This window comes from Medicago truncatula, chromosome 7 (genome assembly GCF_003473485.1).
Source record: "Medicago truncatula cultivar Jemalong A17 chromosome 7, MtrunA17r5.0-ANR, whole genome shotgun sequence".
Lineage (NCBI taxonomy): Eukaryota > Viridiplantae > Streptophyta > Magnoliopsida > Fabales > Fabaceae > Medicago > Medicago truncatula.
Window position 1 is genome coordinate 17,816,521 of NC_053048.1, and position 72,089 is coordinate 17,888,609.

Here is a 72,089-nt window from a genome sequence, read left to right on the forward strand (position 1 = left end):
CATACTCTGAAGCATTAGGGACAAGGCCATCAGTAACCTTTTTGTATGCTTGGGCTCTAGTTACCAGCGAATCTTCATTATCCAACTGAGCTTCTTGTTGATTGACCATTACAAAATCATGGTCTCTGAATTCTTTTTCCCACACGAACCCTGCCTCTGGTTGCAGCTTCATTGAGTACATTTCATCATTCGAAGCCATCTGTTTGGGTCCTGGAGATCTGACTGGGGTTATATGTGCCAGCTGTTTATCGAAATTTCTCTTGGTGATAGTGTTTACTTCAGCCAAGAAATAACTTTGATCAGCTTCGACATTTTCAACTAGCCCATCTTCTTTCCATATGGCAATCCTTTGATGCACCGTAGAGGGAACTGCACCCACGCCATGTATCCATTCCCTACCCAACAGTACATTGAAGTTTGCTTTCGATGGGACCACCATAAACGTTGTTATTCTTTTGGTGCTGCCCACCATTAATTCTAGTTCGATGGCGCCCAAAGAATTTCCTGAAGTGCCTTCATAGTTGGTGAGAATGACATTATGAGGCTTCAAGTCAGAGTCATAGAGTCCAATTTTTCCTAGAAAAGATTGAGGCAGCAAGTTGACGGTGGCTCCACCATCTACTAGTACTTTATTTACCCCTACACCATTGATCTTGGCCTGAATAAATAAAGGCTTGAGATGCGATTTCCTCAAAATATCTGGCTTCTCGAAAACCGCATGTTGTTCTTCCACACAGCCATTATTCATGACATAATAGCATAGTGGCTTGTGAGTTGCCATTTCATCGACAAAGTCATTTTCCACTTCATTAATCTCTGACTGGACATCGTATTCCACAGGCAGGATTGAAACCACATTGCAAACTATGTCGAGGCTCGGGTCAGATTCCGTGAAATTTGAAGTCATCTCCTCATCCTCTTTGGAACAATCTTTCTTCAAAATTGACAATGGGGGTGAAATTCTTTTTGTTGCTGGTTTCTTAACCATTTCGAACACAGCTTTCTGCTTATCCTCCGTTTGGTCAATGTTGGTAATGTCTTGTAGAGTTGTTGCTTTTTTCTGGCGCTGATACCTACGCCATTGAGTTCGTGTCATAGGTTGCTTACCTTTGTAATTATTATTATAAGAATACCTGGTAGGCAATTCTGGCACATCGAGTCGAGGAGCAGGAACTTTTCTCTTCACCCATTTGGTTGGAGGGGCAGAGTAACCAGACTTCCTTCCTCCTGAAAAGACCCAAGTGTCTGTGGGAGAATTAGCAGACGGATTGAAAGTTCCTCTCCAATTTCTCTTTTGAGAATTTTCAGCAGCGTGGTCTTTGTAAGGGACACCCTTTTTGTTGAAATTAAATTTAGGGCGGTTATCCTTCCTCTTCCCTTTCCACTTTGCCTGTGGCTGAGCACCTTCTATGGCTTTAGCAGCCTCTTTATCGAAAACTGCGCTGCATCTTGGGCAAAGCATGGCATTGGTGTTTGAAATTTTGCAACGATTCAGAAAATCAATTAGATCTTCTTCAGTTTTAGAATATGCCTTTTCAACATTCTTTTGGAGTTGGTCCTCAGCAACCAGGCTGGCATTTTGAGCATGGCCTTCAGTAACCATTTCAGTGTCATTAAGCACAGCCTCTCTCGATAATAGTTTGCCATCGCTTGACGCTGCTACATCCACCATGTTTATACCTACTACTTCAACGTACATAGATTCGGCCTTTTTGGAAGATTCGACATCAGGCTTGTTTGTTGCTTTAGCCTTTTCTCCGAATTTCAGTCTTCCTTCATCGAGAGCCTTCTGCACAGAATCCCTGAAACGAGTACAACGGGATAAGTTATGGCCCAAAAAACCATGAAATTTGCAAAAACCCTTTTTCTTCCTCTGATCCAGAGGGGGAACTTTCATATTATCTGGCACTAAAATTATGCCATCAGCAACTAAAAGATCAAATATTTCTTCACATTTAGACACATCAAAAGTATAAGTTTTGGGGGGATATTTATCATTTTTGGGCTCTTCTACGTTTTTTCCGTTTGATGGCCTTAACATTTTACAAGTGTAAGGTGGCCCATCTTTTAATTCCGCGAGATTTATTTCGCTATCTTCGACAGAATCGAAACCCCAATCGAATTCTGGTTCACTATCCCCAGTTTCGATATAAGCAACTTTTTCTTTCTTAGGGAACCTATTTGTCCTGGCTTTTTCAGCCTTGAGTCTTTCCACTTGGCGGACTCTATCTGCTAATTGCGCCATGTCCCTAAGATATTGTGTATCCAATTTCTTTCGGACGGAATAATCTAAGCCACCTGCAGCCATTTCGACCAGTTCGTGTTCTGGCACGACGGTAAAACATCGGGCTTTAAGGAGTCGAAATCTGTTCAGATAATCATCTATCGACTCGTGCGTTTTCCGTCTAACATTGGCCAATTCTTTCAAACTAATCTTAGACTGGCCCATGTAAAACTGCTCATGAAACGCTTTCTCTAATTGATTCCAGCTAACTATGGAGTGTGGGGGCAATGTTGTGAACCACGTGAACGCATTCTTCGTCAGAGAACTTGGGAAATATTTCAATTTCAAATTCTCATTATTTGCCAAATCACCGGCCTCCATAATATATCGAGCAACATGCTCAATGGTGGACTCATTCGTTTCCCCAGCAAATTTAGTAAATTTTGGGATTTTATGGTTTCTTGGCATCTCCGTTTCTAAAACGAAATCGGCTAACGCGGAAACGAAATTCGGACAGTGTATTCCAGTGTTGAAACCGTTTTGGGCCATCAATGTTTCGACTATATCGGCTATGTTATTATGGCCTCCATAATTATTTCGACGGGCCTGCATAACCACTTGGTCAGCATTTTGGTTTCTATTTACCACTACAGGAATCCTAACGGGCTCTTCTGGTGTTTCAGGCTGTTCATTTTGTGCCTGGTTTTCGAGCACTTGATTAGTCTGTTCTTCGACGGGTGCTTCTCTTGGCCTGGCATTCGCATTTCGCGTAGCCGGCGTAGCGCGCACTTGGGGTGCGCCCAGAAAATCCGCTATCCGCCTCATGTGTTGTGACAGGGCTTGGTAACTGCTATTCGTCTCCTGAATCAAAGGGCTAATAACAGTCGCAACTTGTTGTGTCACCATATTAACCATATCATGGTTAGTTTCTGCCATGGTTTGCCTTAACGCATTCATCGAAGCGTTGGTCAACGATTGTTGAGACGAACCGAATGGGATAAACGTTTGTTGGGTTCTACCAAACGCTACAGTTTCCCCTTGGTTAGAAAAGGGTGGCGTGATCGTGGTAGTGTGTGAAGTTTGGGTCGAGGAGGTTGGGATACCATAAGACCCTCTTCCATTGTTTCCCAAATTGAGAGACCTCTGAGAAAACATATTTCCCGCAGACTGGGTAGTCTGAGCGGCCGTCGTAGCCACCGGGATACTTCTTGAAGTATTATTAGCCATTGTATTCGACGCATTGGCTTGTGTTGTTTGCGAGACTACGTTTTCTTCAAGTACGGTCTCTACAGGCTCTAACACAGGACCCATATTGCTATTTTGGCCAAGTTGTGTAGACCCTATAGGAATTGCCTGATTGGTCGCTGTTCCTGAAGTAGAAGCAGTGTTTGCTGCTGTTGTACCAGAAACTATAGAGGGGCGCGTCATTTCAGGAAGTATTTTGTTATTCCTTAAACGCATACACAGTACAGACCAATAAAAAATTTAGAATTGAAAATTTTCAAAATTAAAAACACAAAAGGTCCCACTGGGCATGCCAATTTGTTTACACTGATATTTGGTAAACAATCGCTGGTTTCAATGATGTTTACTTGCAAGATCAACCAGTAAATCTTAGGAGCATATTGTGTTTTTGTTGTTTGAAAATAAGAGTAATACTTGTTCGTAAAGTATTTTCGATAACGTAGAGACAAGAATAAAAATGTAAAGGAATCGAATTCAATCCGTGTTGAATTCAATCTAAGTTCTGTAAATAACAATAATGAAAAGAAGTACTTTGAAAAGACTTGGTAAAACAAGACTTAAATTGCAAAAGTGTTTAAAAGATTGTATTGAATTTGTAAAGACTTAATGAAAATTGGTACACATATTCATACTTTGCAACTTGTAACTCGTTTGTCGCTTCCATACGGACAGTATTGAGTGTAAGTTTTTAGTATGATTGAGTTGTGACCCTTTTTTCCTAAGAAAAACTACTATTTATACAGATAGTCCTGTAACTACCTAATCACATCCTTTCGATTCAAAATCAAAACTAGCCGTTCACAAAACTAGCTGTTTGCTAACTGCTTGGTCTTATCCGCAAGACCTGAAGAGCGCGTCGACAACTTCTTTCATCCGTCGAACTAGAAACAACGTCTTCGATTCCTGCTGAAGCACATTTGTATTTTTCGATGGATTTCTTTCTCAAAGCTTCGCCCCATCTTTCGGTCAAACCCTTGACTGCATTAAATGCTCATATTCTCACAAATATTGGCTAACACTCATGCAGCTTAGTTAATAAACAAACAGCAACATAGGCAGTACATAAAACAGCTCATGATATAACAATATCAATACAAATCAATCAACATCTCAAACATCATATATAACAGCTTCACAGATCATCATTAATATCATATACAACCTCCATTCCTACCCCAAGGATCAACTCATAACATCTCGTGCGACAAAGATCGCAAAACCCTAAACAAGGTATTCTGAAATTGGCCAGCTCGCGAGGCGAGCCACTCTACTCGCTATGGCGAGTTCAGGAATTAGGCATTCGCCTTGGTGAGTAAGCTACTCGCCTTGGCGAACAAGAAACTGGGTGCTCTCGGGAATTTGACATTTTTCACCCAAAAATCCATTTTTAAACTTTCCTAGGTTCAATCTCAATCTAAAAACTTGCCTAATCATTATTTTACATATTCAGGCACTCAAAAACATCTAGAGCTCGACTAAAGGATCAATTTACAAAATCATGGTCGACTCACTGGTCACACTCGCTATGGCGAGTGAACTGCTCGCTATGGCAAGCTGCAAGGTGTACCTCGCGAGGCGAGCGATGAAGATCATCACTCGCGAGGGCGAGGATCATCACTCGGGAGGCGAGCGATGAATGTTTGCTCGGGCAGAATTGCAGTTTTCACGAAAATCCACCTAAAGACATGGTTTTAAGCTTAACATTGATTCCAAATATCAACCTATTGATTATCTAAGGTCTGTAAACAGTTTCTACATCAATCTAACAATTTTTCATCAATTAATCATCAATTCCTCACTTTAACCTAATTCTCCATTTTTCTAAAACTAATCCTACACTTGTTAAATACAACCATCAGAATTACAGACTTAATAGAATTGAATGCTAGTCTCACCCTTACCTTAAGAATTCAAAATCGCAACCTCTTGTTGGTTCTTCTCTCTTCTCTTGACTTTTCTCCAAAATTGATCGTACGTTAAAACTTTCTAACCTATTTTCTCCTATTTATATCTCCTCTATCTTATTTCCTCTTTCTCCCTCAAAACTCTCTAAAATCTCAAAAGAATCCCTCAACTCAATATTTATTTTATTTTCAAATCTTATTTTATTAAACAATAAAATAAGTCACAACATCTCATTAAATCACATAAATCACTTAAATCACACAAATCACTTAAATCACATAAATATATTCTAAACTCAACAAAATAATTAATTAATCAAAATGGGCGTTACAACTCTCCCCAACTTATAAGATTTTCGTCCTCGAAAATTTACCTCAAGCAAACAACTCTGGATAAGACTCCAGCATCTTACTCTCCAACTCCCATGTTAAGCTTTCATCAGTCGCTCCATCCCAAATGACTTTCACAAGAGGTATCTCTTTGCCTCTCAACGTCTTCACCTTTCAATCTTCAATCCTTATCGGTAAAGTCTCAACCGTAAGGTTATCTCTAATTTGCACATCATCACTTTGGATCACATGAGATGGATCTGGAACATACTTCCGAAGTTGCGATACATGAAACACATCATGCAAATTCGAAAGATGCGGTGGTAAACCCACTCGATACGCCACCATTCAAACTCTTTCCGATATCTGATATGAACCAATAAATCTTGGTGTCAACTTCTTTGACTTCAATGCACGCCCAACACCAGTCATAGGAGTGACTCTCAAAAATACGTGATCTCCTTCTTGGAACTCAAGGTCTTTCCTACGCTTATCATGATAACTCTTTTGTCGACTCTGTGACGCTTTCATCTTTTCTTGAATCATTTTAACTTTCTCAGTAGTTTGTTGAACAATTTCTGGTCCCAAAACCACACTCTCTGTAACACCCCGTTATCCCAATAATAAATTCTGGCATAAAGGCCTCAACATAAATAGTCATCAATAATTGTTTCAAACAACAATAAAGGCTCCAACAACATGTTTCAAAAATTGATACATAAGGAATGAAAATATAACATCAATATCCCATCCCGTTACGTATCAGAGCCCTAAGACACTTTGAGCCACCACTTCTACTATTCAGGATCACCTACAAGTTACCCATACGAAGGGCAACATTTTCAAGCAAAAGGGGTGAGATTCACAAACAACAATAATAGATATAAAATTCATCAATTGAATCTAACACCCTAAACAACAATAATTCTTCAATATACATATATATTTCATAATCAGCAACATCATCAACATTTGGCAATTTCAACCAACAACAACGACTCATGCAATGATATGACAACCCCACTACGACTCAATAACAAAATGCGACAATGCACATGCATGTGGTACCATTTTAACGCGTTTGAATGACAAGGCATTCCAGGGCATGAGCCCTCACCGATTTGAATGGTTAAAGCATTCACAAGGCATGAGCCCTCACCAATTGAACGAACTAGCATTCACAGGGCATAAGCCCTCTCCAATTGAACCGCAAGGCGTTCCAGGGCATGAGCCCTCACCAATTTATGATTATGCAATGAACTCCACTTGTGTATATCTACATACAACTCAACAATGCATACAACGACAGTATGAACGACGACAACTGCTACTCAACAATGCATATCTATGAATATGACTTACACCCCAACAATTCAATTAGTGATACTTCAACCTTTGAAATGAAATTCAACAACGTGTATAATTTATTTTAAGTATAAATATACATAACAGCCATCAACGGTTCCTCATAATTAATTCAATAGCTCCAGAAAAATAACACAATTAATTATAATCATGGTCCTACACCAAAGTTAAATCAACAGTATTCAAATACATAGCAAACAGCTTCAGGTACTGGGCAACTCGTCTCGCGAGCACATCTGCTCGATATGGCGAACTCCAGAAATGGGTTACTCGCTATGGCGAGTACGAGGCGAACGAGAAAAAGGGTGCTCTCGGGAGTTTTGACATTTTTCTCACTAAATCTTCATTTTTAAGCTTCCTAATTATCTTTTTAATCTAAAAATTATCCCAGTCCTCTCTAAAAACATTCGGGCACTCAAAACTATCCAACTTACATCTTATAACATCAATTTGAAAATCAAGATTCCTCACTCACTTACTCGCCATGGCGAGTGGTCTTGCTCGCGAGGCGAGACAAGTTACTCGCGGGGGCGAGCGATGAAGGTTTGTACGGGCAGAATGCAGGTTTTTCCAAAAAATCTCAATTTTCTCAATTTCAATTCCCAAAACAGTTTATAGATGTATAATAAATTGTTGTCTACATCCTGAATGCATTCTCACACTATTACAAAGGTTTCTACACTCTCTCAATCCAAAAATCATACTTAGAACCTAACCCCCAAATTAACCAAAACCCTCATGTTAAAATCAAAATCAGAAATTTAATCTATACCATTGAGAGTAAACATCACCCTTACCTTAATTGAAGAACAAAGCTCTATAGAATTCTGGTTCTCTCCTCTTGGTTTCTCTTCTCCTAGCCTTTTCTCCCAAAAACTGCTTGTACGTAAAAATGTTTTTATGACTTCTCTAACTCCATACTTAACTCCCTCTTAATTCCCTTAATTAAAATATAACCCCTAAAACTCCAAATAATTCTATTTCTCACATTATTCTAATAAATACTAAAAATAAATCATTTAATAAAAATACACCACAACACTAACAATAATTATCTAAAATCATATAAAAGACTCTAAATAAATCAGAAATAATTAAAATAACGACTAGGGCGTTACACTCTCACCTGACTCAAACCAACACAACGGAGTTCTGCATCTCTGACCATACAAAGCCTCAAAAGGTGTCATTCCAATACTAGAATGATAACTGTTATTGTACGTGAACTCTATTAATGGAAGATGACTATCCCAAGTTCCTCCTTGCTCAAGTACACAAACTCTTAACAAATCCTCTAACGATTGAATCGTTCTCTCCGACTGACCATCTGTCTGTGGATGATACGCCGAACTCAACCTCAACTTAGAACCTAGAGCCTCTTGCAAAATTTTCCAAAATGTAGAAGTAAATCTTGGATCTCTATCTGATACAATGCTCGAAGGAACACCATGCAACTTCACAATATTTCGAATATAGATTTCTGCCAACTGAAACACAGGAAAACTGATATTAATCGGAATAAAGTGAGCCGACTTCGTCAATCTATCACAATCACCCAAATCGCGTCATTCCCTTTAGGAATATTCGGCAAACTCGTCACAACATCCATGGATATACTATCCCATTTCCACTCTGGTACATTTAAAGATACCATCATCCCAGAAGGTTTCTAATGATCAACTTTCGACTTCTGACAAATCAAACAGGAATACACAAACTGTGCCACATCACGTTTCAACCCAGACCACCAAAACAACTTTTTCAAATCATGATACATCTTCGTAGCTCCCGGATGAATACTCAAACTACTTCTATGACTCTCTTCAAGATTCATTTTCTTCATCTCATCAGCGTCTGGAATACAAATTCTACCTCGGAATCTCAACACACCTTGATCATCGATTTTAAAATCACTATCTTCAGTCTGATTACTAACAACCAACAAATCTACAAACTTAACATCAAATTTCTCTGCTTCTTTAATACTTTTCAGAAATTCACTATCAATCTTCAGCATTCCTAGCTTCACACTCTAAGATGACAACTCACATACTAAACTTAAATCTGTAAACTGTTCCAACAACTCGAACTCTTTTACCATCATAGCGGGCATATGCAATGTCTTCCTACTTAAGGCATCTACAACAACATTAGCTTTACCCGAATGACAGCTTAACTCAAAATCATAATCTTTCAACAATTCAAGCCACCTTCGCTGTCTCATATTCAATTCCTTCTAATCAAACAAATACTTCAAACTCTTGTGATCACTAAACACTTCAAATCTGGAACCATACAAGTAATGTCTCCATATTTTAAGTACAACGACCACTGCAGCTAACTCTAAATCGTGCGTAGGGTAATTTCGTTCATGAATTCTCAACTGTCTCGACGCATAAGCTACTACCTTGCCATCTTGCATAAGCACACCACCTAAGCCCAACTTGGACGCATCACAATATACCACAAAAGGTTCATCGAACTTTGGTAAAATCAAAACCGGAGCTGTCATCAACCGCTTCTTCAATTCACTAAAAATGTTCTCACATTGTACATCCCACACAAAGGCTTTACCTTTACAAGTCAACTGCATTAACAGAAGTGCCAACTTGGAAATTCCTTCTATAAATTTTCTATAATAATCAGCCAATCCCAAAAAGCTTCTAATCTCTGTAACCGACTTAGGAGTCTCCCATTTCGATACTGCATCAACTTTAGAGGGATCTACTGCAATACCACTACCAGTAGTAACATGTCCAAGAAAACTCACCTCTTTCAACTAGAATTCACACTTTGATAATTTAGCATAAAGTTTATTCTCTTTCAACACTTGCAAAACAATCTTCAAATGCTCATCATGTTCTTCCTCAGTCTTGGAGTAAATCAAAATATCATCAATGAAAATAACTACGAAACGATCCAAAAATGCATGAAAAATGTGATTCATGTACTCCATAAACACATCAGGTGCATTTGTAACACCGAAAGGCATCACTTTGTACTCATAATGTCCATAACGCGTTCTAAAAGCTGTCTTCTCCATATCTTCATCTTTCACTTTAATCAGGTGATAACCCGATCTCAAGTCAATCTTGCTGAAAACACGTGCACCCACTAACTGATCCATCAAGTTCTCAATTCTTGGAAGTGGACACCTATTCTTTATCGTTACTTTGTTCAATTGTCGATAGTCAATGCACAATCTCATACTACCATCTTTCTTCTTTACTAGCAATACCGGCGCTCCCCAAGGTGAAACACTTGGTCTTACAAACTTCTTATCAAGCAAATCCTCTAGTTGTTTCTTCAACTCAGCCAACTCAGAAGCTGACATACGGTAAGGTGTCATAGACACAGACTTTGTTCCCGGAACAAGATCAATCGAAAATTCAACTTCTCTTTCTGGAGGCACATCAGGAATTTCATCAGGAAAAACTTCTGGAAAATCACATACCACCTGTAGCTTATCAATCACTGCTTGATTCTCAATAGACAAGGAAGCCATCAAAGAAAACATCAAAATTCTATCACGATCTAATTGCTTCAGCTGCTTAGTAGACAAGAACTCTGCGCCACTTTCTTCTTCAGCAGAAGAGAAATACACCGACTTACTAAAAAAATTAATGTGAACATGGTTGTATTCTAACCAGTTCATGCTAGGGATTACATCCATACCACTAAAAGGTAAACAAACCAAGTCAATTTCAAAATCATGATCAAACATAGACAAAGGACATCTTGAACACACAAGAGAAGTAGTCACAAAACCCTTAGCTTGAGTTTCGACAACCATCTCTCCATTTATATTTGACATAGCAAGACCCAACTTAATAGCACAATCAATAGCAATAAAACAATGCGTAGCACCAGTATCAATAATAACAACTAAAGGTGTACTATCAAAATAACATGTACCTCTGATCAAGTGATCCTCACTCTCGGTCTGAGTACCAGTCAATGCAAAAACTCTCCCAGTAGTTTGTGCCTTCTTAGGCTTCTTGCACTGCGAACCAATGTGACCTTCCTCATTGCAATTGAAACACACAATATCATCATGTTTACACTCAGCAAGTGTATGTCCTTTCTTCCCACAACAAAAGCATCTTTTCACGTCCCTAGGACAAGCATTACTCTTGTGGCCTTTCTCACCACAAGTATAGCATACAATCTCAACATGAGCATCTTTCTTTCTAGGGCGCCTCTCATCAACCATTCTCTGTTTACCCTTATCAGCAGGAGCACTATAAGGCTTTGGACAACTCTGTTGACCTTTGACTTTCCGCTCATTCACAATCTTGTAATGAGCCTTAGTATCCTCCTCATAAATCCTGCAACTGCTCACCAGATCAGAAAAAGTACGGATCTTCTGGTAACCAATTGCCCGCTTGATCTCAGCACGCAAACCATTCTCAAATTTGATACATTTCGAAAACTTTGCAGTCTCTGCAGTATAGTGCGGATAAAACTTAGCCAATTCCACAAACTTGGCAGCATACTCTGTCACTGACATGTTTCCTTGCTTCAGCTCAAGGAACTCTATCTCTTTCTTGCCGCGAACATCTTCCAGAAAGTATCTGTCTAGGAATTCTCTCCTAAACACAGCCCAAGTAACCACAGCACCATCTTGCTTTAGAACAGGTAGAAGACTAATCCACCAATCATCAGCTTCCTCAGCTAGCATGTGCGTACCAAAACGCACTTTCTGAACCTCTGTACACTGCATAACCCGAAACACTCTCTCTATCTCTTTGAGCCACGTCTGAGCTCCATCAAGGTCATATCTTCCTTTGAAAGTAGGAGGATGATTCCTCAGAAAAGTTTATAACATCCTCACATCAGCATTTGCATCAGCATTTGCATTAGGCTGATGTCCCACAGCTTGAGCCACAACTTCTCGTGCAGCAGCAATCGCAGCGTCGTTCCTTCCAGCCATTCTTAGTTTTCTACAGAACAAGCAACAACAACATAAGACAGTATTACAACTGTTACTAAACACGACACGACTCAACTACTTGGCCAGATGGACCGACCTGCTCTGATACCAATTGTAACACCCCGTTTTCCCAACATAAAAATTTTATAACAAATAATCAAAGTTTTCCACATAAACGGAATGCTACACTTCTTAAAAATCATAAATGGAATAAATAACAATTTATCGTTCTTAAATCAATCAACATAAATATTCAAAACTTCGCAGCGGATTTAATTCAACAACATAAATAGTCTTGGCACGAAGGCCTCATCAAAACATCTCATAAAAACCCAATTAACAACTTAATCATATAAATTCATAATCAAATACGTAAGAAATAGAAAATAGCCACAAAAGTTCACATCCCGTTACGTATCAGAGCACCTAAAGACACAATGAGAGATAGCCACTCACGATAGCAATCAACAACTACTTATTCTCGATCACCTGCAAGTTACTCATACGAAGAGCAACATTTCCAAGCAGAAGGGGTGATATTTCACAAAACAATAATATTAAGCATATAATTCATCAATTATATTTAACAACATAGCAACATCATAATCTCATCATAGATAATAATATAATGATATAACACTTAATTAACAGCTCATGTATAGAATCACAACTTGACTCGACAATGCGACTTCAACTTGACTATGCAACTTACACCTCTTAATCATGCATGTGGTACCAATCCAAGGCATCAAGCCCTCAACGTATTAAGTATTAATATACTTCCAGGGCATCAAGCCCTCAACTTAATTGAGCTAAAGCTCCATGGCATCAAGCCCTCAACATGTTGAGCAAAGGCTCCAGGGCATCAAGCCCCCAACAATGAATGAGTATGCATGGACTCAACAACTTACATCTTAGAAACATCGACCTCTTATATAAATCCAATAATTTGGAACAACATCTTTCAACTTAGACCGACTCATGCAGCTTAGTTAATAAACAAAAAGCAACATAGGCAGTACATAAAACAGCTCCTGATATAACAATATCAATACAAATCAATCAACATCTCAAACATCATATATAATTCATGTAATGTATATACAACTATATAACATTATCAAAAACATTAAATCATAGTATAACAGCTTCACAGATCATCATTAACATCATATACAACCTCCATTCCTACCCCAAGGATCAACTCATAACATCTCGTGCGACAAAGATCGCAAAACCCTAAACAAGGTATTCTGAAACTGGGCAGCTCGCGAGGCGAGCCACTCTACTCGCTATGGCGAGTTCAAGAATTAGGCATTCGCCTTGGCGAGTAAGCTACTCGCCTTGGCGAACAAGAAACTAGGTGCTCTCGGGAATTTGACATTTTTCACCCAAAAATCCATTTTTAAACTTTCCCAGGTTCAATCTCAATCTAAAAACTTGCCTAATCATTATTATACATATTCAGGCACTCAAAAACATCTAGAGCTCGACTAAAGGATCAATTTACAAAATTATTGTCGACTCCTTGGTCACACTCGCTATGACGAGTGAACTGCTCGCTATGGCGAGCTGCAAGGTGCAACTCGCGAGGCAAATGAAACTTGCTCGCGAGGCGAGCGATGAAGATCATCACTCGCGAGGGCGAGGATCATCACTCGGGAGGCGAGCGATGAATGTTTGCTCGGGCAGAATTGCAGTTTTCACAAAAATCCACCTAAAGGCATGGTTTTAAGCTTAACATTGATTCCAGATATCAACCTATGGATTATCCAAGGTCTGTAAACAGTTTCTACATCAACCTAACAATTTTTCATCAATTAATCATCAATTCCTCACTTTAACCTAATTCTCCAATTTTCTAAAACTAATCCTACACTTGTTAAGTACAACCATCAGAATTACAGACTTAATAGAATTGAATGCTAGTCTCACCTTTACCTTAAGAATTTGAAATCACAGCCTCTTGTTGGTTCTTCTCTCTTCTCTTGACTTTTCTCCCTTTTCTCCAAAATTGATCGTACGTTAAAACTTTCTAACCTATTTTCTCCTATTTATATCTCCTCTATCTATTCTATCTTATTTCCTCTTTCTCCACCAAAACTCTCTAATATCTCAAAACAACCCCTCAACTCAATATTTATTTTATTTTTAAATCTTATTTTATTAAACAATAAAATAAGCCACAACACCTCATTAAATCACATAAATCACTTAAATCACACAAATCACTTAAATGACATAAATATATTCTAAACTCAACAAAATAATTAATTAATCAAAACGGGCGTTACAATAAGTTATAAGACATAGTCAGATTTTGTACACCCCTACAGATAGATAAGAAACTAGCTGATAGTTTATAGCTGATAACTCATGATTTATATTCTATAGTTGATGATAACCGATAATTTACATCTGATAAATTAATTGAAGTGTTTAATAAAATTAGTAGTTCAACATATAAAATATAAAATGACATTTTTTTATGATGACATGATAGTCCAACCTATAAAGATTCCTTGACAGATGGAATTTTTTCTTTTCAAAATTAGTTTGTCTTTGTTTTGACCCAAGAACAACAAACTCTTTTTTTTATCGTTACATAAAAATAAGTTCTTTCTATTGATCATGCGAATACAAGTGCAGACCGATATGTACAAACTATATAATCTATAAGGGGCTTTTTTTTTTTTTTTTTTTAAATAAAATGATATTTCTTCATTCAAATTGATAAAATGTATCATATGCAATAACATGATCAACGTTGCTAAAAACGCGTAAAAGGTAAACTTTTTTTTTTTGTGGTGGCCGGGGTTTGAACCCCGTATCTTGCATATATTATGCATTACCCATACCAACTGAGATAAGCTCACGAGGACCGTAAAAGATGAATCTGCAAACAAACTCACATTATCCAAGTTATAATAGCATATAACAACAAAATACCTACAAACAATATGATAAAATCCAGGGGTGTATCCTTTCAATGGGTAGGGGTAGCCTTGGCTACCCCAAAAAGAAATTATTCTTCTAGTTGTTGGAATGTATTTATACCCAACTACCCCAAATAATAAATTTTTGAGCTACCCTAAACAAGTTTAATTAACGAAAATTAGCATATTTAAGAAAGTAAAAAAAAATATTACATGATTATATATTTATTTGTATTAGTTTTGTACTTTCGGTCTCAATAACAATTATAGAAAAGACTTTTCAACAATAAAAACTATTAAGACAATAGTCATAATTAAACATAACCTATATGTGCACATTGAAAATATATTATTAATCTATTTTGTAAATAGTCATTTATGGCTAAAATTGGTTTCTTGAAACACATTTTGTCCAACTTTTTTTTAAATAGTTACTGTCAATTTTTATCATTTGCTACTGCTCTTAGTTAATTTTCATGCATTGGTTAATTTTTGGATTATTTTGATTTTAGTCTCTACAACACTTGTGAATAATTTTAGTCCTTAATTTTTTGTTATAAAGATGAAATCCAAGACTAAAAATACTTTTTTTTTTGTAAAACTTTAAAAAAATCGAGACAAAAATTGAATAAATTTGTTTGTAAGGATTAAGGCTTAAAAATTATAATTTATAGGACTAAAAATATATTTTATCTTTAAAATTAATATATTGGTTTTAATTTTTTTTTATAGTTGGCCCCTACGTAAAAAAATTCCTAACTTCGCTGTTGATAAAATTTAAATTATCAAAATACACATGTTTCTGGATATTCAACTGTAACCTAGCTTTTGAGTCCTTAACCAAAAAAAAAGGGGTGGGATATTTTGGTACTGAATTTTTTGGATGGTAATAAAAAAGGAGGGAGTAAATTATTACAATTCATTTCTAGACCCCACCAATTCTTAATTATAACAATAATAAAGAACTTTTCCTCCCATTCTTCCGTAAAAAAACAAAAACTTTTCTTCCCATGCAACCATACTATTCATGTTCCTAACATTTTGTTACCACACACAATTTCCCCTCAAAAAACAATACCACATTATCTGAACACAGTTTTATTGACTTCACGTGACATGTTTCCCTTGCTTATTCACAATCACACACACATGCCATACACTAAGATTTCCTCACCTCAACAAAACCTTGTATATATATCATCCACATTCCACAACCTACCAACATTAATAAATTTCCACAAAAATAACTATTTCATCACATTTTCCATTCTTATCCAACAAAAACATGTCTTCTCTCATATTCCTACTGTTCATATTTGTATCTCACTCTCTTTCCCTTAACAATGAACTTGACACTCTCATGCTCATCAAAGACTCTTTAGACCCAGAAAACCATGTGTTACTCTCATGGAATAATCATTCTGACCCTTGTAGTGGAACTTTTGATGGTGTAGCTTGTAACGAACAAGGTCTTGTTACTAATATATCACTTCAAGGAAAAGGTTTATCTGGTGAAATACCCTCAGTGATTGGTAAACTTAAGAGTTTAACTGGTCTTTACCTTCATTTTAATGCTCTTAATGGTATTTTGCCTAAGGAAATTGCTGGTTTAACTCAGCTTAGTGACTTGTATCTTAATGTTAATAATCTCTCTGGTTTTATCCCTCATGAGATTGGTAACATGTCTAATCTTCAAGGTTGGTTTCTGATTTATTTTTATTTTTTTTTAATCTTTGAAGTTCTTATTTGTTAGCTTATTTTTGATAATTAATTATTATTTTTTGGTGAAAGTTAATTAATTAATTAATTAAGTAGAATTGGGTACTTTTTGCTACATTTGGCCATGAGTATTTTTGGTGATTCAACAATCACATGTTATCATGTTTGTTCATTTCAGTACTTTTGGTGAATCTTCAGTTGTCTCTTTGTCTCTGTCTTCTTTTTGTATTTATTGATTTTTTTTCTTCATACAATATAATCTCATGACCTTACATTTACTTGTTTTCTTTCCTATTTCTGTATTATTCTGTAATTTTTAATTTATTCTGTCATATTGAACACTTTAGTTAGGTAATGAGAGAGTTGCGGGGGGGAAATACAAGAGAGGATTAATTGCATAAAACATACAAAGCCCTATTAAACTGCATATGCTTCACAACACAGCTCTGTGTGTTGTTGTCATGTGAATAGTAATTCTGGATTCGGAACCCATCTGAGTTGGTCTAGTGGTGTTGACTAGAGACAGGTCTCATGTTCGATTTCCCTGGTGCTAATTTCGAGAGGCTAAGTCCATACGTGGCTATGTTTTGGATTTAAATGGGGCCCCGCAATGGACTGTGGGATTGGACCCATGAATTAGTCGGATGTTGAGTTTTTTCAAAAAAAAAAAAAAAAAAACTCTGTATTTGGAGAATTCATGCACTTAGGCATGCTTATTTACAAAAAGAAAATAATTTTTTTGTCTGTTAATTATAAATTGTTATAAGTAGAAAAACTCATGTAGTAGATAATTGTGCTAATGAGAACGTTGAAGGACATCTAGGGAGAATGCATCTTCAGAAACAATGAAGTCATAGTTTTGGATTTTCAAAATAACTTATTGAATTTGCATTAGTTGGATCTATATTCTTAGCTATCATATTTATCTGCTGAAGTGAAAACCAAAACAGAAAACATGAAAAGTAAAGGCGTACTTTCTACAGTTGTGTATCTCAGGTCCTCCGATCAAGATCGTATCATGTTTTAACTCAATATTTTGTATCTGATTGATTGAGTTGAAACACGATCAAGAGATCCACAACTGCATAAAATTCAGATAATAGAAATTGGAATCAGAAGACTCTTGTCTTCTCTATTGAAAGTTGTAACACTTCAGTGTTGCATTTATTCAATTAGTTTTTCAACATAGTTGAAGATATTCTAACCTGTTAAGAGCTTATATTACAGTTTTGCAGCTTTGTCATAACGAGCTTAATGGAAGTATACCTACCGAGCTTGGAAAATTAAAGAGGCTAAGCGTTCTTGCGCTCCAATATAATCACTTAAGTGGCGCAATTCCTGCAAGCTTGGGTGAATTGGAGACACTAGAAAGATTGGATCTCAGCTTCAATACCCTTTTGGGTCCAATTCCAGTAACATTGGCTAATGCACCTAAACTAGAGACTCTTGATATAAGAAATAATTCACTCTCTGGCAGTGTTCCTACAGGTAATAAAAGCAATAACACAAACAGTGACACACTAGACACGATACTAACAATGATACGTAGACAAAATAATGTAATCACATTTGTCGGTGTCAAACATCGATATGTGTTGAACACTATACACGTCTTAGTGTCGTGCTACTGCTACATATAGGGGATTATGGTTTATTTAGGTTACCACACTCATTGATTTTTTTGTAGAAAACTTTGATTTATATCATAACTGATTTTGTCTACTTTATGTAACAATGCAGATCTGAAAAGACTAAAAGAAGGGTTCCAATATTTTAACAATCATGGTTTATGTGGCACTGGATTTGCACACTTAGATTCTTGTCAAATAGTTAGCAATTCAGACCCAGTTAGACCTGAGCCATATGACCCAAGTAATATTTCCACAATTGAATTTCCGACAACACCTGAACCAACGTCTAAAAACTGTGGGAATTCTGGTTGTAGAAGGCGGTCAGATTCTTCGACGATTGGTTTGGTTTTTGCGGTGATTGGTGTTGTTAGTGTGTCTGCTTTAACTGGACTTTTTTTGATCTTACGTCACCGTCGTCTGAAACAGAAAATTGGAAACACAGTTGAAATTTCAGATAATCGGCTTAGTACCGACAAGATCAAGGAAGTATACAGGAAAAAGGCCTCTCCGCTAATAAATTTGGAGTACTCAAGTGGATGGGATCCATTATCCAAAGATCTTGGTAGTTATTCGCAAGAATTTCTCCAGAGCTTTATGTTTAATCTCGAAGAAGTAGACCGCGCGACTCAGTGCTTCTCAGAGATGAATTTATTGGCGAAGAATAATATTTCATCTAACTATAGAGGAATCTTGCGAGATGGATCTATTGTGGTTATAAAGTGCATTCCCAAAACAAGCTGCAAATCTGACGAAACTGAATTCTTGAATGGTTTGAAGATATTAACTTCGTTAAAGCACGAAAATCTTGTTCGGTTGAGAGGCTTTTGCTGTTCGAAAAGCCGAGGGGAATGTTTTCTGGTTTATGATTTTGTCTCAAATGGGCGTTTGTCAAAGTATCTTGATGTTCAGAGAGAAAGTGCTGAGGTACTTGAATGGTCTACTAGAGTGTCCATAATTCATGGCATTGCCAAAGGTAATATTTTTTATGCCTTCTCTCTTGAAAAATTCTTGATTAAATATTTTAAACTGTTTTGGGAGTGGAGAGTAAAATCATATAAATCACTGATGCAAACACCGGACACAACAATGACATGTAGACACCTTCAATAATTTGAGAAAACAGATGTCATTAAATGTAATCACATGTGTCAGGATCGTGTTAATGTCAAACACTAGATACACTTTTAAATTGAAGTGTCGGTGATACTTAGGTAAGATCTCATTCTTGTTGATACATTTTCCTGAGTTCACTCAACTGTCCTTTTATCGAAGGGGACATTACATACGCCCTATAGATGCCTTAGATATGTGTTTGTTAAATCAAATGGCCCTTTCTAAGGACATATTAGTCATAGCCTGAACTTAACTTACACAACTGTAACTTGTAAATTTACCCTAAATTTCCTACAATATCTATTGGAACCTGACCTATCTTAGAATTTGGATCAGGCCAAACTCAAAACTTACAATATCGTCTTGTAAGGTGAGGGATGCCTCCCACATATAAACTAAATTTCAAACCTTATCTCATCAAATGTAAGAAACTGCTTCCAAACTTAAATCAGTGTGAACAGATTATGACTAAAATTTCTATTCCTTAAAATTGGAAAACAACAATATAAAGAATGGCATGTGAAGAAGAAAAGTAACATATTATGTGATTGTGTCTTGTTCAGGTATTTTTTATCTGCATGGAAAGAAAGGAAGGAAGCATTCTCTAGTTCATCAGAGTATATCGGCTGAAAAAGTACTTCTCGATTCTCGATACAAATCCTTGCTTGCAGATTCAGGATTGCACAAACTCCTTGCAGATGATGTTGTTTTCTCCACCCTCAAAGCTAGTGCTGCTATGGGGTACCTGGCACCAGAATACACAACAACCGGTCGTTTCACCGAAAAGAGTGATGTGTACGCTTTCGGGATGATTGTTTTCCAGATTCTCACTGGAAAACACGATATCACTCAATTAAGTCGTCAATGTGTAGAAACTGGTACTTTGAAAGATATTATTGATGAGAATCTTGAAGGGAAGTTCTTAGAATCAGAGGCAGAGAAATTGGCGAGACTCGCTTTGGTTTGCACCGATGAATCTCCTCATCTCCGGCCGACTATGGAGAATGTAATGCTTGAACTGAGTCATAAATGGTAAGCACTTCATGACAAGAAGAATGATATTTTAGTTTGCCTTTGGTTATAAAATAGTATGTTTTCCTAGAGTCAATTATGTTTCAAATTGTTTTGTATTAATATTAATATAGTTGAGAACATGTAGTGTTGAGGGAAATCTAGTATGTACAGAAGGATGGTTTCATTCCAATTTTAGAATGGGAGATGATAACTATTATTATATTATAAATATTTTATTTTCTATTGTATGAGGTTTTTTGGTGGATAGGAAGTGGTGTGTATCAATGTGTATAGTTGAATTTTCAAGAATAAATGTATTATATGGAGTTAGAACATGGATTACAAAACACAAATGATTTAAAGTTGCTGGTGATCATGTTCGAGTCGAACAAGTACTTTCGAAAACCAAGCAGTCAAGCCTTCCTTTTCCCAATCACATCCCCGTTTTCAGTTGGACAAATTATAGAGTAAGGAATTGAGTGACATTGCTCATCCAACTCCGCTTTAATACTCGATTTTTACCGGAAGTAAGCTTTCAGTAGAGTATTTTATCTGAAAATACACTACCTTCAATAGAGGTATTTTATCAATTTTGAGCAAACAAGGGGAGAAGAACAATCGGTGACGGAAAAAGAGAACTTAGCCGCACAATTGATAAAGGGATCTTTTAAAATTGTCCGATGTATACATCTTATGTTGCCAATGTATACATTTGGATTCGACCAACAATATCGATGTTATATCAAACATACACTAAGTGTTAATGTTGGAGGCCAAAAGCAGACTATCCTCTAAAAGCATTTAATTAACCATTTTCATATCCCTTAAGAAGGAATTTGTGGGAAGATCTTGATAAATTGTGGATTCTTCTACATTAGTAAGTGCCATTTTCTTGGACCAAAAAGGAAAATTGACCATTTTTTTAGTTGTCTTCTGCAGAAAGTAATCATATTTGAGAAATTGTTGAATATTAAATATGTGGGCCAATTAGAATTCAAATAGTTTCATGAACTAATTTTTTTTAAAGAAATCTTCAAATGAAAAATCGATTAAAATAGCTTCTTATAAAAAGTACTTTTAAATATTTCATCTTTTTTTTATGATTTTTTTTTTAAATTTCTGAAAAACTCTAAAAAGGAGAAACTATTTTAAATAATATTTTATAAAAATCATTTTCAAAATATATCTTTCTAAATAACTATTTGAATTTTATTATGTTACATCTCTAACAATCAATATCTAAGTTATTGAATGTCAAAATTACTCTTTCTAATTTATAACAAATGAAGATAACGTATGCTATTTTTAGCTAGTTTTTATAAAATAAAATAAAAATACCTTTAAAAATATAAAGTAAAATGAATCCAAAGCCAAAGCCACACTTATCATTAAGGTAGTTGCTTTACAAGGTCCTCGTATCACTCAAAAAAAGTCCATCAAACTTATCAGATCATAATTCTCAGTTGCACAAATCTATCAAGGGTTGCAACTATCCGTTCATTATTTTTATATTACAATGTAATTTTCGATCGACTATTTAAGAAGTTGAACAATTTGAGAGTCTACATAGCAATCACCCATTGTTAAAACATAAATGATAACAAACAAGTGTCTCTATGTCAATGTTTAAAGGGTCGAAAGAAGAAACTTATGAAAACAACTTCTGCACTTATGACTAAGCCAAATACTTAACTTGTATTTTCCAAACACATTTTTTTTAAGGATTTCATAAACAATGTTCTTAAGATCTTGTTAGCATGACTCTAGCTAAATTTTTTTTTTGAACAATCAAAAATGGAATTATATTAACAATAAGAGTCTCAATAGCACAAGGTGTGTTATAGCTAAAAATTAAAATGGTACTCATTATGTCAAAAACTATAAGTCGTTTTGCTCATTTCACACGTATTAAGAAATGTAACTAATTTTATATGAAAAATAACTATTATAAGTTGTTTTACAAAATTGACCTTAATTAATTACATGAGAAAAATAAATTAAAGAACTGAAAAAAAATAAAGTAATAAATATTTAATGGTATAATATGAAGAAAAAAAAGCATTAATGATTCATTAATATTGTAAAATGAATTATAACTAAAGACAAATTTTTTCCACATAACGTTTTATAATCTAAGATGGAGAGAATATTATATCAGAATCAGATACTTTTAAGGTGGTCTTGGCGTTGAATGTTCATCAACAATCTCCCACGTATGCCGACTCTATTATTGTAGATTGTATTAATTTTGATGTTTGTTTTCGTAGTTTAAATTTTTTGCATGTTAAACGTAAAACCAACCAAATTGCTCGTTACTTAGCTAAATACATTCTTCATAATTTAGATTGCATTTGCATATGGATGGAATAGACTCCATCTAATATTTATGCGGTCTTAGCTTTTAATTTCTCGTCGGACTCTCGATAATGAGTTTATTTTAAAGTAAAAAAAAGGAAGAAAATATGATAATGGAATGGGCCGAACCGTTCACGGCTCATAATAAGTCATAAGTGATGATTAAGACAAAACAAATCTCATCTCAACTAAACACTGATTCACCACTTAACACTGTAAAACCATTCCATCGCATTCACTTCAAAACTTCACTTTCACTCGCACCAAACCTCGATCCATCCAAACCAAAAAGAATACAAAATGCGAAGCGAAGGGATCTTAGGAAACGAAGAAATAAGGGGCGCGAAATCCACCACAAGCAAACGAACAAAATGGTTGAAACGAAGAGAACGATGGTTGGTTGTATTAGGAGTGATTCTTCATGCTGTTTATATGCTCAGCATTTTCGATATTTACTTCAAATCTCCCGTTGTTCGTGGCGTCGATCCCGTTCCTCCCAGATTCTCTGCTCCTGCTAAACGACTCGTTCTACTTGTTGGTATGATGCTAACACTGAAAATATACACATGCACACCAACTGTTTGATGTTATGTTTGTTTCATTTTTTGAAGGATTAGATTAGTTGTTGTTGTTGTCAAATGCCAGTAGAATTGACTAGTATGTAAGCATGTGGTGGTCACATGCATTGTTGTGAAAATCCCCACTTATATCCTAAAATCCAAGATTTTGCGACTTTCTTCACCTTCAACGACTCAAATCTATAGTAGAATTCTAAAATAGGCAAAATCCATAGATTTTGATTGCGATTTTACGACTTCTTATAAACTAAGTCATTTATGACTATATACCATTTATAACATATATTTAATATTATCTTTTTTTTTTGTTGGTAAAATCCATTGATTTTGATTGCGATTTTGCAATTTCTTATATCGTTTCTACAAAAGTAGTTGAGTAAAATCCTTCGATTTTGGTTGCGATTTTACCATTGTCGATTTTGCTCATCTCTTTCGACCTGAAGCAAAATCCGATTTTGACAACCTTTGGTCATGGGTTTGATGCCTACTTGATATCTTATAACACGGACACTTATGAAAGAAGCCGTGTTTTATGTCTGACATGTGTCAGTGTTTGAAATTGACACGACACGGATATATATCTTTTACATTTAATTATGTCATTTTTCTTTTTCTTCAAATTATTATTGATGTCGACGTGTTAAGTCTGGTATTTAGGTCTGTGCGAGTGCTTCATAGTTTCATACCCCTTAAGAAAAGTGAAGTAGTTAGAAATAAAAGATGTAATTGTATTTTCCAAATGAAACAGAATATTCTAAATGTGAGACAAAATATTCTAAATGTGAGACAAAATATTCTAAATATGACATTTAATGAGACAGAATTGGTATGAGCATTGAGCAATAAGTAAAGAAATTTTGACTTACTTGAATTTGGACGCAGCTGATGGTCTGCGTGCTGACAAGTTCTATGAGCCTGATCCGGAAGGAAATTACAGGGCACCATTTTTGAGGAGCATAATTAAAAATCAAGGTCGTTGGGGAGTTTCTCATGCTCGCCCTCCTACTGAGTCGAGGCCTGGACATGTTTCCATAATTGCTGGCTTCTATGAAGATCCCAGTGCAGTTTTGAAAGGTCTGTGCTATTTTCTTCCTTTATGTTTTGATATGTAACAGAAACACAAGGGCATGCGATGGAGTGAAATTACTTTTCTATTGTTTGGATATTTTAATGTTAAAAAACGAAGAAAAAGACTAATTTCATATCATATTTTAGAAACTCTACATAGGAACATAGCTAGCAGCTTATGGTTGACTAGGCTTGACTGTATTCTACTGCCAAGTGTCTACTGAAAGATTGGTTTTGGTTTGTTGCAGGTTGGAAGGCAAATCCTGTTGAGTTTGATTCGGTGTTTAACAAAAGCCGACATACAATTTCTTTTGGAAGTCCTGACATAGTTCCAATTTTCTGTGGTGCCTTGCAGCATAGCACATGGGATACCTATCCACACGATTTTGAAGATTTTGCTACTGGTACTGGTTTGAGTTCCACAGTAGTTTTTCAATATGCGCTGTTAAAATAATGAATAGAACCTCTACCATTGATTTTTGTTTGAGGACATAATTTGGACCTTCATAATTGAATTGTTTGATCCATGTGACAGATTCACCTTGGTACAAAAGTATTTATTTAATTTTTTTAAAAAAGAAATCAATTTAAGTGTATCACTTTCTATTTCCATTAAAACATAGCATTGTCTTTTCATTTTTTAGTACCAAATCAATACTTAAGTTTTGAATTTAGTGATGTCGTTTTCGATAAAAGGTTTTGTTTCTGAAACATTTTTTTGATTTAGCTTGTAGCTTCTTGAATTTCTGGCCAATGAATTGTAGACTATATGTGTTATTTAATTAATATTATTTTTAAAATAATTAATACTATTTCACTCAATAAAATAGCATTTAGTTTATGTACCAAAAAAAATAAAAAAATAACATGTAGTTTCTGTAATATTTTTAGACAATTAGATTGCATTCCTCTCCTAAAAATGCTTAGAATATATTAAATGTATCTCTAGATTATCTATTGGGATTAGTTTTCAAATTTCATTATATTTCTTGGTTTTGTTTCCTTATAATGTTAGCATTAAGAGTTTGATATAAGTTTGTGTACTGCTTAGTTTTTTTGTTTCATAATTGCAATTCAAAGTATTTCTAAAGTTTTTGATTCTATAGCTAACCCAAGCCGACAAAATTAACTTGTAAATTTAGGACTACTCAAACCTTATAGCTGCTACCTGTGTCATATGTCTAGTTGATGTGAGATGCTGAACACCTCCCTGACGCTCAAGACTAGATGTCTGAGACGTGGACTAGTGCGGGTCGATTAACAAAGATCTCAAATTCCCTTCATGCCCAAGACTGGATAGACAGACAGTTTAAATGTGGGCATATATGGGCGGAATAACAAAGATGTTTGTCTAGTATTACATCTAAGGTAGACTCTTTACCATATTAGAATTTAGGCTATAGACCTAACTCACTATAAGAGAAACTATTAGGAAAGATTTAGAGGTTAATGCGTTCGATTCAAATATGGTTTATGATAGAACATTATGGGGTAATTTGATCCATGTAGCCAACCCCACTTAGTAGGATAAGGCTTAGTTGTTGTTGCAGACCTAACTCTGTCCTACGGAACCTACTTTTAAGGTTAAGACCTCCCACACCTTATAATCACCACATAGGCAGTTTCTCTAGATGATACAGTAATCAACACTTTTTATTTTGTTGACTTCCCTATCTCCGTATTTCCTTTAATTTTAACATTATATTTAGGGTGGTATCCTCCATAATATGTTGTCACTATTTTGCTATCAAATTCCACTAAATTTGGTTGCATGCATAAATTTGACAGTCCTTTCTCTCCCAATTTAAACCAGTTTTAGATAAATTAATATCAGCCTCTAGTTGTCTCAGGTATTTGACTAACCCTGTCTATCCTAAATGCCGTATGGTCTCGGCTGTCCTAGATGAAGTTTAGCCTCAATTATCCCAACTTCGTGGTCAAATTGACATAAATATACTAAATCAGGATACTTATTTTCTGAATCGTGAATTAATTATTTTATGAATTGTAAGATAGGTGATCAATATAATTATGACATTAAACCCGCTTGAGTTGGCCTGGTGGTATTGTCTTGGAACCTGAGAGTGTGCTCATCCTCAAGGTCTCAGGTTCGATTCTCTCCAATGCCCTCCAATGCCAATATAGATGGGTTAATTTAGCTTCTTAAAATAAAATATATAATTATGACATTTTTAAGTTAAGAAAACCAAAACCACAAGAAAAATGGCAAAATAATTCAAGATTCAAGTTATAAACAAAATGACAAAAACATAGTGTCTCGTTACACAAAATTCAAGTGTGTCAAATGGTCAACAAAGTTTAATCTACCTACTCTCGGCCACGGGTCTCATTCATCATCCCTAAGATCATTACTACTTAGTTAATCCCCATCCTCTGGTATATCACTAGGTTGATCTTGTTCTTGATATCTATTGCCATATTCATTCCAAATAGTCCCTTGACTGTTTTGAATCTACAAGTTGTTTACCGTTGTAAAATTTGATCCTTCTACTAGGATCATTCTCTCGATGGTCTCATATAAACCAAATAAAATTTCACTATGTGAATTGAAGTTTTTAACATTATTGATCCTAATAATATAAGGAATAAGCAAATTTCCAATTACTAAAGTAACACAATTTGATGTCCAAAGTCGAAAATAAATAATTGCAATTCTTGAAGTTTGCAACTTTCTGTTCTTTAGCTCTTCTTGAAGTTTGCAACTATCTGTTCTTTAGCTCTATATGTAGTTTCTTAAATATATGACATTAAGTTTTAGAATGACTTCACTTGTGAAGGCTTGCAGGTGGAGACTCAAAACCTAACATACGTATATCTAAGAACCTATGGATAGTGCTAAAAAACAAACAGCCGCAAACTTCAAGAGTCATAATATAAAAAGGCATGGAAGATAGTTGCAACTTATTGGAATTTGTAATCACACACCTCTCAACATGTTGTTTACTATCTTAATCCTATGTAAATATCTTCGTTCTTTAAGTTTTATGGGCTGTCTTTATTTATATCAAAGCATGTTACTTTGGTATTGAAAATTTACTTATTGGGATTTACTAGGTTCCATTTTTAGTAGAACTTCAATCTGGATAGTAAATTCTTATTTGGTTTATATGAGATTAGTGACTGAATTGCCCCGATAGAAGGTTCAGATTTTACAATTGATCACCGGATGGAATTGGATAGATTCAAGACAATGAAGGGACTTTTTGATTAAGTTCACATACTAAGAGAAGAACCAACTTGGTGCTCGGAGAGATTAAAGGCTCATGTATATGTTCCTTCTCCTCCCTCCTTTTTTTTTTTTAAACAGTGGTGCTTTCTAAACTTTCTTGGTGGTAAATTGTACTATGGTGTGCTCAGAGTGTTATCTTGACATGTTTTCTTGGTCCTGCTAATTAGGAACTTAAGATAGTAAAACTATTGCCTGCTATTTATTAAAATGTCCAATCTTAATTTTCATAAACGTAGTACTTTGATTTCTTAATGCAGATGCATCATTCCTGGATTTGTGGTCTCTTGATAAATTTCAAAGCCTTCTTAATCAGTCCAATGAAGACCCAAAATTAAAGAAGTTGTTGCAGCAGGATAATCTTGTTGTATTCCTGCACCTACTTGGATGTGACTCCAATGGACATGCACATAGGCCCTTTTCTTCAATCTATCTCAACAATGTTAAGGTTGTTGACCATGTAGCTGAAAGTGTGTATAATCTTGTTCAAGATTATTTCAAGGATAACCTTACATCATATGTTTTTACAGCAGATCATGGAATGAGTGACAAAGGTTGCAACACTTTTTTTTCCATCTTTATAACTGCATATTCTTGTATGTTATATTTTTGTTAGGGGACATAGGCTGCAACACCTAAATCTAAATTTGTAACTTCCATTTTAGATGTGAAAAATGTTGAAGTAATAGTTTGTCAAAAGAATTTGTCAATATCGACCAACTCTGCTATTACCAGCATTTGAAGTGCTTTATATTACTTGTTATAAATGTAAGACAGTAATTGTACAACCGTAGTTTAGCATTTATTCCCTCAGTTGTCTCTCATGGTAGGATTGTAATATATACAAAAATTTGTACATTGGATAATTGCTTTGGAGTTCTGTTACCTTTGACATTAAAGAATCTTCGATTTCCAATTAACTGTGTTTGTTTTTTGCTTGTGTCCTGATTTAAAATAAAAAAAGGGTTTATATACGCTTTTGTCTTTTATTTAATTACTTATTTATTTCTCATCTTAGGAAGCCATGGAGATGGGCATCCTACAAACACTGATACTCCCCTTGTTGTATGGGGAGCTGGTGTTAAACATCCAATGCCAATATCTAGCAGCAACCATTCTGATCGTGGTTTTAGGTTTGTTGACGATCACGTACATGATGCGCCAACACCAATTGAATGGGGCTTGCATGGGATAGAAAGGGTGGATGTCAATCAGGCTGATATTGCACCACTCATGGTTATGATCTTTTTCTTAGACGACGTTCAAAGCATGATGTGTATCTATCTGTCCATCCTTAGGTTTCATTTTCTGATGTACTTGTTAAATTTTCTTACAGTCTACATTACTTGGTCTGCCATGTCCTGTTAATTCAGTCGGTATTCTGCCTCGAGATTACATTAACATGACCAAGGTATATTCATTTAGTTCTGGTTGGTGGAAAGCATGTTAATCTGCTATTGTTAAATATTTAAATTGAAACTAAAAATATGTGCTGAAGATAATCAGGCGATGCTTTGACTAATAATTAATGTATACTATGTTCCAGGCTGAAGAAGTTGAAGCTGTTCTATCCAATACAAAGGAAATTCTGAACCAGTTTCTTCGTAAATCACGTATCCTTTACATAACTGATCTATTGTATTTGATATGTACTGATTTTTCCTCGTCTGTAGCATGGGATCTTCCATTATGGTTTACAAAATGAATATACATTTTTTTTTTCTGTAGACAAGAATATGCCGAATGGTGTAACTATAAATTGTAAAATTTAAAGTACTCAGCAGGCCAATTCGTGAGATATATGTTATTAAAGGAAATAATAAAAATTATGTTTTACTCATGGAGATAATGTAGAAGTAAAATAGTAAAATAGATCGAAGAATGTTGGTTTCATTAACAAATTCAGATATAAAGCAGTCACATTTGTTATACTTTAAACCTTTCAAACCACTGTCTCATTATTCATCAATATTGGACAAAATTGAGGGTCTGATATTGGCTAGAGATTACGATGCTGCAATGGATTTATCCGAAAACCTTAGAAGTTTGGCATTGCAAGGACTTCACTATTTTCAGACTTATGACTGGCTGATGCTCATGTCTGTAATTACCCTGGGGTATGTTGGTTGGATGATCTATCTTGTTCTTCACGTGCTGCAATCTTATACTTCACTGCCAGGGACTATTTTTGGAATGGAGCGAGCAGATGAGAGAAATAGCCATGGAAAAGTAATGTTTGTGAAAGCTTAGTTGTACCAATATTTTTATTTTATTTTTTTTATCATTAGTTTTTCCAGTATGTTATTAACTGTGCGAGCTGCTATTACGTGGAGTCAACTGCAATAAAGACATTTTTTTGGAGAAAATGCAGATATTTGTATAACATTATTTTTTGTTTGAATTATATGGAAATTAAGTGAATTGTAATTCTTAGCTGAAAAACGTTGATTCTTATTGATTTACTTACTATTCATTCAAGCATTATTGATAATCTATGCTATCTTCTTGTGCAGATATATCTATGTGGATGTATTGTGACTGGAATGCTTTGTTTGCTATTTTTGTTGGAGCATTCTCCTCCTCTTTACCATGCGTACATGATAATGACATCATTTCTATGGGTTCAAATAATTAGTCAATACCAGTTTATAAAGGCATTATGGAAACACTTATTTCAAAGAAGAATGAATCACATTATTAAGCTGATCGCGACTCTTGCTGTCTCAGTTTTTATTGCTGAGTTCCTGGTATGTATATTTTCCATAATATTGTCTAATCTAGGAATTGAATTGTTTAGAATTATAATAACTGTCTTGCATAGCCAGTGGAGATGTAAAAATATATATACAAGAGAGAATATCTCGAAATAAGGAAAAATAGTAAACCGAGCAAACTAAGATAAGAAATTGAGATCATAATCCTAATTATTACTATAGTCAAACACAAATGTAGTTATGTTTCATCTGATGAAATATTTGGTATACATTGTAGGTTAACAGCTTCACTGACAGGAAACTCTACACCGGCTGTTTTTTAATTGCTGGGGCCACGGCTTCAATTTATCTCTTTAAATCAATTCCCTGGAGATCTGGCATACCGATATATGTCTGCAGTGCATGTTGGTTTTTGTCTATTTTCACATTGATGCCAGCAGAAATTCCTGACAATAATCTATTAGTGTAAGTCACTTCCACTAAATATATAATTACCACTCTGTTTGCCAAAGCCCAAGTTTGTTAATGTTTGGAAATGATAGTCAACCAAGCTGCTGAACTGAACTCCCAAACTACAACCTTAAAATCCAAGCATGATACTTAATTTCTCACTGCATTTTTTTAATTCTCTAGTATTGGACTGTCACCCTTCCATATTACAATGTAGTTATTATAGATCATTTCTTAGCTAAAATTACTTGAATATTTGTACCCATAACTAAAATTTCTGAGTCGGTATTGTCTGATCTAAAATCAGGTAGGTAGTTATATTGTGATGCCTATTTTGTTGTTGTACGTAGACCCATGCGTGCTGTATTTTTCAGATGATAATTCGTTCTGCTCAAAATTACAGAAACCTTCGTAATATGATTTTGTCTTCACTTTCTCTCCAAACCTTGTCTTTTCATTCTGATAGGATACTAGAGGGATATAATTTGTAGACTAATTTATCTGATTTTCCGTTGTATATTTACAATTGAAAATAAGTACATAATAAGATACATTCATTACTTTTCATCTTTATTACTCCCTCCGTCTCACAATAGTGTCCTCTTTACTATTTTTCTTTGTCTCTAATGATTTCTCTTTTACAATATCAATACAACATTTATTATTATTTTCCATTAACATACCCTTATTTATTGCATTTCAATCATCTAACTACTCCACTAACACTACTCCACTAACTATAACTAATGAGGGTGGTTTAGTAAATTAAACATATTTTACCATTAAAATCAACATTACTAATCATTTCCTTAATAGTCGTGTAAAACTCAAAAGGGGCACCTATTGTGAGACGGAGGGAGTACTTGATCGACCCTTGAATCCATATAACATTGTTGAACATATCAAATATTATGTTTGCAGAGTTAGTAGTGGTGCGGTTATTATCATTATAGGAATAGCTGCGAGGTGGCTAGCTTTACATGCTGGCGGGAGTAAGTATTGGCAAAGTATATGCAATTGTGAACTGAAAAATCCCAAATATTCAACCCTATTTTACCTTCAGGTTCATCTCATCACTTCTTTGCCATTTGTGTTTGAATTTTGGAACCTTAGTTGTGCATAATGTATGATAAACCCACCTTTCCTTTTGTTGTCTATCCCCAGGCTCTTTTGGTTGCCTTATCTTCACTCATGGTGTATTTATCAACTACTCACAGAACTGAAAACCAAGAGTTGCATGCATTTCACCAGTTGATAAATTGGAGTGTTGCTGGTATAGTTTTGACTCTTCATTCTTCTCCTTTTCTTAAAGTTCTTAACCCCATGTTGTATCACACAGGTCTACTTGCTCCTCATATTAGATAGCTTACTGGTTAACACTTGTAATGCTTAGTTTTTTAGTAGCTTCTTAGCTTAAGTTGCTGTAGTTTAGGTCTAGAATATTATGATTTCAGTTATATATTTATGAGCCTTTAGTCTTCTTTTGTAATTAACCTTTGTATGGCGACCACACACTCTCATTTTTGAAAGAGCCCCTCCAAGACTAACACAGATTTTCCTAAAAACAATATCTTGGTTATCACTCTATTCCAGTAGTAAGTAGTCTGCATTTGTAAAGGCTACAGGAAATGAAGAAATTGTAATCAAACTACTTATGATAGATACTCCCAGGAGTGTGATCACCTTCCTATATCTACTTTTACGTCATTTATTCGTCTATCTTTAGACATGATTCATAAAGGAAGTTCTGATATTGTTTGATCTGTGTAGTCAGCCCCACCTAGTAGGACAATGCTTTGGTTATAGTTGTTGCTTGTAAATTTACTGTGCTGCATAAACCATTTTAAATCGAAGATTCAGTGCTGAATTATATTGATCACCTCTTCTTTAGGTTTTTCTATGGCACTCCCACTGTTTTCAGAAAATAGCATCTTATCTCGACTTACTTCCATATTCCTTGGCTTTGCACCTCCATTCCTTCTTCTCTCCATTGGGTATTTTTTTTTTGCACCAAACCTTTTTTAATTTCTCTCTGAATCTCTTGTTGATGTAATGATGCATATGTTTTTACCCTTTCTATCTTGATTCCTGTGCAGATATGAAGCTGTATTCTATGCTGCTCTTGGTCTTGTACTTATGGCATGGATACTCTTTGAAAATACACTTTTCAACTTAAATATTTTGAACTCGTCGGCAAATTCCTTTAAAAATGTTACGAATCATCTCAACCTTGGATATGATAATAGATCTTTGCAGCTCTCTGATGTGAGAATCCCATTGGCCTTTGTAAGTCTTATTCTTCTGTCGTTTTTCCTTAATTACTTGATTAAAGTTGAGTATCCTTTTGTTGAGTAAAGTAAATTAAACTAACGCTGCATAAAGCTTTATGGAATGATGCACAATCCATTAACTTCTTCTGACTGTTAGTTTTTCTATAAATGGGATGGAATGTTCTGTTTAACATTAACAATTATCCATTCGTGAGAAAAACAAAGAAACCTTAGCAATTATCCATGGTTTTTTTTTCATTGCTTTGCAACTTGTACGAGGTCTAAAATAAAATCCAAAGATTGGTAGTCTCATCTTCTAATTTCTCTGCCCTGTCCATTGAATATGTTATCACATATCATTTTATGGATCATCGTCTGAAAGTCATCGCAAATGGCTGAAAATGCCAACCTAGCCAGAGCCCCTCAATGTGCTGATATTGCTTGTGAGGTGTTGCTGGTCATCTTGCTCCCCCCATCTACAAGGGTCAAAGGGTTCATTGAAGTTGTTAAGCCAGCGTCGTTCATGTGTCACTTTATGTGAAAAATTCAACAATAGTTGCCTATAATGTTACAACAAATGGCTAATAAACAATCAATTTAATGTTACAATGCACTCAACATATGCTGCTGAACGTTAAAAAGAAAACTATTATTTAAGTGTTGGCTTAAATTTGAGCTAAATTTTCCATCTTACTCAATAGATTTCTCTAGCAGACATCATTTGCGTTTTCTATTAAGGGGTGTGGAGTGCTATTCTGTTTGTAGGTTAAGGTTGACGTCTTTCTTATCTTGCAGTTTTTTAATTAGTTGTGTGTATGAGTTACCTTGATGATTAAGGAATCACTAAACTTTAAATTTAGCAATGGGATTAGAATTTACATTTTAAATATTATATTAGTATGTAACAATTATATGATTTGGAAATTGTAGTTTAAAAAATCTTAAGGATTTTAGAATTGAATAAATAAATTACTGCTACATTAGCATTTCCTCTTGCTTTTTGATTTTTCTAAGATTTGTAGTTTTCTATTTGTTACACTTTCCTCTTTTATTTTCTTTTGCTACTCCTTTTCTGATCTCTCGTTTCTGCTTCTGTCTTTTCTTGATAATATGTCCAATACACATCTGAATAACTGTAAGGGAAGAAGCTACTACACTAAAATGTAATCAATAAATAGATGAACAACACACAATATGATGCCATAAGAAACAGCAGAAGTTACACGATATGACATGATTGAAGCATACTTTAATAATACTCAAATAATGCTTATTGAGATTCAGGGAACCAAAGCATGTAGAATTACAGATAGATTTCTTGTTATATTCATAATGTACATCAGATCGGCTCTAAATCACTATTTATATAAATAGTACATTTTTGACATGTCAAGAAATTACTGCATCATGCAGATGGTTTTGTTCAACATTGCCTTCTTTGGAACGGGAAATTTTGCCAGTATTGCTAGTTTTGAGATTTCATCTGTCTATCGGTTCATTACAGTCTTTAGTGTAAGTAAAATTGAAATTCCCTTAATTCCTGACTTATTACTTTTAATAAGCTTTTGCACTGATATATTTCCTCCCAATTGCAGCCGTTTCTGATGGCAGCACTGCTTATCTTCAAGTTATTTATACCCTTCATACTTGTAATGTAAGTGCACTTTAACATTATTTATAAATATCCCTGAAGTATACATCTTTGAGACTCGTTTCCTAAAATAGATGGAAGTCCTTTCTTGCTTACAAAGCGTCTAAAATAAATGATATGTGATCATTTTAACTTAAAATTAAAGCAGGAACAATTTTTTTTGCAAAGAGAGATTTATTATCCACTCATCTTGAATACATCTAGTTCTTGCATTTTATGGAATAAAACATGATAAACTTTATATTAACCTTTACTTTTTCCAAAAACTAAATAGGAGAAAATAGTGTTTAAATGATATAATCTGTAGATTACATAAATAATGTTTCAATGGTACATATATCTTAAATAATGTTTTCTAGATTACTCTGTCTTTCAAGTTATAACATTTACATATTCGGTTCCTTACTAACTTGTTATGACTTGTAACCTTTGTTTTGGTTCTATATCTTTTTTACTATTGTTCATCTAATATTATTTGCAATGGGCGCAACTGCAGATGTGCATTTAGTGCAATAACCAAACTTAACCAAGTTCCAAGGATGGGATGCTACTTTCTTGTTATATTATTCTCAGATGTGATGACTATTCACTTTTTCTTTCTGGTATACTCATCCTTTTCTTTATAATTTCATTTAGGTTTCATAGATTTTTGTAAATTAGTTTATGTTCATGCAGTTTTTGATTTTTCATATCCATGCCATCGTTCAAGTTTCTATGCTTTTTCCACCTGTTTTCTCTTTGTTTGGGCTCCTAGTGCCATGTCCTTTGTAGATTTCTTTCACTTCATTGATCTATTCTGTTTATTAATATTTTGCATATGTTTAGTGATAAAAATGATATTGCAGCCTAAGGCGACGAGGCATGGTGGCCATACTTAAAATATAATATATGCATATAAAGTTAAGAATATAATAAAAAAACAACAAATAAACTTACAACATATATCAATAGCAATTAACTAAATTGGCAAACCAAATAATCTATCATGATCAGTAGAGATTAAAATTAAAAAAGAAAGAGACATCAGAGATAACAAAGAGAAGGAGATGTTGCAAAATAGGAGAAAATGGAATGGATAAAAGTCAATGGCTGGATATATTAAATTGCTGTAACTGTGTTATACAGTACGTTTGGTCAGCTAGTCCGTGAACCCTTTAATTGTATTTCATAAAATACTAATTTTTTCAACATCAGTGCTGATGTTAAAATGTCCTTTACTTTCTTTATTGTTTCCTTTTCACTGCTAAATTAAATTTGTATTTTTTTTCTGGCACTGCTAATTTTGGTGCCGGAGGATATATATTTGAGGCCAGGTATCCTGATAGCAAAATTGATGGTTGGCAGGTTCGCAATACGGGAAGCTGGATGGAAATTGGAAATAGTATTAGTCACTTTGGTATCGTGAGTGCCCAAGTTGTTTTTGTTCTGTTACTATTTGCCCTCACGAATACATACACAAAAAACATTCAATGTAATTCAGCAGTGCCAGCCACACGGAAGGCAAATTAGGTTTTATAAAAATGAGACATAATGGATCCAAATCAGTCTTATTATCATGGATGACTACACATTTCTCGGTGGTGGCCTGGATGGTTTATGACCAACCTGATACTAGGTTGTTACACTGGCTAACTTTCATTTGGAATTTCCGGTTTCACTGATCTTGATACAACTGGTACTGAAGTTTTGGAACGTTTGCAGATTTCGATTTTAGTATTCATCTCCAGCAATAGAATTAAAAAATGTGATTGAGGGACAGTGATGGTGAAAGGCAAAACAAGCAAAATTTGTGCCTCAATACAAAGAACCTCGACATATAGGGCTTTCTTTACGTACTGCATTTGAATTGTACACAACTGAGTAGTAGGAAAGTACAGATCCAGGTGATTTCATTGCTTGCTTCGCATGTCCAAATGCAACTGAAATGGAATTTTTGTTTTATGTTATTTATACGGTAGCTAATGTAACTTAGACATGTTACTCGGACTTGTGAGTGAGTTTATATAAAGAGGAATTACTTTATCTTTTCACTTGCTTAGATTTGAATATCATATATGAAAGAGAAGCATATTGAATCATATAAACAATTTTTTTTGTCTAAAGGGGTATATAGGACAACTGTAGTTCTTTAGGGACATGAGCATAGCCTGTGCCACACATAAGCCATTTGGTGCTTGGTCCCATGTGGAGTTTGTGCCACGGAGCATTCATTTTCTGCATGCTCCCGCGTTTAGCCTATGCCATAGACCATATTGCTTCCAAGCATAGATGCGGGCGTACGGCCTTGGGTACCACGAGTCCTGCTGACCCAACGGACCTTGTGCAAGGAGCCCTTTGAAACATTTGTAGGGCAGGGCGTCGGCCCGTGCTGGAGCATAATACATCACTGAATACATTTGTTCCTATATATGACCCGTCTTTAAATTTCAATGTATTATCAACAATTTTGGTTTGTCAAATACTCCCCTTGCTAATGTTTTTTTTTTTTTGACGTTAAAGTTTTTTGTTGACGATAAAGATAAATTCATTAACGAAAGTCTGGCAACAAATCAAAAGTCAAGACTGCGAAAATACAAGGCGGAGTTTCTTCGATGTAATGAAAAAGCTTGCCAGGAACTAACACCAACGACAACACCTTCATTATCTCTCACAACAACCCCAATGCCCCACTTATCACCTTCTATCGGACCTGCTGCATCAACATTAAGCTTATAGGAACCACTAAAAGGAGGTGTCCAATGAACATCAGATATTGGCAAAATTGGACCTCCACTTAGTGTCTCCATCAACACCGTACTTGCACTCTTAAAATTCACAATAGATTTTTATGCCTTTTGAACAATGGTAGCCACATCAACATCAGTCAACTCAAAACATTTCTTATTTCTAGCACACCATATCTCATAACACAAGGCCAAAACATGGACTATAATATCCTCGTCGGCATCAATAATATTTTCCTCCAACCACTTATGAAAAGGTACGTACCTGAAATCATGTGAAATAAATATCACACCTAAAGAGGAAGCAAACCATATCTTCTTTGACCAATGATACTCCATAAAGAGGTGTAAAATTGGTTCATTATTGTTGTGAATTCGGACTCAAAACTCACACCAATACAAACTATGATGTGTGGAGCAAAGGAAAGTAGTAACTAATTTCAAAGTAAACACAAGCAACAATAATAATAACAACACCTAGATCTAATCTAGTAATCAAAGTGAAAAGCTCAAAACCACAAGCACAAGATAAAGGGAGAGAAGAGAGGGACAAACACACCAAAGATTGTTGACCCAGTTCGGTCCAACTTGACCTAATCTAGGGGAGAGATTGATCTCTCCAATCCACTATCAATGAGTTCTTACAAAGAGATACAAATGGGTTACAAGAAATTAGCTTTGACAAGTTCACAAAGAACAACCCTAATTTCTACCCTTTTTCCCAATCTCACCAATGAACAAGACACTCAATGATTTTCACTCACCCAAGGTGTTTACAATGTTACCCAACCCAAGAGAACTCTAATCAAAGACCCTCAGCCCTAAAGTTACCTCCTTTGATTTCCCAAGTTTCTCTCTCTTCAAGCCCTCCTTTAAAATCGGCAAAGAACACTTATATAACAGTCTTCAGCTGTCAAAATCGTGTCACGTTTTCCCAAATCGTGACACGTTTGGTGCATACGACCCAAGGTACGACCAACCTTATCTTGAAAAACTTGCCTAGCAAGTCGAAAATCGTGTCACGTTTTCCCAAAATCGTGTCACGATTGAACACCCTGAAAACCATGCTCACTGCCTTGAAAATCGTGCCACGATGCCAAAATCGTGTCACGATTCAACCATTCTCAACTTCACAAATTTGAAGACATACACAACAATTATGTTGCCTACAAAGAACACACAAAGGATCGCTGCTTATTCCTTTTTCAAAAAGTTCATTTTTTACTAGTAGTTTTTCATGTAGAATCCTCCAAGAAAGGTGGACGTGTCTTGTAATACTTTTTATTTTCCATAATTTTTTCCACACTTGGTGATTATTGTCCTGCATTGAGCTATGTGAGCCATCTGCTTCACGCCTTGCCATTAAGAAATGGTATGAACTCTTCACAGAAAAAGTATTTGACCGTGAAGCGCCCCACACAAAGTCATCTTGCGATTGAAAGAAAGAAATTTGCAATTGAAGAATTTGTTGAGCCTCAAAAGGGAGAAAAATTTCATTAATTAAAGGAGCATTCCAACATCGAATATCATGGTGAATGAGATCTGAGACAAACATAATATCATAATTAGGGGGTTTAAGGGACCAAATCTTGTGCCCATTTTGATAAGGAAGCCAATTATCCTTCCATACATTAATTAGGCGACCATCTCTTACTCTCCAATTACCAGCTTTCTCAATAACATCCATTCGTGCTAGCAAAATACTTCTCCATGTATAACTTGGGTAGTAACCAGTTGAAGCTTTCAAGAAACTGCTTCTAGGAAAATACCTTGCTTTCAAACATTGTGAGATCAATAACCTTAATTTGCATCCAACCTTGGAAGAAGATTTTACGATCATCAGGTACCTTTCGGCTAAAAGAGATTTCAAATTTATCCAAATTAATAAGTTGTCCAGAAGCAGATTGGTAAGTATTAAGAATTTCTTGAATGGTCTGAGAATCTTGAAAAGAATCCCTACAAAAAATAAGGCTATCATCTTCAAAAAAATAAATGATTAATTTTTGGAGCTCCTCTAGCAATTTTAATTCCGTGAAGGCCCTTTTCTGCTTGTGCCTTAGAAGCCCAGAAAAAACCTCAGCACATAAGATAAATAGGTAAGGAGATAAAAGGTCCCCTTGAAGGAGGCCTCGTTGAAGATAAAAATTCTGACAAGGACTTCCATTCAACAAAACAGAGAAAGAAACAGTGGAAATACAATTGAAAATCAAGTTCTACCATTTCTGAGGAAAAACCCATAGACTAAAGCACCTCAATTAGAAAATTCCACTCGATACGATCATATGCCTTTGACATATCTAGCTTTAACGCCACACACCCCTTCTTGCCTTTACTTTTTGTTTCTCATATAATGAAAAGATTCAAAAGCTAGTAAGGCATTATGAGTAATTAAACGTCCCGGAACAAAAGCACTTTGGAATTTTCCAATGATATCCGGAAGAATCAATTTCAACCTATTTGAAATTGTTTTTGTAATTATTTTAAAAATGACATTGCAAAGTGAAATAGGTCGAAAATCATCTGGCACCTTCGGCTTCTTTTTTTTTTTGAATGAGACAGATATATGTATAAATAATGTTGCTCGGATTTCCACCACCATTTAGAATCTTCAAAGCAAAAGAAGTCACATCCTTTCCAACTATACTCCAAAATTGTTGATAAAATAAAGCAGGTGTTCCATCCGGTCTCGGGGCAGCATGAGGCTTTAAATTTTTAGCGGCTAAGAAAACCTCTTTTTTTGTGAACTCAACTAATATGTTACGCATAACATCCAACAATCTATCTTTGACCACCTATGCAACTTCAGAAATTCTTTTTGGGTGACTTGTAGAGAAAAGATCTTGAAAGAAATTATTAAAAACCATGGCAATATCTTCCTCATCATCAAATTTTTCCCCATGATCGTCACATATAGAATCCACCCAATTTCTAGATTTTCTCTGAGAAGCTTTTTGATGAATTTTTTTTTGTTTTTTTTTTTGTAATTTTATCTCCATGCTTTAACCATAAAGCACGAGACCTCAGAGCCCACCAAATTTCTTCACTCTCCACGAAGTCATTCAATCTAGCCTCAACTCGTCGAATTTCTGACATCACCCCCTCATGTTGAGTTTGCTTATTAAGATCATCCAATTTCATTTGAACAATTTTTATCTGATTGGAAACATCACCAAAATGATCCTTACTCCAGTTAGAAAGATCCTTCACACATCGATTAATTTTATTAGACATAGAATCCCCTGCGACCTCCCAAGAACCTTTCACTGCTTCCAAAATTCCACTATCACGCAACCAACATTCTTCAAAACGTTGTAATTTAAGAACATTTTTGTTTTTTCTTTGGCTTCCTAGAAGCAAGCCGCAACCACAAAGGTAAATGATCTTAAGCATATCTCATTAAATGCACCACTGAAGCTGAAGGATAGAATGAGGACTGGGATGTCGTCGTTAACATTAACATTAATGAGTAAGAGAGTAAATAACCCGGTGAAGCAATGAAAATCAAGTTATATTAGCAAGCTTTGTTTGACCATATCCTAGCAAATAAGCCACTCGAGTTTGTAATCTTCATCCTACACGCAATGATCTTAAAATAATTACCTCAAGTTACTACTAACTTAGTAAAAATAATTATTCACACTAAAACGCTAAAATCTTCTACATTCTAAAATTATTGTTTTACCCTCTCTCCTCAAATTACCAAAATACCCTTAGTCCTAAAATAATTAAAAATACCCTTCTCTCTTAAAAATCCACTAAATCCCAAATCAAACACACAAACAAGCAATTAAACACATATAATAAATAAATAAAACAATTATAGTAAAAATCGGGTTGTTACATGAACTATCTATTCAAGAGACTTTATTAATATTACAACAAGTATAATAAAGAATGCCTTATTTTATTTAATATTAAAAGTCATGATAAGTTTAACATAAAATATTGACTTCAAGAGCTTACACTAACAATGTGCAACTAAACTTCTTTGATTAGGGTTTTAAGTTGAACATCTTTGTTGTAAGTGCTAGCATGCCCACGACAGTTCAAGAGGAGCAAGTGGTTGTCGATTTACAACAACAAGAAGTACATCCCGACAAGAATATTCAGCACGTTCTAGATTTGTGGGACAGAGTTCGTGAATATGATGAATGATCAGCTGCTGAAGACTTCACACCGGTCCTAACAAGGAAACAAAAATAGAAAATTAAAGTACAACAGGTCTTAGCAAAGCAGCCTACTAAAACCCGTTATCGGGGTGGTAATCATCCAACTGCTCCATGAATTTTCTTTATTGGAATGTTAGAGGTATCGGTAATTCTGATACTCAGATTGCTTTAAAGACTGTCTCATAAATTTCTTTCGGGATAGATGTGGTTTACCTAACAACAGATTTCCTTAATCTGTTTTTTGGTTGTTTTTGTTTATTGCTTTTTATTTCCTTTATGTTTTCTTTTGAGGGTTTTGGCCTAGTCCCCCTCCTTTGTAATTATTTTTCCCTTTTTTTTAATAAAATCTCTATAGTTTGGCGGCATAGGATGGAGGTTTCTCAGGGTGCCAACCTAGTTGGTAAGTCGATGTTGCCTCTTGATGCTGTCCTCTCTCCTTGCTTATAAAAAAAAAAGTTGAACCTCTTCTTATGTGTTGGATTCGATAAAGTGTTTTTGTTCATTATGATTTGATTTATATTTGCTTTTCATATGCTTCGTTCTTTCAATCTTTTGCAAACTCGGTTAGAGTTCATAAACTAATTCTTACGCTTTAACTGAATCTTTACATATGGCTTTTGCTCAAGAGTCTTTAATTTGTTAGGGATCCTTAGAGTATTAGGGTTAGACATCTCAATGAAGTGTAATTCCTTTAGATGAAAATTTAGGAGGAACACTAGATCTTGACGTCAAAGGATAAATCCATGGCTTTTATAATTAAGTTATGGAGGTTATGGAGTAATCTGACATCTGTAGGAATATTCTTCCTATAGTAAACCATTGCTTATGTAATCCTTAAGTCTTAATTAATAAGTACTTTGAATTAATCCAACCAAGAAAGAAGAGGGGATTCAAGGATTCCTTTATTACCATTACACATTTGAATCACACAAACCTAATCTCGCATTGGGCAGGGCAATTAAACCTTGCAAACATCTTTTACATCTCTTTTCTACTTTCTTTCTAAAAAGTTTTGCTAATTACCGAGTTGAATGACAATCCATGTGAAGACGATAAACTTACTACTTTATTACTTGTTACGATTTTGTGCACTTTCCAGTTTCGTCCATCAGTGGGAGAACCATAGTAAAATTTCTTGAATTAATTGGGATACTATATGTTTGAAAAAAGGATAATGGTGGTATGGGGGTTAGGAGGCCGATGGAATTTAATTTAGCCTTGCTTGGTAGGTGGTGCAGGAGGGTGTTGGAGGAGAGGGAGAGTTTATGGTATCAGGTTTTGAGTGCCTAATATGGCGAGGAAGGGTGTGGTTGTGTTATGGAGGAGGAGGCGGATCTGTGCGGTGGAGGAATTTTAACTTCATTAGATAGGGTGAAGATATGCTGGATAAGGGCTGGTTATTTGAAAATATTCATCGAGAAGTGGGTAGCGGGTCTCTTACTCTGTTTTGGAGGGATTCATTAGTGGATGGATTTCCCCTTTATATTAGGTTTCGACAACTTTATGATTTAGCTCAATGTAAATTGGTAACTGCGCGGCTGATATGCAACAGTTTGTCAAGGTTTGCCAAGGTTCTTTATGCGAGCATATTGTTCAATTTGGAGGACTAGGTGGTTACTCCAAACATTTTCGGAAGGTTTTTCATATTATTTGGCTAGCAGTGGTGTGTGTAATTTGGAATGAGAGAAATAACCGTATCTTTCGGCAAAAGCAGGAGCAGTTGCAATTGTTGAGCGGAAAAGTAAAGCTTTGCTCATATTGGTGGTTAAAATTGAAGCATGTCTTGTTTGATTTTGATTACCAATTATCGATGCTTAACCCTGCTGTTTGTTTGTCAGTTGTTTCTTAATTTTGCTTGGTTTTTCTCTTTGTTGATACGATAATGTAAGCGTTGATCTTTCTTTAAGCTCTCTCTCACCCACCTTGTCGGGAGAGACTTATTGTTTTTTTATTTTATTTTTTTTGTAATATATCTCATTTTTACTTTTTCAAAAAAATTATTATTATTTTAGAAAATATGCATCGCAATTTATATCCACAAGAAGTATCGTTAAAGTGGCTTTGATAATATTATTTGGTTTTAAAGCCTATGGTAATCGGTAAAAAAAGAGTTGAATGATCGAAAATGAAGGCATGAGACCCGAAAATGAAGCTATGTAGGAATTAATGACATGTGGAAGTGAATTGCTTATAAAATGGATCCCTTCATATAATAATAGTATACAAACTAACAAATAACTGAACCTCTCCTCAAAAGAAAGAAAACAAATTAAGCTGCACAAGTTATCATGAACATCCCTCAACCACCACCTCCGCCCCCACCCTATGTGTTGTCGGCACGGCTGCTGATACTGCATCAACCCACGCCTCCTTCGCCCAATGCATCAGAATTGTTGTGTCCTCCCAATGCGTTGGAATTGTCGCCTCCTTTTGATCCGTCTGCAATGCCGGTAATTCTCCCCAAAGAACTTATTACGGAAATACTATCACGACTTAACGTGAAATATCTGATGCGAATGAAGTGTGTGAGTAAGTCATGAAAAAGCTTCATCTCTGATCCCATATTCATCAAAATGCACCTTAAGCTATCTGCTCGAAACCCACACCTCGCACTTCATATGGACAAAGAATGCGCTCCCATACGTGAGTCATTTGCTAGAGTGTGCGTCAGAGTCCAAGTCCATCACGCGTACTGACGATCCTTACTTTCGATTTAATTTCAAAGACTTCCCTGATCCTTGCCACAAATTCAAATACTACTATTTTCAACATTTCCATGGGATCGTCGGTTCATGTAATGGATTGATTTGCTTGCACAAATTTTTTTTTAGTCATACATCTCAAGAGCATTCGTTCTGTTTTTGGAACCCAGCCACAAGAACAACAAATTTCGAAGCATTAATGTCTCCTCGCTTGCATAAGTTTTACCTGTTTGGGTTCGGTTACGATAATTCAACAGACACCTACAAGATGGTGATGTTAAGATTTTATCAACCGTGTTTCTTCCTAATTCTTATGCGCTTGAACACAGTGGTGTGTATTTGAGTAATAGTTTAAGTTGGTTGGTCCGTCACCGTTATACATGTCATTGGAATAATCTCACGATTGAGCAATTTGTGATTATCTCACTTGATTTGGGGACTGAGACATATACACAATTGTTACTCCCTCCATGTTGTGATAAGTTGCCACCACTTAATACTCCAACCCTTACTGTATTGATGGATTGCCTTTGTTTCTCATTTCGTTATATGGCAAATGAAGGAATTTGGAGTTGAAGACTCTTGGACTCAATTTCTTAAAATTAGTTATCAGAATCTTCAAATAGAGATGTTGTTCCTCAAGTGTTTCCATTGTGTCTCTCCGAGAAAGGTGGTACATTGATATTGGGAATCAATTCAGGAAACCAAGCAATTATCTATAATTGGAGAGATAATAGAGTAAAGAGAATTAAAAATACCAATAGAATTTTGTGGTTGCATTCCAAGAATTATGTTGAAAGCTTGGTATCGACTTTTAGAAAGTAAGTTCCTCTTCGATGATTTACATGTTTGAATCTGTGTTAATTCATATGATAGTATTAGTTTGATTGTATTGTTAAATGATTATAAATTTTATCGTCAACTTTTCTTTGGTTCTCTTTTTGCATGCCAAGACTGTTTGTAAGCTAAGCATGAATTATAACCATGGTTTAACTTATAACTAGCAAGGGTTAATCAATTAAAAAGCTAATGAATTTTATCCGTGATGTTAAAAAATAACAACATAATCGAACCCAACTGCAATTAAATAAACCGAACTAATAATCTCAAAACTGCAACCATGATACTCAATTTATTGTTCATGCGCATGTCTCATCTGAGAGGCTGTAATGTGCCTCAAAGAAAGAAAATCTTATATTTGCAAATGTTTGCATAAATCGTGGTATAAGATACTGCTATAAAATACGGACACTCCTCGGTTAAGGCGTGTCCTGGTGTCGGACATGCGTCGTGTCTAACTCCGACACTTATAATTATATTAAATTATGTTATTTTTTCAAATAATTAGGGGTATCGACGTGTAAGTGTCCGTGTCGTGTTTGATGTCCATATCCGTGTATGTGCTTTATAGAGATACTGTGAACCTAAAAAGGTATTAAGAGTAATAATAGTATCTTTCGCTGTTGCTTTATTGATACGAACCCTTCTTATCTTAGTTGTGCAGTTTTGCACTCTTTCAGCCAAATAAAATGTTTCTTCCTGTGACATTAAAAAGGCGAATGTACTCTTTCAGCCAAAATAAAATGTTTATTTTGAAGAGATATCAGTTTGAATGTACTCTTTTTCTATCTTTAGGTGAATTTAAAAAGGCGACTCTGACAATTTTGTTGGCAAAAGTTTAAGTTGTTCCAAGGTAAATATTTATAACTATCAACTTGATTATTTAATATCAGTGAAAAGTACATATCTATTTATTTACTTGAACAATTTTATTTGTTTTTTTCGTGATTGGAAAATGATGTTAGGTTAGAAAAGTATAACGAAACAACGAATTTCAAATCAGAATTACAGTAAAGTATAACGAAATTAGGTTAGAGTGTTTTAATTTTTGACCTTGATCTTTAATTAAAAAAAAATGAAGGGAGGAGATTAAAGAAATTTGTTTTCCAATTTTTTTAAAGAAATGAAGGGAGGAGATTAAAGAAAATTGTTTTCTCAATTTTTTCTCACTATAGATAATTTGCTTTCGAGAGAAATTCTCTCTCCAATATTTATTTAGAGACTCTCCAATCTTAAATATAAAAAATAAATAATTACATTTTTTATCTTAAATTAAACAAATATAACAATGTAGTGCACTGACGGTGTAAATGCATATTACACAATCAACCAATAGAATTTTGCCATGTCATTATCTCTTTCTTTTTTTTTTGAATAAATTGCACTCCCATGCCCTCAAAGATGCTTGAATTAAACTCTCTTCCCCTCTTATGTTAAAATATACACTCCCCTCCCCTCTTATTCAAAACATATTAGAAAACTTTTCAATCCCCTCCCTTAAGAGAAGCATCAATTGCATTCCTCTCCTCTCTTATGTTAAAATCTACACTTTACTCCCTCAATAATTTTATTTATTTTTAATAATCTCACAAAATAATAATAATCTAACACACTTCAAAAACAAATAATATTGCGGGTCTATTTTAATATAACCAAAATTTGAATACATATTTTTTCGCTATTTTTTTCACAATTTCATTGACGCATAGTTTTAAACCCTATTATAAAATATGAAACAACTTAAAATAAAATTAAAATATGTGAAAAATTACAAAAGACAATAAAATATATTAAAAGTTTATTTTGTACTATAAATTACAAAATTAAGGGTTAATAGGTCTTTACCCCCTGTATTTTTGTTTTTGATTCACCCCCTGTAAAAAAAAAATTGATTTACCCCCCTAGTAGGCCAAACAAAAACCTATTTTATTTTATTTTTTCAAGAAATTTTCGTTTTTGTTTGGCCTATAAGGGGGTAAATAAAAAAAAATCCAGGGGGGTGAATCAAAAAGAAAATTTTACGGTAGGAAAATCGAAAATGACCTATATTACATGGGGGTAAAGACCTATTAACCCTAAAATTAATTGAAAAATATTTAAATTTAATTATCATTGACATTTAAACTATAAAGAAATGAATTTATTTTTCTAAAATGGTGATTCAAAATTAATATATATCATAAAAAAAATTATTTATGTTAAAATAGATTAAAGTGTAGTGCATATTTAATTATTAAGGGAGGATGTTGTAATTCAAACATCATACAATACAAGGGAGGGGAGTATTTTCAAAGGAAGGGAATGTATATTTTAACTTAAGATGGGATGAAAGTGTAATTTACCATTTTTTATTTTTTTTTACAAAAAACATAGATAGTTGCATCTTTCTCATGTTGACGGTAACAAACATTGTCCTGTCCTCTCTTTTTCACGTCTCTCACAAATCTCAATCTCCTGCTGCCTTGGAACAATACTGTTACACACCCTCCAAACCTAGTGGTCTTAATTGCTTCATTATTTGTTAGATTCATTTCTGCAAATCTAATTACATTTTTATGTAAACTAATTGATTGAAGGTGTGGTTGATTAACCACATTGAACAACAGAGAATCAAAAGAGTCATTAGAGATATATATTGGCCATTAAAATGGAGAAATATTCATTGTAGAACCCTCTTGGATATGGTGCAATCGTCCCGTTTTTTGGGCACAAACAATCATCCCAATACAGAAGCGAAGCAGAAGCAGAACAGAAAAAACTAAGGTGAATGAAGACGAAGCAGAATCATAAAGGAAAAATCGAAGAAGAAGAACCAAAATCGAAGAAGAAGCAGAATAAAAAAAGGCGTGGAATCGAAGAAGAAGCAGAATAAAAAATGGCGTGGAAGTGGTCCTGTGTTTTGGTAAGTGTTTCGAGTTTTTTTTTTTTATCAAGTAGCTTAATCGCTAAAGCTCACGCTTGAGTGTTTCAAATTATACACAATGTTTTTCCATCGGTCATATTGTATTCACATGCTTAATGGGTCTTCTTTTTTTCCTAAGCCATTTTGATGCCAAAACGGGTCCCCACACAAACTAGTACGTGTGTGACACACACGACATGATAAGGGTTGAACTTATACACAACCATTATTAAACACACCAACAATAACAACAGCCTCAAGTTCAAATTTATTTATTCAAAAAAAATAACAACAGCCACAAAATTCCCAAACTTCATTTTCCCCATCTCACATAATCACTTACCTCCATGGCTTCTCTTCTCAACGGCAGCGTTTCTTCCTTACACCCACAACCCACTCAAACCAGCTTCTCAAAAAAAGCACTTCTCCATCAAACCCACTTCCCAATCTCAAAAACCCCCAAACAAAAATCACCGTTATCCAAAACCGTTAAAATCCGTTCAGACGTTAGTTACGAAAAACGCAACACTTCTCCAACTTCATCCACCGATGACAAAATCCGTGAAATTCTCCGTAACCGTGATTACGACAAGAAATTCGGTTTCAACATCAATATCGATTCTTTCACAATTCCAAAAGGATTATCAACAGAAACCATTCGTTTAATCTCAGCCCTAAAATCCGAACCTGATTGGATGCTCAATTTTCGATTAAACGCTTTCGAGAAATTCGTGAAAATGAAAGAACCAAATTGGTCAGATAACACATACCCAACTATAGATTTTCAGGATATATGCTATTATTCAGCTCCTAAGAACAAACCCTCGATTAATAGCTTAGAAGAAGCTGATCCTGAGCTTTTGAGATACTTCGATAAGCTCGGTGTACCGTTGAATGAACAGAATCGATTAGCTAATGTTGCTGTAGATGCTGTTTTAGACAGTGTTTCTATTGCAACTACTCATAGGAAGACACTTGAGAAGGCTGGTGTTATATTTTGTTCGATTTCGGATGCGGTTAAGGAGTATCCGGATTTGGTTAGGAGTTATTTAGGGCAAGTTGTTCCTAGTGAGGATAATTATTACGCTGCATTGAATGCGGCTGTTTTTAGTGACGGGTCGTTTTGTTATATACCGAAGGGTGTTAAGTGTCCGATGCAGATATCGACGTATTTTAGGATTAATGCGTTGGAGACGGGGCAATTTGAGAGGACGTTGATTGTGGCGGATGATAGGAGTATGGTGGAGTATTTGGAAGGGTGTACCGCACCTTCTTATGATAAGAATCAGCTTCATGCTGCGGTTGTTGAGTTGTATTGTGGGGAGGGGGCGGAGATTAAGTATTCGACTGTGCAGAATTGGTATGCGGGTGATGAGAATGGGAAAGGTGGGATTTATAATTTTGTGACGAAGAGAGGATTGTGTGCTGGTAAGAAGTCGAAGATATCGTGGACTCAGGTGGAGACTGGGTCTGCGATTACTTGGAAGTATCCGAGCGTTGTTTTGGAGGGTGATGAGAGTGTTGGAGAGTTTTATTCGGTTGCTTTGACGAATAATTATCAACAGGCTGATACGGGGACTAAGATGATACATAAAGGGAAGAATACAAAGAGTCGGATTATATCGAAAGGTATTTCTGCGGGACATTCGAGGAACTGTTATAGAGGGCTTGTTCAGGTTCAGTCTAAGGCGGAGAATGCGAAAAACTCTTCTCAGTGTGATTCCATGCTTATTGGTGATAGTGCTGCTGCCAATACATATCCTTACATCCAGGTAACTTTTTTTTTGTTCATGATTTTCTTTGTTACGTGTTGATATTATCAGTTAATAATAATGTCTATCAATCGGTAACTTAGATAACGATAAGAATATATGGGAACTTTAAAATATGTAGCCGTGTTCATGCATACTTCATGGACACTTTGGATATATTTTCTAAGATTGGTTTCTCTATATGGATTTCATGTCTTGTGTTATGTAATTGTGTTATAATAGCTTTGCCATGCTCTATTGTTGCATAATTTGTTGTATCCTCTTACCTGTTTCTTATTGGATTTGCTTGTTCTGTATCCGTGGTGTTTAGTTGAAAGGGGAGACAGATATAAAGTTTTGAACAATTAGTTGACCAGTTTCAAGTTATAGATAAAATCCTTGCGGTAATACTAATACAGAATATTAGTCCTGATTGTGTTGGATAAAATAGCAATTAATTATGGGAGCCAATAAACGAATCAATTTTAACTAAAAATTGTTTGAGTCATTAAACACTGATTATATCAAACTCCAAATCATATATATGTTCATGCCTTGTATAAGCACAACATGGTGAGAGATTGGCTATTGTTTTGACAACTGTGGTGGCCAAATATATGGCTATGATTTAAGAACTACATGGGTGTTCTGAATATCTTATGCACAGAATATCGGTACTTCTTCGGCATACATGTGGTCTAGTTCGAGGTGATACCAGAAGAACACTAGAAATTGTCAGTATCCTGGAGCTTTTTGACGTTGAGTTTGGCTCCTGATTTTTATCACCCTGTTTTCGTACTTGATTAAACATAGCTTTGTTGTGTGTGTGTGTGTTTATAGCTTGAAGATGTGTCTTTTATTCTGTTTCCTGGTGGCCAAAACTATTCCAACATTTGATCTTTGATACCTCGGTAGCTTCACTGGTTGCAGTCTATTGTTGTTGGTTGAAACAGCAAAGATTTCATCAATAATATGGATTTCATCAATAATATTTATGCAGTTTCCATATCAGAGTTATCTTCCACTACTTCCATCTTGTTTCCTTTTCCTTATTTTCACCCTTTTTTCCATATTTGTAATGTCCAGAAACTTGCCATGAGACTTGTACTCATGAAATTGCAATTGTTTTGCAGGTGAAGAATCCATCAGCAAGAATTGAGCACGAGGCTAGTACGTCCAAAATTGGTGAAGATCAGTTATTTTACTTTCAACAAAGAGGAATAGACTATGAAAAAGCAATGGCTGCTATGATCTCTGGATTTTGCCGTGATGTCTTCAATGAGCTTCCGGATGAATTTGGCTCCGAGGTGAACCAACTCATGAGCTTGAAGCTTGAGGGGTCAGTCGGATAAACAGCTTGTTACGCATCATTATTTTGAATTAGCTCAGGCCATTGGTTCTTGAAATTCTGGAAGTTCTCGGAGGTAGTGTGTCTGGAAAGATGTGTACATGATGTATATGGTTTGTATAATTTTGTCTGAAACATATATAGATTTTGTCTAGAACCATGCCGCAAAGAATCCATGAAACATCAAGTTTCAAACCTTAATGTATGATCTCTATAATTGTTATAATAAGAATCTCACATTTGATGAGATAACGTCTGACGATATGTTTATAAGTGATAAGTGATAGGCAGGCCACCCTTTAAAAGCCGGTTTTGTAAGGGCGGAGTTAAGCCCAACCCCAATTTTAAGATATATGATGTTGATTGGCTCTTCTGATTTCTGTTCAATTATTCTCTTTATTCTTCTTACAACCTGAGTAATCCGTTACAAATTATGACCTTCATATTTGAATCCTTACAGAACTATATCGTAGGTTTACTCTATTTATTTTCTGTGGTGGTTGAATGTATTCTGAGGTATGACTGCCCACCTATTATTAAACTCCATAAACTCCAACCATGGCTGTAAAGGAATTGATTATCTGCTCATATCCTTCTTTCTTAATATTGGTCTTAAACTAATTTCATTCACCTGGCAAAACTTGTACAGTGTGCTTGATTTGCATTCCAAGTTACAATGATAATGTGAAAATACTCAATTAAATCTGGCACATGTTTCAATGATTTGTATGCATAAAATTCTTCCTCCTTGCAAACAAGCCATGAACTCTACAACTCTGAAAGGTCTTGCCTCTGGACTATAACTTGAGTTGAGCCACTGACTGTGTTTTCTATTGTGTATGAAACTGGTATATCTTGACTATGTTTTCTATTTTGACATGCATCGATATTATACGTTTTCAACTATAGGTTAGGTTTTTCTTAAAAGAAATGATCTCTAAATTATTTATAGAAAAACCACTTTTTAATTTTAATCCATAAGAAACAAAACCCCTCTTGATAAATGATAACCCCCTCAAATAGGAAGAAAAAAAATGATCAATGTAATTTAAGAGTGCGAGTCCTAACGTTTTCAGCGATAAATTCCCACAGAGTTTTGCTCGGACTTTAAATGGACCCTTCACTAGTGAAAGGTAGGACTGAACCCCTTAGATTAGTCTGTCCTTTGGCAAGATACCAAGTTTTGGAAAAAAATAATATATTGGTTGTGAGTGCCTACCTTAAGAATGCCAACTAATAATCGAAGTTCTTTTTGGCATTTCCCTTTGTTTTAACCATGTCAACTAATAAAGAATCCATGGAAGATTGTTTCAATGTGGATAAAAAATGATGAGAAAGAAAGGCATGAAATTACATCGCATGTCATTAGAGAAAAACTTTTCTTAGAATAGATAGATCAATGTGCCAATGATTGCAATGTTTTCATAATACAGTAAGTCACAACTAGGCAACCTGAAATCAATTTGTGTTGTTACATATCACATTTTCACAAATGAAATGTTTCATTTCTTGATGGTTACCAGCAGTTACAACTTACAACAAATGTTGTTTCCTTTGCAACAAATATGGTGCAAAGAAAAGCTTTACACATTGAAACACAGTATATATACATTTTATTTATAAACAAGAAAAATTAAATATGTGAATTTACATCCCCCAAAATATGAATGGCAATTATAAGAGTATTCAGAGAACGAATCCATGATTGTTCCTGTAGATGATAGAAAATGAATCAGCAAAACATGGAAATGAAGAAAAGGTAAAAGCCACAAAATTTGATTAATTTGTTTAAACTATATTCATTATAAGTGTGACATTTTACTCCTAGTTTATTTACTGTTTTGGGGTGAGGTTTTGTAATGCCGTATCCAACGTTTTAAAAATCTGACCGGAATCCTTTAGGTCATGGTTCGATTGATTCAACTATGATTAAATCGGATGACAAATAAATAAATAGAATGTATAAATTTAAAACTGAAACAGTTGGCCGGTTCAATCCCTTTTTTAAAACATTAGCCATATCATCAACATTGCAAGGACGGTTGTATGTTCACTTACAATTTAGGATGTAAGTACTCTTCCACTGTGAGAGGTTTTGGACCGCCATACCAATCAATTAAAAATATATTTTCAATCTCCAATTTGAAAACTTGAAAGTCGTGGTTCTCTGGCCAGTCTGTTGAACATTATTTAAAGTTAGTGTGAATCAGTGCTTAATAACCTGTATACGTATATATAATAACACATTGAATATTTGCAACCATTCACATGAATAATAAGGAAATTGATTTTTCGGCCAATTACCCATCATCTCCGAATGCTTGGCAAACAAGGCATTTCTGGCAAATTCGGCTTCCTTCGACTTTTTATCAACCAATTTAAGCTGAAACACAGAAAGGGTGAGAAAATTAATTTCTAAGTAATATTAGAGGACACCCAATAGAGGTTTTCCCATAAATTGCGTTGATATAGGTACGAGTAGCTATATTGTTTCGGATATAAGAACACCTATGTTTGAGACTCATAATCAATGAGACTTGTATATGACTATCAGGCAAGCACTACAAGACCATTGAAAATAAAAGCCATACAACGTATATATAGTAGACTAGGGACAATCTTAGAAGCTAATCAAGGCATTTATATCTATATAATCAGAACTGAATCACTGTAATTACTACCAAGACTAATGTATACAAAGACTGTGTGATTCATTGATAAAATTTCATCCCCAACGTAAGGATTCATAGAATTCTAAAGTGACATTATACACCTGTCTTCGAATAATTATACTAATAATCTGTCTCATTATATAAATTTTAAGTGGGATTATAACCAAAAAAGGTGTCATTTATATCTATATAATCAGAACTGAATCACTGTAATTACTACCAAGACTAATGTATACAAAGACTGTGTGATTCATTGATAAAATTTCATCCCCAATGTAAGGATTCATAGAATTCTAAAGTGACATTATACACCTGTCTTCGAATAATTATACTAATAATCTGTCTCATTATATAAATTTTAAGAGGGATTATAACCAAAAAAGGTGGCATCATCTACAAGCAAGGGATTTAAGTGCAATCTGAGAAATTAGGATCAAAATTAAACTTGCATAACATTCATAACTAACTAGCATGTGAACGGGAAATCGCCAAAAAGCATAATTTAGAACAAAAAGATACAAAGTAGATAGAACTAATGAAGAAATATTGAGGAAACGTTTTTTATAATCATAATCATATTCAATAGAATTTATTTTCTCACACACCTTTCCCGTAAGAGAAATTTTCGAACAAGTAGGATTCTCTGGGTCTTTCTTGCCACAAGTCCCGAGAGGGTATTCACTGACTGTGAACGAAGCTCTTTCATCTACTAAAGCATTTCTTGCTGTTGGGTCTAGAGTCGTTAAGTAGAAGTAGGGGATGCCACTGCCTTGGTCCGGTAGTCCATCACTAAACGATACCACATTGCTGTATATAGATAAATTTATTAACTTAACTTCAAATATTGAAAAATTAAGAAGTTAATTGCAAAATCCAATGGTCAACATTATGAGGTGCACCAACCCAGCCCAAGAAAGCTCAAATATCACGAAGGGCCGCATAAGGAATTGGGTCCTGCAACAGGACTCAAGGCTGGCCCAGATTGGATGCCCTCTTTGAGCCCCAAGTCGCCACGACTATAGCGAGTAAACTATAACCTGGCTGTTATCACTGTGGATGCCAACAAACTCTCATGTCTCAACATTACATGTTGTGATGGTTCTCTACTTTGTATGGGGAAAAGTTCTGTGAAGTTTATTGCCAAAGAATGTTTGGCATCCACCGTGGGGCCAAGGAAAACTTTCCTAAGCCATGCTAACCTATAGTGGACGACAAGAAGGAGGAAGACAAAAAATCTCTCAAATCACCAAGCTCAGGAGCATGATGACGGAAGTTCGGCTGTGTTAGCAAGAAGGGAGAAATCTTTGGTGACATAGCATGATTGCAAAAAAAAAAATTAGAAGATGAGTTAAGAAAAAAATGGAGATCGAAAGGAATCTTGAGTCCCAAATAAAGGGCACACAAATTACCCAGATGGGGCATAGGAAATGCAGAAAACAGAGGACATGGGTGAGGGTAATCAGCAGAGACACTGAGCTAGATAGAGGGGCCAATGATGGCCACTGCAGAGGACATGCTGTGAGATAGGAAGAAGTGCTAAGGAAGACAAACCACTCACCATGGTCATTATGCAACAGAGTCTATTACAGTTTACAGAAAGGAGTTGTAAATTGATTCAATTTGAACGCATGATGCAGAAAATTTAAAAATGTATCAAATAAATGAATAATAATAGTAGGAAATGCTTACCCAAAAGGTGTTCCACCCAAATCAGTTGAGATAGTACTGCAAAGAAACAATAAGCTGTTTAAGTGATTTCAATATAAAACCAGGAAGAAGTCTTAAAGGCAGCAATTTATATGATTTCATATTCAACTTTGCATCTATAAGTTACCAATCTGTAAATTTGAAAAATGCATACACTAATCTGTGAATTAGAAGTCATAAACTTTTGTTAGTTATGTTAGTTATTTCATATTATTCTTTTGTATCATCCAGAAATAGGAATATAATATTCAAAATTTCATATGTTACAAAAGATAATAAAAAGAAGAGTAAATAGTCAAATTGGTCCCAAACAAAAGTCACCAGATCTAATTGATCCTTAAGAAATGAAAAATATCAATTTAGTCCTTAAAAATCTCATATGTTAATTAGTCCCTCATAGAGATTAAAATGTCCTTCAAAATTATCATCAAAATACTAATCGACCCTCATTCTTTAGGACTAAATTGATATATTTCATTTCTCAAGGACCAAACAAGGAGTAAACCATCATTTTAGTTCTTCAATGTTTCAGGTTCTGTTGTTATAATTTCCGAGTTTATCAAAATTATAAAAACATCCCCAAATGTGTCTTCAGTTCACTAGTTGGTATGGTGTACTCAAATGTGACTTTCGTTAGTTAGTTTAGTTTTTAAATGTATCTTTTGTTAGTCAGTATGGCCTATGAAATTACTAACAAAGACGTGATAAGTGACACCGTCTCACATTGTGAGACAAAGATGACTATTTACTCACTACGTTTTTCTGAAGATCAATTTGAGTATTTACTCAAAAACCAAACAAAGTATGCAAGTAATGGCTCAAAACAACTTGAATCAAACATAGTTATAACAAGCTATAAATGTTCCGGACTGGGCCTCAACCTATATTGTCGGCCCAGCGCATTAAGGCCCAATAATCTATAATCCTCACTACTCGAGGATGGATAGAGGACTCCTGGTACACTCGACCGCACAGAAGTGTGACCCTGTCAATCAGGAATGTTGCTGTGATTTCTAACGAACTCCCACTTCTGTCACCGGGTTTCAGGGAGTCAGTTACAGCTGGGCACACATATATAAAGATGGCTACGCGCCACAACAAGGGGGCACTTTTTAACCATCTTTCCAGCGAGAACTACCACCGCTGTGAACTAGAGTAGTGTTGGGGAGTTATTTCCAACGAGAACTACCTCCGCTGTGAACTAGAGTAGTGTTGAAGAGTTCGGGAGGCGCGAGAGAAACAACGGGTACAAATGCTCCAGAATTACAAGAGAGGCAGACGCTACATCTCCACCCCAAAACCTTAAGCATTAGTTATATGCATGAGCAATTCCACCACCCGGCGACCCCGGGCACTTGCCCGGGCTCAATCGATACTTTCTTTATATATGGCTCAACCCATTAGCCCATTAACCCACTCAAAAAACAAAAAAAAAAAGGGCAAATTTTGAAATTTCTCACTTGATGATGCTGATATTATTCAAACATCCATCGCAAAGAGGTCTCGGAAAAGGCATTTACCTCCTAATTTTATTTAGCACACTATTGACAAGTTATATTTCATATCTCTTATTTCAAATTGTACTTTGGTTGACAAACTGACGAGCCTATTTTATTTTGATTTATGACTATTTGTATATTATGTCACATGTAAGTAAATTTGCGGTTAAAATTTTGCTCAGACTCTGTAAAATTCATGGCTGCGCCACTGGTTATATGGGTCATCTATTTTATGTAATCCAACATTTTATCCATTCATATGCGACATGGGACATAACAACTCACACTAGAAACCCAGTAAATAGTTCAGTCTTATCGAAAAACTAATTGTATACACTACGTTGATTGAATATACATCGAGATCTGGTTTAGAGACTGGATAAACAAAAAAAAACTAAAAACTCACGTTGACTCAATAAAACATGAATATAAATATAAACATAACAACAAATAAATAAATAAACAAGTGAATGATAATTAAAGTGATGAAAATAAAAGCAGTAAAGGAATTGAAAGAAGTAAAGTAAGAGAGATTACTTCAAGACACCCCAGAAATTTGAAGAGACCAACCAACGAGCAGTTGCAGCAGCATCCTTTGGGTCAGGTTTTGTTGAGATCGACAGCAATCTACCTTGTACCACAGAATTTTGGGAACACAACAAGATCAAGATCAAAGGGAGAACAAGATGGAAGAAGACCTTCATTTTGATGAAACTCAAGCACAGCAAGTTTTCTTTTCTTTTTATGTTTTTGCTTATTATCTTCAACTTCAAGTCTCCAACTATTCGGCAATGACCACGCTATACAACGGTAGAATGCCCGTCTGGGTCTTTTGCTATGGAAGTTTATAGACTTTAAATAAAATAAAATGGTAATTATTTTCAGTTTTTTTTTTTTTTTTTTTTTCAATTTTAAATTATGAATATTTCATGTAGCCAATCTAACATCACTAAAATTGCCAACTCAATAAAAAATTGGAGTGAGGGGCTACAAAATAAGAAAAGGAACTTAGGGGCCAAAGTCGTAGAAAATAAAATTAAGGTGGTCAAAATCGCACAATTAAAAAAATTTGGAAGGTTCAAAGTGTAATTAAGTTTTAATTTTTATTTTTAAAATATTTTTATTGAATACTCCTCGTATACATGCTAATACTTATATGATATTTCACATATAAGTAAAAAAAAAAATGGATAATGTTGTCAGTACTCAATAAATAATTCAATTTGAGGTATGAATAGGAAGAATTGTCTTTCGATGAATCATACTTAAAAGTTGTATTTTTTTTGGATGGAGGTAATGATGCATAAGAGACTCAATCAGTCAAAATAAAAAGATTTGTTATGAGCTCTTTTAGCATGCTTTTGTTGATATACTAACATAGTTACACAAAAATAAAAATAGAATATGAATTATACATTTTCAATTTTTGTTTTTGTGTTAATGTTTAGATTGCTAGGGAAGGGGGAAAGAGACTCTAATGATACATGGTTCAACTATAAAGTAAGTTGAATCCGACCAATAATTATTTGACTTCGACCAAAGTATCGAACTTAAATTTTCTCAAACAATTCGTCTTTCGACAAAGCTTATTAACCACTTACGTTTAATCACTTGATTATTCATTTTCTACTTTAATTACAAGTATTATTATTTATTTATATTTGTAAAGTGTGATGTATACACACACATACACACTTACATATTAATGAAGAGTAATCAGTACATATTTTCTGTAAGTAATTTACATGCATATTATAATAAAAAAAATTGTGTATCCATATTGCACCCCTACTGTATTATATTATACATATCCGAGCTTCATAGCACATGGCAAAATAATTATGATACGTCAAAAAATAGATTTGGAGTTGGCTTCAATAAGAATATATAGGATATAAGATAAGATTGCCCAAAACACTTGATGTCTATCTCCTCCTTTTAGTTTACACACACCACACAGCTGTCTATAGATTCAGACTTCATTTATAGTACTCCTTCTCAGAAAATTAGGACAGTTCAACTTTTTTATAGTATACATTTAGATTCAGAGGTTACTTTGAAAGTTGGAAAAAATCGATGTGATAAATATACAACAAACTAAAGTTGCATAATTTCCTCCTTTGCTTGCCTCTTACCTTTGCACAATATGAATTTCGGCATCAATCAGGCAAAATATATAAAACCCATGATACCAAAGAGTATTACAATGAATATTGTTTTTCCTACTCAATGTTTACTATTCATCTTGTACATGTCACAGTCTAAAAGACATGAACTAGAACTATGATATACAAGCAAACGCGGCTGAGAATCCAGGGCCGCATCCAATACTTGACATAATGCAGCCTAGGCTCTGCTACAATGTAAATAGATATGACGATGACAACATATGTGAGCCTGAAACTTTCTTGAATATGACCCGATCATTGAATCAGCAAAATTCTACTGTGATCATTTGATTGCCACCAAAGCGCATTGAAATGGATTATTCATATATAGTGGTTAAATTGTTTCACCTGTATAACCTTTAAGGCTTCTCAATCAGATCTCTCTAGCTCCCGAAATTTTTTATCCCATTCGTTAGCTTCATAATCTTGGTCAAGAAAGTCCTTGTCAGTACTATACACAATTTGATCCTGTCCTATCACTGTCTTTTGGGCCATGTCCCGAGCGCTGAAAAGCTGAAAACATAAAGAATTGTTCAAAAAGAATATCCTGAGTACAATGCAATCCCAGATCCAGCCTAATTTTCTCAAGCCAGGCAAATGAAGAGACAGAAGGCGTATAAAAACATAGGTGAACTGTACTTTATATGGCAGGGATGCATACCTACTGGATGTGTTCAAGTAACAAGCAATCATCCAAAATAATATGAACATAAGAAGGAATTCTCTAATCCAGTGAGTTGGAATATTCATTCAAGAAATCATTTACGAAATTCATTTACAAAATTACATGGAAGGGATACCTATAAACTATGAAAAGCAAGGTAACATTCTGATAAACTAAAGCCATGTTTTGCTAGTACATGAAGTCTTAAAGCTTAGCCCTAACTCAATCTAACAAAACCGGCTTCTAAAGTGAGAGATGTTCACCACTTATAAGCACTACTTAGGCCATATCTCTAGTTGATGTAGGATAAACCTAACCCGTCACACCCAACACAATGAAGGTGTTGGAGGCTGCAATGAAGGCAATTAAGGCCTCTATGGGCGAACCGTAATTAAGGTATACTTTATTACAAACCCCCTCATGCCTAGACCCAATTGCCTTGGAGCAACCCCAAGTCTAGAATAGCCTTTGAAACCATCTTAAAATTTGGGCTTAAAGCTTAACTCAACCCCACAAAACGATTTTTAATGTGAGGGATGACCACCATTTATAAGCATTAGCTAGGCCATATCTCTAGGCAATGTGGGACTAAACCCACCCCCTCACATCCAGCACAATGAAGGTGATGGAAGCTGAAATTAAGGCAGTCCAAATTGTGCAATTAAGGCGACTAGGGGAAGACTTCAATTATAGACAGAATTTTCCAACATATTGCAAGCAATAAGAGAATTAATATAGTTCTAAATCTGTAGAACATTTCCTTTAACCTAATTTATATTTTTATAAACAAGCCAACATTGTTTTTATGTCCTTTAAAGGAATGCATAAATATAATTTTTTGCCCCTGCAAATATACAACCTTTTGACGGTCGCCGAAAAAAAAAAAAAATTGTTTATAATCCTTGTAATGTATCACCTTTTCCATTTGGTCATTATTTTATTTGTCATGTAATATTTGTCTGTGTTGGAATTGATCCTTATAATATGCGGACCCTGTTTATTTTATATTCTCATCTATGGACTATATATAGAAGTAAAATCAATATCACCCACAAAGAGGCCAATTTCGAAATTAACAAATATCTCAGGGACTAGAACTAAACAAGGACAAAGGTGAAAAATGGTAGATTTTTAAACACTAAAAACATAGGGAAAAAAAATACAAGGACTAAATGAAAAATATGGTATATTTATGAGGAAAAAAAAATTAAATTTAAGGACGTTCGCTTCAACTTTATAGTGAATAAAATGGTGGCGTCTAGGGTGAACGTGAATCTTCACCATATTTATTTAAATGTCGAGATAAGTTAGAAAAAAAAATGAGAACACATGTATCTTTCTACACACAATTTATTGCCCCACCCCCTGTCACCTCTCGCATTTTGTTCAACAAATCATGGCGCAACTCGCTCCTTAGGCCATCGTCGGCAAGCCAACATCGCATTCCTCTGTAACAGCCACTATGCCCTGGTCCTGCCATTGTTCTTTCTCGATAATGTTCCCAATTCAACCACGTCAGTGCTCAATCCTTGTCTCAAGCTCCACTGATCCGAGTCCAAAACGAACCATAACGCTCACATGAGACTCCACAAAGATCTGTTTTGTGGTTACAGACACACGAGGAAGCAAAATACAGGGGGAATTGGCGATGCGGTGCTAAACCAGGATTACCACTTCCGCATACATCAATTGTTTTTTGCTTATAACCGTAATTCGTAACATTATGCACTAGTTCATTAAAATGTAAATTTCATGCCTCAAAGGTTAAACTTCTTTAGTCAGAGCATCATTTTTGTCTTCTTTTCTGGAAGGATGATGGTCCACTTTTTGGTTTTCAACAAGTCATGGCGCAACTCGCTCATCACATTCCTCTGTAACTGCTATTATGCTCTGGTCTGCCATGGTTCTTCCTCGATACCTCACTGTTCTCAATTCATCCACGTCAGTGCTCGATCCTCCTCTCGAGCTCCATTGATCTGAGTCCAAAAGGCACCATAATGGTCCTCATCTCAAGCTCCACTGATCTGGGTCCAAAAGGCACCATAACGCTTGCACGAGACTCCACAACAATCTCGTTTGTGGTTACAGACACAAGAGGAAGCAAAATCTAGGGGGAGTTGATGATGCGGTGCTAAACCAGGAGTACCACTTCCACATAGATCAATTGCTTTTTGCATAATACCGTAATTCATAACATTATGCACTAGTTCAGTAAAGTGTAAATTTCATGCCTCTGGTTAAACATCTTTAGTCATCATAATTACTGTCTTTTTTTTGGACAGGTTTTTGGTTTTAATTGAAATCAAAGATGTGTGATTTATAGATGTTTTTGTATATTTGTTTTGGGGAATTATTGAATTCAAACAAAGAGGCTTATAATTTGGGGGAATTATTGATTTATATATGTTTTTGTATTATTTGCTCTGGTTCTTCTTTGCCTGAGCCATGAAGATGCAGAAACTGATACAATGATGCAGACGTAACGGAAAGAGAGTGAAATCGACCAGGGGAGAGAAAAAGAAGTGGATAAAGTGAGCGGAGACCACAATCCAGTGTGATAATGAGTAATGAAATCATGTAGGCTTATTTAATCTTATGGTCAAAGTTTAGTGGTACACAATGAGGGACTTAATTGATCCCTCGCCCAAGAAGCCACTAAATAAAATGTTATGGAGACAATGCTAATAAGCTATCCGAATATATAGTGAAGATGAAAGTATTATAAATCATGCTCATGATTTTCTTATTTTCACAGGGAAAATAGATGTGCATACCTTCTGCGTCAATGAAATGTCGGGCAATTCAAGTACTCGTGCACACTGCTGTCTAGCTTGGTTTCTCTTTTCAATGTCGGCATTCCTTTTCCGAACAAAAAACCACCGAACCAAAGGAATTGCAAAGAAGGAACCAGCATAAATCTGCATATATTATCATTCAAGAGTTAAAACCTTTGCCAGAAAATAAGATAAATTTGCAATTCCTTATCAATATTGAACAACTTTATTTTCTGGAAATGCAAATGTTGTTCATACCTGAAGAAGAGGAAATATGTCCGCTACAAATTTAATGAAGCTATCAGGTCTAACTGCCACTTCTCTGGATAAATATAAAACAAATGTGAGTATACTGAAATAAAACAATATTAGATTAAAGTTAACTAATGTGTCGTGTGAAGAGCCTACTTCAACATGGTTCCGAGAACAATAACTCCAAAGAGATTAAGGCCTCCCAGACCAACGACCATTGCTCTCTCTGATGAGGAAGTTTTACTGAAAGAACATTCAACCATGTTATGGTTAAGCAACCAGAGAGTAATAACGACAAATAGGTATGAAAAAAATACAATAAAGAACCTGAATTGCCATCTTTTCTCCTCGAAAAATTTCTCAACTCCTCCAACCCAATCTGCCCATCTTTTTCCAACATATTCTTTTCTCTTACTCTTTTGAGAAGCTGTCCTCTGAAGAGATGGAAACCTATATAGAATATTTCCCTGCATAACAAGCAGTGTGAGAGTATTTATAAAAAAGAGGATAAAAAGAGGGAAAATATCACTCTCAACAGAAACCAAAATACATTATATTTTATACGAGTGACGAAAGGTATACTACTTAAGAGCTGTAATTAACACTAGGTATACTACTTAAGAGCTGTAAATTAACACTTTATTTTAAAACAAATAAATAGTAACAATGATCTGTTGCATCCTTAAAGAAATTTAGTAATTTATGCCAAAGAGGGGTCAACAATGCCGAGTTTTAATGACAAATATAACAATCCTATTGTTATCACCATCAGATAGAAAAATGAAGGGTGCAGGTTTATAGTGTTTCAATTCATTTCATTATCTAAATATACCTCTTCATCAACAACAGGTTGACCATCAAATCGTAATAGCACAGGTAAAATATATGATTCGTCATCCTGGAAACATAGAGACAAACAGTTAAAAAGGTAGAAGATAAAAAATTAAATATGTGAAGCATAAAATATTAGAGAAGCATTCAATAGCAATATAGCAAAAAAATATACAATATAAAAAATGGAAATTCAGTACTAATAAAAAAATCACTTAGGCCACAAAGTCAACCCATCTGTGCCTTTTTTAAAATAAATTTACACAAACACAATAAAAGATCTTGACACCCTCGTGCAAAACTAAGTTGATCAGCGACAAACGAGGGATACATAACCACCGATCTCAAAAGAGTATTTTGAGCAATACTGAGTAATTTAATATGGTGGCTGACTTATGGCAAGACTTATAAATATTTTCTATGGTTTCATGGAAATGTTCTGAAGATAAATTATTGTGATAAATTTCTGGAAAATCATATTATTTGATTTTTTCGGGGCACTAAAAAGAATTAGATGAAGTTAAGGGACAGATCCTTGCCTTAAACCTCTACCACCAGTCAATGAAGCCTTTGCCATGGTGAGAATAAGAAAGTCGGAGAAAGATGTGGTTGGAGAACAATTCTATTGATGATGCTCAAATGAATTCAGCTCTAACTATAAAATGACTAGGCGAGCAATATAAAGAGGAGTGAGAGGAGGTGATCAGTTATTAACTTGCTTATTTTTGGCTTTTCAATTGGGCAGAGATTAGAGATATCTCTACGTATTCATCTAAGGAGCTTGATTCTAAGATTGCAGAAGATATCCTTCAATAATCATACCTTTTATAAGCTAAATACTACAGACATTTCATTTTCTTACATTTGGTCGCTTTATGATAGAGCAGAGATAACAATTGTAAAGTAACGCAATGATAAAAGATGAAATAGATGAATTTGTGTTATTAAATGGTGAAGAAACGGATGAACAATCTGCAAATTGCAGCCCAGAGCAACAGCTCCTTTGAGAAGAGACATTTCTCTCTCCCTGCCTAAACCATAAAGTCCCTGACAGAATGGTACTCAATGCATTCCTCTTTCCCTCCACACCTCTTATACTCCCTCTCACATGTATTTCCCCTCCACTATCTAACTAACTTGCCAGCTCACCATTTCCTCTCCAATTTGGGCTTTTATCATCATGGGCCCTATCACTTTAGATCTCTTTGGAGTGGTTTCCATATTTTATTAGATTTCATAACCTGTATTCTTTTTTAATTAGAAATAGGCATCTAGTATTCGTATCAATGAGTGACATTGCTATGTATTTTGAAAAGCATCATTACACCCCATTTATCAATATTACATTCTTATCTAGAGTTTGTTCTTTCTTTTCCTCTTCTACTTAACTATAATTTCAACAGGATGCATGCTCTCACCAATAAAACTGAAAGGAAAAAAAAAAAAAAGCTCCTTCCTAAAGTTTTATAATAGACAAATTATCAAACTTGGCCTAATCGCTAGATGACAGTCTTCTATACCAAATATATTATCAATGAAAATAGGCAATAAATAATCATTATGAAGCACCCACTTTAATAAACTTGGAAGAAGAAGAAAAAAATACAGCAAACAGGTCGTTATATGCGATGTAATAGCCATAAGTAGGAGTGGAAGCACTCAACAACAATGCATGCCAAGCCAATATCAACACCCTCAGTAATAAATCATTTAAACTCGTATGTGTCAGTGGTGCACTATCAGTTGGTCATACCAGATTTGGTAAATCAAGCAATGAAAAAGTGAAAATACCGCTAACAGCTCCTAGTATCCATTATAGCAAGTGCCAGTGCCAACCGTGTGGAAGACAGCTGTTGGAACGGTGTTATAGGAGGACCTATAAATTCACTGAATTGAGACAGACTTTCTTTTGATAAACACTCAAGAAACTAAATGTTTCTTCTCAATAGAATTACATAGATGGAAACAGGCACTGTCAATCATTTATCAAGATAGGATTTGAGAGCCTATCTTATCTTCTAACCATCGTCTTCCTGGAAACTAACAGAATGCCTCCCATTTCGCTCTCATAATCTATTTTTTCAAATATAACATACATCTAAACTAGGCTGTGCCATTTCTATTGGACCTGGGCCTTGTAAATAAAATATGTTGTAAAGTTTATCATGTTCATTTCTTAGGCAAATGCGCACCAGATAAGTAGGTTGGAAAAATATGGGTAGAAGCAGAACAACACACTGGTTAACTTATTCATCAAAATATCCTTGCTAAATTACCTTGATTCTCTCCGTAGAATCTATATCAAGATATGGAGCCAGTTCTTCAGCTGCAACAACACCACCATTAGATGCTATGTATTGCCCAATCTGTGCAAAAGACGATCAAAATAAAACAAATAATGGAAATAATCATGCTCAAGTGGATGACAAAAAGATAAAAGGGAAATAACAAAAAGGTTAAAATGTGTTTGTGTGTGTGTAAAAAATTAAATCAAAAGCAACGGACCACTGAATTCAGTCCTCAATTATTACCAACTTCCATCTCTCTTCTTCGATTCCTTGATTGGGATCACCGTCTCCAAACACAAAGGAGAAGACCTATCAAGAAACCATATCAAAATACTGTTTTTTGCTAGACACAGGAAAAATGAGAACATAAGACGTAATTCATTTTCATCATCACATACTGATTCAATGAAGTTCGTCTTGTTGTCATCAACTTGTACCCTCCGCCTTCTATTGTAATATGGATCCCAGTACCTTACATGGTATAAAATAGATCATTGGTCACAACATTTTTACCTAAATAACAATGTCTTTTTAATTTGAATGAAGTATGCTACAGATTGAAACTATATTTAAATAATTTGACGTTCAAAGATAAGTATCCCCCCACCAGAATAAATCTACTGGATTAAAGTAGAAATTAAATCCTGAATCATATGATCTGCCTCCACGTCTCCCACGATTGTCGTCTTCACTGTAATTAATAAAGATTATGAGTGCATTCACACAAAAAAAAATCAGATAAACTATGCTATTTGAGATATCTCCATTACGAAGTACCTTCTGCTGCTGGTTACAAGAGCAATTATTGCAGTGTAAACAATAACAATGGATGCAATAAGTGCTGTCCCAAAAGAAACCCTTATCAAGTATTCTCCGGCACCCTAACAAAGTCAATGTCATCATAATGTAACAATCACACTCCAAGTAACAAAACATCATCAACAGCAATCCTCCGTACCTTAGCCTTTTCAATAAAAGGTTCAGCTTTAATCCTAAATGACTTGGCACCAAGTTTCGATCGATAATTTTTGGGAAACACGTATAAAACGTCACCTTCCTCAGAAACCTGCAGAACACACCATAATGTCCCCAATTGAATTTACTTCAGTAAACAAAAACTCAACCCAAACAAACTAGAGGCCTAAAAGTAACGAATAAGCAAAAGCAAGGGCAAAGGGCAGCCTGGTGCAAAAATCTCCTGCATACGTAGGGTTCGGGAAGGGGTCCCACCATTTGGTGTATTGTACGCAGTCTTAACCTGTTTTTTACACAAAAGGCTATTTCCAGGACTTCAACCCATGACCTTTCAGTCACATGACAACAACTTTACCGTAGCGCAACTAAATTAAAATCAACATTACACAAGTGCTGCTACAATGGGATGTTTTTCTTAAAATCTAGGGGCTCAAAATGCTTTTCAGTAGAGCTTTATGGTGCCATGGCAACAATAGAAATTGCTTACAAGAAGGGTAGGTTGAACTTATGGCTAGAGTGTGACTCTCAGCTTGTGGTTTCTGCTTTTTGTAATAATTTTCTTATACCGTGGAAAACAAAAAATAAATATCAAAATTGTTTGTTGTTAACCAAGCGGGATGCAATTCCTTGCTTCATATTCTTCATGAAGGGAATCATTGAGCCAATAAATTTGCTTCTTTCAGCATTTCAATTACTAGTTTAGTTCGGTAAGATTTAAGTCCTTATTTAATTTGGAAAAAAAAATCCGCAATAGATTTAGGCTCCCTAATCATAGGTTTTCATGAATTAGTTCATATCTCCCATGTTTTCTTGTACTCCTTTTAATTTATCTTTCTAATAATATTTAGCGTGCTGCATATGTTTGATAGAGGTAGCCTGCCAACCTAGTTAGGATCTCTATTGCTATAGTGATGCTTTTGCATGTTATTTTTAGAGTGAATCGGGTATTCTCTGCGGACAAAATGCAGAGACTAATCCCTCAAGCCGGATAGGACTGCAATGGGTGGCAAAACAGATCTTTTGCATGCTATTTTCTTAAAAATAAGTGAACACGACAAAATATACCCACAATAAAACACAATCGAAAAGTGGACAGACAAACATACACACTAAACAGTCTCGCCATTGGTAATCATAACCATGGTAAGTGTGCTACATATAAGGTTTTAGTGCATTTAGTTATCAAACTGGTCCCAGAAGAATTAGCTCAGTGGTAAGAGCTTGTAATTATAACTTCAAGGGTGCGTTTGATTAGCTTAAAAACAGGGTACTGGACTGGACAACTTTTTTGTACCCTATTTGATTTAGAAACTGGTCATCGGATTGAACAAAACAAAACATGAATTCTTGTCCCTCGCCAAACCATGGGACAACTTTTTGTACAGGGTACCAACTATTATAACCACTGAAATACCATTTTTATTTTCCAACATAAAATATATTATTTCTCTATCTCTCGTTACAGTTTTGTAAAGTCTTGTCTTGTACTGTTTTGTTCAATACTTACTGTTCTGCGAATCAAACACACCCCAAGATACATAGTTCAATGATCTCGTTAGAATAGTCATTACTATCACTCTTATTAATAATAATTGTCCATTCTCCAACTGATTTAATTTTTTTTTATCAAACAGCATATTCAAAATTCACAAACAAATCAAACAAAAATGAAAGAGAAAACAATACCAACCTCTAAGAAACCATCAGTATCAGCAGCAAGAGCTTGAAGAGCTTTCTGAGCTTCATTCAACTTAAGACCAGCTCTACTAGCAACATCACCAACAGTCACCCTACCACCACACCCATCAACAGCATCCATAGTCCTTTTCCTAACATCACTCGACAGCTTATCACTTTCCACCACACCACCTGGCCTGATCCCTCGGCCGACATCCACGGCCGCCCGCGGTACCACCAAAGCCCACCCCCTTTTATTAATTCTCCGGTTCTGCGGGAAAATGAAGGGTTTATGAAAGGGGGGTGCAGTGAAAGTAAGAAGACGAGATGTGGGGGTGATGGCGAAGCATGTAGGGATTGTCGCCATTTGGTTAGCGTTGGGAAGAGAATTGGATTTGGGGGAAATCCAGTTAGTGTGGCCCCTGAGAGAGAATGGATGTGTGTGGAAAGAAGGCGGGAGGATGAGGCCGGTGTTTTGACACATTTGGCCTTTCATACTCACTCACATTCAATGTGGATTCTTTTAATTTAAAAAAAAAAAAAAATCATAATATACTTTGAGAAATTAGTCATTTGAATTTAGTGAAACTCAAATATTGATAAGTTAGTTGATGTGTTTGGTAAAATTAGCGGTACAACTAATTTATAAATGTAAAATAACATAAAAGAACATTGTTAAATTTATATTAATTTATATTTAATTTATAGTTAAATTTATATTAATTTAATATATTTTTATGTATTATTATTAAAATAGAATATATATTCAACCTTGTCATTTTTATTAAAAACTCATAATGTAATTTATCAAGAAAAAATATATTTAAACGGAAGGCGATAAAGATTTATGAAAGAAGTCCCGTGAGCATAGCTCAGTTCGCAGGACAATGCATTATGAGTATTGATGTTCACACATTTGATTTGGCTGAGAAACACGAGTAAATTACTCAAATGCCCCTTGGCAGTTAACTGCCGAAATTTTAAAGAACCGGCTGCAGCTAACTGCCGAGGAATTTCAAACGTGAAATTAAATAAGAAAATACACCTAAATTTTCCCTTAATTAAATTTAATTCTTTAATACATGATTCTTTTTATAACATTGTTGATTTCATTTATATAATTTTGTTGCCATAAATGAAGAAATATGAGATCTTAGAATTACATATTCGATCACGTTTCTTACTGGTAATAGAAAAGAGGTTTTATTTTTACAAAATAAAAAAAAAAAGAGGTTTTATTAATAGGATAATTTACAAATATAATTATTTGAAAGAGAGATGAATAATATCTAAAATATTATAAAGTAATAATAGGTTAGTCAAACATACCTATGAATAATGACAGACATCAATGAAATTAATTACAAATATAATTATTCTATCATTTATAATGTTTTTTGTTGTTGCATTTTTTTTTATTGAATCACCATTTTAGGTCTATTAATTACCGATGGTAAATATTTTTCTTTGTTGTTTCGTTTTTATTTTCTGTTGTTGCGTTTTTCATGTTAATTAAAGTAATAATATCTGAAATATTAGTATAAAGTAATAATATGTTAGTCAAACCTATAATAATGAGAGACATCAATGAAATTAATTACTAATAATTACAAATATAATTATTCTATCAATTGTAACGTTTTTGTTGTTGCATTTTTTTTATTGAATTATCATTTTAGGTCCATTAACTACCGATTGCAAATATTATTCATTTCTCATATTTCTTCATTTATGGCAACAAAATCATATGAATGAAATCATAAAAATAATTATGTTTAATTCCTTAAAAGGATTAAAGAATTAAATTTAATTAAGGAAAATTTAGGTGTATTTCCTTATTTAATTTCAAGTTTGAAATTCCTCGGCAGTTAACTGCCGAAGTTTTCCTCGGCAGTTAATTGCAGCCGATTCTTTAAAATTTCGGCAGTTAACTGTCGAGGGGCATTTGAGTAATTTACTCATGTTTCTCAGCCAAACCAAATGTGTCAACAGCAATACTCATGCATTATTATATGCAGGGGCCGGGGTTTGAACCCCGGACACCCCACTTATTCACCTTATAAGGTGAATTCTAACTACTAGGCTACCTGACAAAAAAAAATACAGATTTATGAAAGAAAAAAAAATATATTGCACCGAAGGTATCAATCAATAATCAATAATATATATATATATATATATATATATATAAAGTAAGATTTTTTTATGCCACGTGTCACTTTCACGTTTATTCGCAATATTTTTATTATTTTTCTATTTTTTAAAACCAATATTTAATTTGGCATAAATATCTCAACATACTTTTGATCTTATCTATGAAATATTTTACGAGTAAATAGTCAATTACCCCCTGAAATTGTAAGTTTCATCAATTACCCCCCTGAAATTAACAAAACTTCAATTCCCCCCCTGAAATTGCACAATGTTAATCAATTTACCCCCTAGGTCAAATATTTATGTTAGTCAACATAACGTTTTGCAAATACCTCCCTGAAGTTTTGCACTTATGTGCAAAATGCCCCCTAAATTTGAAAATTTATATTTTGTTTTCTTATCCTTAAAAGTGATTGCATTATCACTGAATTGTGGAGCATATTAGCTAAGTTTTGACGATATACAACCATATATTGACAATATTGTAGAACAAATTGGCAGTATTCTGTAAACCCTACAATAATGTTCAAAACTCAAGAATATTTACAAAACAAACATAAAAGTATTTCTTTGTTCCAACATCAGATGTTGTTTTTTCTTTTGCAAGTTGTCCTTAACCCCATTAGAGATCAAAATGATGGTGGCTATCATGTTTTTTTATTCTCTTAAAAACATAATGAAATATACATAATATAATATTATTATCATTCCTTTGAATCCTAACGGGGGAAGAAGACCATGATTCTTTCAAGATCCTTTATAAAGTGAGAGAAGGAACAAGTTTATGTATTTTTTTCTTGAAAGTGAGAGAAGTGTGTTGATGGTGTGCACCGCTCACAATATAAAGGAAGTGGAAATTTTTGGTGTGGTTAAAATTAGCAATAGCAAAGCCATATATTTTGATATCTTGGTAATTCTTGGTTATGTCAATCATGTATTATTTATGTGTTTCATTATGTATGACATGTATTAGTTTTTCATCTGACAAGTATGATTGTACTTTACTATGCTGACTTTCATATCGTTAGACTCTAATACATGATTAATGTTTGATCGTTTAAAGGAACATATATGGTTGTATACCATCAAAACTTAGCTAATATGCTCCACATTTCAATGATAATGCAGTCACTTTTAAGGATAAGAAAAAAATATATAAATTTTCAAGTTCATGGGGGCATTTTACACATAAATACAAAACTTCAGGGGGGTATTTGAAAAACGTCATGTTAACTAACAGAAAAAT

At 34.8% G+C, this 72,089-nt stretch overlaps 5 protein-coding genes across 6 annotated transcripts; 3 read left to right on the plus strand and 2 right to left on the minus strand.

Annotated features, from left to right (window-relative positions):
* Positions 1-16,030: 16,030 nt before the first annotated feature.
* LOC25498062 (LRR receptor-like serine/threonine-protein kinase GSO1) lies at positions 16,031-20,685 on the plus strand. Its single transcript, XM_013592802.3, has 4 exons — positions 16,031-16,634; positions 17,884-18,144; positions 18,397-19,260; positions 19,964-20,685. Exons 1-4 carry the CDS (start codon positions 16,223-16,225, stop codon positions 20,434-20,436), a joined length of 2,010 nt encoding a protein of 669 aa, XP_013448256.1. The 5' UTR covers positions 16,031-16,222; the 3' UTR covers positions 20,437-20,685.
* A 2,241-nt stretch (positions 20,686-22,926) lies between these two features.
* On the plus strand, positions 22,927-36,777 carry LOC11443887 (GPI ethanolamine phosphate transferase 1). Of its 2 annotated transcripts, XR_003007169.2 has the most exons (19): positions 22,927-23,307; positions 24,230-24,421; positions 24,664-24,819; positions 27,923-28,216; positions 28,681-28,898; positions 28,999-29,073; positions 29,209-29,275; positions 29,569-29,891; positions 30,176-30,409; positions 30,654-30,841; positions 31,748-31,889; positions 31,991-32,099; positions 32,718-32,820; positions 32,923-33,112; positions 34,510-34,608; positions 34,692-34,750; positions 35,244-35,349; positions 36,092-36,362; positions 36,449-36,777. XR_003007169.2 is itself a non-coding variant. In XM_003622144.4 (18 exons), exons 1-18 carry the CDS (start codon positions 23,070-23,072, stop codon positions 36,254-36,256), a joined length of 2,958 nt encoding a protein of 985 aa, XP_003622192.2. In that variant the 5' UTR covers positions 22,927-23,069; the 3' UTR covers positions 36,257-36,777. The 2 variants fall into 2 exon arrangements, 1 of the variants encoding a protein (XP_003622192.2); XM_003622144.4 differs by having other exon boundaries at positions 36,092-36,777.
* An 11,560-nt stretch (positions 36,778-48,337) lies between these two features.
* On the plus strand, positions 48,338-51,555 carry LOC11445022 (UPF0051 protein ABCI8, chloroplastic). The gene is made up of 2 exons (XM_003622142.4): positions 48,338-49,855; positions 50,968-51,555. The coding sequence occupies exons 1-2, from the start codon at positions 48,431-48,433 to the stop codon at positions 51,184-51,186; spliced, it is 1,644 nt and encodes a 547-aa protein (XP_003622190.1). The 5' UTR covers positions 48,338-48,430; the 3' UTR covers positions 51,187-51,555.
* A 1,019-nt stretch (positions 51,556-52,574) lies between these two features.
* On the minus strand, positions 52,575-57,890 carry LOC25498066 (protein CREG1). The gene is made up of 6 exons (XM_013592808.3): positions 57,598-57,890; positions 55,544-55,579; positions 54,460-54,661; positions 53,487-53,565; positions 53,241-53,358; positions 52,575-52,893 (listed from the first exon to the last, which is right to left on the minus strand). Exons 1-6 carry the CDS (start codon positions 57,762-57,764, stop codon positions 52,869-52,871), a joined length of 627 nt encoding a protein of 208 aa, XP_013448262.1. The 5' UTR covers positions 57,765-57,890; the 3' UTR covers positions 52,575-52,868.
* Positions 57,891-59,111: 1,221 nt separating this feature from the next.
* Positions 59,112-69,176, minus strand: LOC25498067 (uncharacterized protein At5g03900, chloroplastic). Its single transcript, XM_013592809.3, has 13 exons — positions 68,703-69,176; positions 66,996-67,103; positions 66,815-66,918; positions 66,645-66,728; positions 66,436-66,508; positions 66,281-66,346; positions 66,026-66,115; positions 63,751-63,816; positions 63,246-63,385; positions 63,075-63,161; positions 62,925-62,988; positions 62,667-62,810; positions 59,112-59,741 (listed from the first exon to the last, which is right to left on the minus strand). Exons 1-13 carry the CDS (start codon positions 69,171-69,173, stop codon positions 59,598-59,600), a joined length of 1,641 nt encoding a protein of 546 aa, XP_013448263.2. The 5' UTR covers positions 69,174-69,176; the 3' UTR covers positions 59,112-59,597.
* Between the last annotated feature and the right edge of the window lie 2,913 nt (positions 69,177-72,089).

Excerpts from the sequence above, each read along its gene's own strand:
- LOC25498062 (XM_013592802.3), top strand. The coding sequence starts at position 16,223 with ATGTCTTCTCTCATATTCCTACTGTTCATATTTGTATCTCACTCTCTT. Across the intron at positions 16,635-17,883 it reads TAACATGTCTAATCTTCAAG|TTTTGCAGCTTTGTCATAAC; the intron begins GTTGGTTTCTGA and ends CTTATATTACAG. Across the intron at positions 18,145-18,396 it reads CTCTGGCAGTGTTCCTACAG|ATCTGAAAAGACTAAAAGAA; the intron begins GTAATAAAAGCA and ends GTAACAATGCAG.
- LOC11443887 (XM_003622144.4), top strand. The coding sequence starts at position 23,070 with ATGCGAAGCGAAGGGATCTTAGGAAACGAAGAAATAAGGGGCGCGAAA. Across the intron at positions 28,217-28,680 it reads TCATGGAATGAGTGACAAAG|GAAGCCATGGAGATGGGCAT; the intron begins GTTGCAACACTT and ends TTCTCATCTTAG. Across the intron at positions 29,276-29,568 it reads CCAGTTTCTTCGTAAATCAC|ATATAAAGCAGTCACATTTG; the intron begins GTATCCTTTACA and ends TAACAAATTCAG.
- LOC11445022 (XM_003622142.4), top strand. The coding sequence starts at position 48,431 with ATGGCTTCTCTTCTCAACGGCAGCGTTTCTTCCTTACACCCACAACCC. Across the intron at positions 49,856-50,967 it reads ATACATATCCTTACATCCAG|GTGAAGAATCCATCAGCAAG; the intron begins GTAACTTTTTTT and ends ATTGTTTTGCAG.
- LOC25498066 (XM_013592808.3), bottom strand. The coding sequence starts at position 57,764 with ATGAAGGTCTTCTTCCATCTTGTTCTCCCTTTGATCTTGATCTTGTTG. Across the intron at positions 53,566-54,459 it reads AAATTTCTCTTACGGGAAAG|CTTAAATTGGTTGATAAAAA; the intron begins GTGTGTGAGAAA and ends TCTGTGTTTCAG. Across the intron at positions 53,359-53,486 it reads CAAGCATTCGGAGATGATGG|ACTGGCCAGAGAACCACGAC; the intron begins GTAATTGGCCGA and ends AATGTTCAACAG.
- LOC25498067 (XM_013592809.3), bottom strand. The coding sequence starts at position 69,173 with ATGTGTCAAAACACCGGCCTCATCCTCCCGCCTTCTTTCCACACACAT. Across the intron at positions 63,162-63,245 it reads GAGAAAAGATGGCAATTCAG|TAAAACTTCCTCATCAGAGA; the intron begins GTTCTTTATTGT and ends ATGTTCTTTCAG. Across the intron at positions 59,742-62,666 it reads ACATTTCATTGACGCAGAAG|CTTTTCAGCGCTCGGGACAT; the intron begins GTATGCACATCT and ends TTATGTTTTCAG.